The sequence below is a fragment of the Brachypodium distachyon genome, chromosome 2 (assembly GCF_000005505.3).
Source record: "Brachypodium distachyon strain Bd21 chromosome 2, Brachypodium_distachyon_v3.0, whole genome shotgun sequence".
NCBI classification, from domain to species: domain Eukaryota; kingdom Viridiplantae; phylum Streptophyta; class Magnoliopsida; order Poales; family Poaceae; genus Brachypodium; species Brachypodium distachyon.
In genome coordinates this window covers 51,096,085-51,164,682 of record NC_016132.3, presented here as the reverse complement: position 1 = coordinate 51,164,682, position 68,598 = coordinate 51,096,085, and the positions used below count along the sequence as shown (strand labels likewise).

Genomic DNA, 68,598 nt, shown 5'->3' with positions numbered 1-68,598 from the left:
AGCGCTTAATATAACGATCAGAGATGCATGTACATTTGAATTGCTATAACAATGCAGAGTAGGTTTAACAACCGACCATTGGGTTGATACCGTTTTCCCTTGAAAACTGGTAAAAAGGGCATGTTTTCATAAAACATGCCAATTTGGGACTATTTTGCTTGGAAAAATGACAGGACCACCCTAGTTAGCTAGCGCATAATTTCTCTGTTCTCAATTAGGATGTTTCCTCATGTCTCTCAATCCAGGCTATGGGGTTCTAGGCTGAAGATTCAACTCCGTGCTAATAGGAATAGGGTGTGCATGATTTCATAGTGATGAGTGTATGTGCTTTTCATTCGAAATGCCGAAACCGTTTTCATGAAAAAATGTAAACAACATTTTTTTTACACTTCTTGAGTTGCAATAATCAATGGAAAAGAGTTGAGGATATACTTGCGAATTGTGGAGGGCAACGACGAAGGATCATGGAGAAGAGACCCACAAACATAAGCACACCACTCTAGGCGCGTAACCTGATGCGTGCGCGAGCTAGGGTGGGGGCGGCGATGGCTTGTGGAGAAGAGTCCGCACGGGTTCCGCCCCCTGTTTTGTGCATAACCCGAGGCGCGTGCGATGGTGGGGTTGTGACGCGTTCCGCCTTCTGCTTTGTGCGCGTAACCCGAGGCGCGTGCCAGGTGGGGCGGCGCGTCCGCTCGAGTTCCACCCCTTGTTTTCTCTACGTAACTCGAGGCGCGCGCGAGGGTGGGGCGGTGACACGTTCCCGCTCTGTTTTTTTGCACGTAACCCGTGGCGCGTGCCAGGGTGGAGCGGCGATGCGTCCGCACGGGTTCCGTCCCTTGTTTTCTCTCTGCCTAAACCAAGGCGCATGCGAGGGTGGGGGCCCGACACGTTCCGCCCACTGTTTTTTGCACATAACCCGTGGCACATGTCCTAGGCTGGAGGGGCGACACGTTCCGCCGACCGTTTTCTGCGGGTAACCCGTGGCGCGTGCCAGGCTGGAGCGGTGACGCGTTCCGCCCACCGTTTTCTGCGCGTAACCCCTGGCGCGTGCCAGGCTGGAGCGGTGACGCGTTCCGCCCACCGTTTTCTGCGCGTAACCCCTGGCGCGTGCCAGGCTGGAGCGGCAAAGCGTTCCGCCCACCCTTTTCTGCGCGAACCCGTGGCGCGTGCCAGGCTGGAGCGGTGACGCGTTCCGCCCACCGTTTTCTGCGCGTAACCCCTGGCGCGTGCCAGGCTGGAACGGCAAAGCGTTCCGCCCATCATTTTCTGCGCGAACCCGTGGCGCGTGCCATGCTGGAGCGGGGACGCGTCCACACCTGTTCCACACTTTGTTTTCTGCGTGTAACCCGAGGCACGTGCTAGCGTGAAGCGACGGTCTTCGGCACGTATCCAAAGGTGCGCGGAGGGTGGAGATAGATGGAGCGGGTTTAGCCATCCCCTTTCCTTGCACGAAAGCACTCGCCGTCCTCCCATATGCCCATAGGTTATAAAAGCCCAGCACCAGTACCAGCACAACACAAAAGCTCCATCTCCTATCCTCTCTAGCATCCTCCCCCTCTTCCCCTCCAAAGCCCCCCGCAGCCGTAGCAATCGAGAGGGCCGGAGTCAGAGCAGACTTTCCAGAGCCGTGTTTGTGGATCGTGTCTTGGGGGATTTGGAGGTGGCCCCCAAATCGCTTCTTGCAGGAAGGACTAGGAGTCTCCTCTCCGTAGCTCCTGCATCTGCTTGTTGATTTTAGCCTCGAATCATATAGCCCCCCTCTGGGAAAAAGGAGCCGCCTTTGCATTTATTCTTCTCTCGCCCCTTTTGAGATCGCCGTCGTCAAGATTTGGTGGGAACCCAGTTCGCCGTTGTTCCTTGTGGAAAGCCGCCGCTTTGGTTCATGTTCCTCCACAGTTTTCCACCTCTATATATCTCCATCTCTCGTTCACCAACTTGCCTAACTTCCTTTTACTTTGGCCCACCGGTTTAGCCTTCCGTTATCTCCGTATTTAATCGTTGTCTCGTAGTTTCTTGATTTGACGCAGGCCAGATCGCTTTCTGGCCCTTCGTCTTCCTGGAGGTAGTTCTTGTTGCTGTTGTTGGTCGGAGACATGGCTGCAGCGAATGGAGGCCGTGCGGCGCTGTTCAGCGAGGAGGAGCTTCGGGGGGTGAGTGGGGTGCGCATGGGCGAGAACTTCGTGGAGGTGACGTGCGGATGCACTAGCCGCCGCTTTGGCGACGCTGGCGGTCGCCTCCGCATTTACGCCTCCGGGGAACTCGAGATTAGTTGCGACTGCACGCCCGGCTGCCATGAAGGTTCGTGCCCCCACTCCCACAACCATACACCCACGTCGTTTTCTTTGCTAGTCTCTATTGTTCTTGATTTTATGTTGTTTGGTCTTTTGGTTATGGTGTGTTACTCACATAAGTTGATCTGCATGCAATGCCGGTTAAATGGTTAATACATACGCCTCACCGCTTCTTGTGCCTGTCGTTGCCTGCCTTCTAGTACTACTTGGTACCGTGCTGCAGCCCATGCATAGTTGCTTTGGCTCATATTATCAATCTCTACCAAGTTTGGGTCGCTATCATTAATTTGTTCGGTTAATGTGAACTTTCATGTTGATGTCTCTGCACAGCCTGCCTCTAGTACATGTACATGGAAGCATTTCTTCCGTGGTACTACCGAACACACGTAGTATGTGTCGTACCCTCTCTGCATGCTGGTGATGATCGAATTGCCTCTCTATTCACTTCCACTCCTCACCATTCAGACAATACATAGTCACTGTCTATGTTTATTTTGAGGTCTTTCTTATGCATGTATCAACAGTAGTTAGAATGGGCGCTGGTTACGCCATTGTTTTGGCTTGGAGTTGCATATGGTTTTGTTCTATTTCTATTAGTGGAACTGACACATGCCTTGGTTCTAACATCGGATGCCGGTGTTTACAAACGTGGGGGTGAGAACCTTACTTATGTCTCTGTTCTATGTTGGTGCCTGATCGTTATAAATTTTATTTCTGACAGATCTTGACGATATCTACCTTTTGATTCCATATGCAATGTCTATTTCAGTTTATCCGTACGGACCATAGTAGACTATGGTTGTGCTATTACTTAGGGTTTTACTATACTCTACACTAGATCATCTTGTGTTGCCTGTATATTCATGAGTTCAGCCTGCATACGGAGTTTTTTTTTGTCTTGCACTCAAAATGTTCCTACAATAATTCAACGTGTTAAACAATCATTTGTCATGCTTTCATCAAAGAAGAGTTCTTATTTGATCTAACTTGCTGGTTCTTAATATTTTTATGGCAGAACTGTGTTAAATAGCAAGGGAAGAAAAAAGGTAGCATCACTTACGACCTGCTATATGCTGATGATTTACAAATGTACATTCCAATTTTCAAGGATTCATTTATAAATCTACATAAAAGTGTGAGTAACAAATGTGAAAGGCTCTGCATGCAGAATATGCAGTTCCTTGTGGAAATAAAAAGACGGCCTTCAGTAAGATGTGTATTGATCTTGTAGAAACAACGGGGTGCTCTTTGCTAAAAACAGCACCCATCCAATTAGGTAGTGTTAGGCTTTACCTTTGCTGCAGTGACATCACAAACGATGATAAGTACAAAAGTTCATGTTTTTTAGAGACCTTTTTATAGAGCATTTCATTACTGACTTGTTTTTACTGTTTGTTCTATTCCACAACCTCCCTTCTGGCGAAACTGTTGCACAGCTTAACTTGTTATTCTAATTCTAATTAATATTAGGCACTACTTTGTTAACATATTACTCTTGTGTCTGCTGCAATTTTTCTTGTCAGAATATCACTTACATGATACCCTACTTCTGATAACATAATTAGTTAGGTTGATTGTCATTTAAGTCTTATAACTTTTTAAAGTATACAAATTGAAATTTCAGAAAAGTTGACTCCTTTGGCATTTGAGAGGCACTCTGCAAGGGAGACTGCAGGAAAGTGGAGGAACACCGTGTGGGTCATGGTTGAAGGAGAAAAGGTTCCGCTCAGAAAGACAGCTCTGCTCAAGTACTATGACCTGTCGCACAAATCTGCCAAAGGAAGTCGTAATGGACGTCAGTTCCACCGTGATGAGTTTATCCGCTGTACAAGATGTGGCAAGCAGAGGAGATTTCGTCTCCGATCCAAAGAAGAGTGTCGTATTTACCATGACTGTGTTGCAAAACATAACTGGACATGTGCAGATTTGACAACTAATAGGTATGTGTTGCAACTACTTATGTTAATTAATAGTCTAGTTCGTGAAAAATCCCTAGTAGAATATCAGTATGGCATATCCACGAAGTACTGATATTCTACCGGGGAATTTTCATTTGTTTGACATTGCAACATCATTTCATTGTTTCTGTGCTGATATGCAGTAGTGTTAAAAGTCATTTTTCTTTTGTTTGATATTCTAATGTGGATATGACATACTGTTAAAATGTACTGATATTCACTCGAAGTGTTAAAGTCACTTTTTCTTTTGTTTGATATTCTAATGTGGATATGACATATTGCTAAAATGTACGGATATTCACTGGAAGTGTTAAAGCCATTTTTTCTTTCGTTTGATATTCTAATGTGGATATGCCATATTGTTAAAATGAACTGATATTCGCTGGATAACGACGGCTACAACTTGTACGTCAACTTCATTGTTTCTATGTTCTTTGCATATATTGTACCATTGTACTGTGTAGATTACCAACTAATATTTTCTGATTGGGGTTATCCAGTCATTCTTATAGCTGCTAGTTTTGTGTTATACATTTATTTTTGATAGAGCAACTGATATGTATCAATAAATATTAGTGGCACTGTGGTACCGCTGGCAATGTGAAAAACACGAGTGCTGAATAGTCAACATAAATCCAAATATCCAATACTTTTAGAGTTGAAACTGGCTGGCATGTACATGCTTTGGGAGTAGGTTTTTGCTTTGGTTTCTACCATCTTGATTTTACTTGTACTGTTTTTTTCTCAGTTAATTGTATTCCAATCTTCGGGTTTCTACCTTGAGTGGTTGGTTGTTTATCTGGTTACAATTCGCAGTGTTATAGTGTCAGCTAACCTTGTGTCCGCTCATTTTGCTTCCAGGATCACCTGTGATGACGACGAGGAGCGAGCGACCCGCATGGAGCTGAAGGGCTGCTCTCGCAACGCATCCTGCAATGGTTGCGTGAAGTGTGTCTGCTTCGGATGCGAGATCTGCCGCTTCACCGACTGCGGATGCCAGACCTGCCTCGACTTCTACCGCAACTTGCAGTAGGATGATGTGGGCGAACCATTCGTTCCATTCATCCGATGTCACCTGCCAACCTCATTCGTTCAATTCATCTGATATCACCAGCCAACCATTCATTCCATTCAACAGAGCAATCCTAATGGGGAGGCTCTTGGTTACCCAGCTTATTCGGCATCACCTAGGGCATGTTATTATGAAACATTGTTCTTTTGGTCCATGACTGCTGGCTTCCATTTCCATAAAACTGCATGGGGAGCCGTTTTAGCTACATAGTATAATCTGCCAACCGTTACATTGGAATGCAGTCTTACAATGTCGGAGCTAATTACCTGTGGTTTTCGTTCAGCATTAATCTGTTCTTTTTGGTGCTCTTGCTGAGACGCATGGATTGCATGCATACCTGCTTTCTGGCATGGGATAGGAGTCGAGCAGCCGCGGCCCGCGGCGCTGGCGTCAAGCACAGTGCCTGAGAATCTGCAGTTGCCGAGCCCCTCGTGTTGTGCCCGTGCTGGCGCCCCGCCGCGAGCAGCAAACACAGTGCGCTGCGCCTGCCCGTGCGCCTCATGGGTGATTTGAGAGACGACAAGCCGCCTGCCTGGTAGTACTACAGGAGCAGTGGCGTGACACTTTGATACGCGGCCTGCTGTGATGCCAGTTGGTGTGGACTGTGGAGGTTTGCCCGTTTTCGAGGAGCAGTGGGGACTACGCGGTGGTGAAATCGTGAAAGGGCTGGAACCAACTTGACAGGGGCACGCACGCACGGTGGATCCAGCGAAGAGATTCGCGTACCAGGTAAGGCGACGAAACTGACGGAGATAGAGGGCCAGTCTAGTGCATGCTGCCTGGCTTAGCTATGCCCCTACGCAGCGCGAGCTGAGGCTGACACGCTTTGCAGCCGAGACCGAGAAAAGGCTCGCCTCCTCTACGCCTGGAATAAAAGGCTATTTTTAGTTGTTGTTTTTTGACTTCGTCTCTTTACTGAGGTACTAGCCACTAGGAACATTTCCCGTTGCACTCTCCCATTACCGCATTCGCAAATGTAGCAATGTACTGCTCCAAATTACCATGTCATCATGTGATGCATGCACACAGCACTTGCACGCATGGATCAATGGATCATCGCATGCCGACGGACGAATAATCAACATGCACAATCTCCCTGGAATGTAGATCGATCTGAGACATCTGGCTGGCCAGGTGTAAGCGAGCATTTCACGGCGGCAGGAGATGCATGGCAATAGCTGTGGTGTTGCATGGCGTTAATTGGTCGCTTCTTTTGCCGCGACGGAGAGGAATCGCCAGTTCGTCAAACCGTCTACCAGGTTACCAGTACAGCATCAGAGCATCTTGAGTGTAACTAACGAGACAACAAAACAAGCCAGCAACTCAGGCCACGCATCCGTAACAAGTGTGATTTAAACGATTTTATTTTTTCAATAATATAATGATGTGTGCATCGATGGATGCAGAGACCAAAGGCGTGTCCTCCTTGAAAAAAAGGGCTAGACATGTAGTTTACTTTGCCACTAATTATTATATAGGTAAATTGTGGCTGCCAGGAAAAAAAGTTTTACGTGGAACGAACCAAAAACAACCTTATTTCATTTAATTATTGTCTCGTTGGGATTGCATTGTAGTTTCACAAAAGAAATTTTTTCTTTACGAATTTAATCGAATTTTGTTAAAAAATAATCAGGGTTTCATACATTTTTTTCGAGGAGGGCTTTCATACAAATTCATTGAGGTTTCACTTTGCATGAAACGGAAGTGAAAGTTAAGTAAGAAAATTTAAATATGAAGCTATTGTGAAATAAGGGCAAAATTCTAAGAAAATATATTAGATCACCAGCAGTTGTATTAATCTCTTTGGCTTACTTTCAGATAAGTTTATACAGGGGTGACTCTGATCAAGAAGGCCCCGTTGCATTGAAAAAAAATTCAGCTATGAACTGAGTTTAGCTCAGGTGATCTGGTTCCTTGTGGTGGAACCAGCCCATCCAGGTTCAAGTTCTAAACTTGACATGGGTGTCACATTTTCATTTTCCTGAATTATTTCAGGATTTAACCGGCGCTATTTTTTCAGTGGTAGGTGACGTACTCGTCAATAGCGAGACGTCGGCGATGACTTCGTCAATCTCTTAAGAACTGCCGGCTCAGTTTTTCGAATGTGCTCATAGGGGTGAGTATATGCGCGCGTTGCGATCTTCTGCGTATGTACTGTGTTAAAAAAAATCAGCTAGTATATTCTTTTTTTTTCTCCACACGGAAACTGTGCAGTCTGGAGGATGAAAGGTTACTAGGGCCCCGCAGATATCTCCTTTGGACCAGGGCCAACCTTTGGACTGCTTCGTCCAATCTCTCCCGTTCGTTCTCGCACCTTTTGCCTGCGCGCCACCTCAGCTATTCCGCGAGCACAGCAACCGCCATCTCTCCTCTGCTAATAAATCTTTGCTCGCTCCCTTCACTCGGCTTCCGTTTTCCGAAAGAAAAAACTTAAGAATCAGAGAGTAAAGAGAGACTGCTCAGCCTTGTTCATTCAGAGAGACGTATAGATCGACCGGATAGAATAATCGTGGGGAGAAGAAAAGGGATCATCATATAATGGCGACCATGAAGCTGGGTTCCAAGCCGGAGATCTTCGTCCTTGAAGGCCTCACATGGTTATCTCCGTTCCTCGTTTCCTTTTCTGGAATGTTTACATTTGAATCTTTCTGAAAGATCTGTCGATTCCATTTATTTCCCTTGTCATTCGTTGAACATGTCCACTTTCTGAAGAAATTCTCACACGTCATAATCACGCCGACATCTGTATACCTGTTGGCTCTACTATGTTCAAAATCATGATCGAGCACTCGTGCATATTGCATAACCTCTGTTCGTAAAATACGTGAGATCCTAGAAATCACAATCATACTTCTTTAGCTTTATTTTGAAATGTGCAAAAATATACTGTATTAAGATTCGTCATTTGCAAAAAAATACATTTTTTATGCCTTTTCATATATAATACGGAGTAATTAAATCTATAACTTTCTGAATGGTAAAAGTTGCGTCTTAGAGACTGTCGTGATGACTAAAATGACATGTATTTATGATCAGATAGATTATTTCATCAGATGTTTACATGCTTGTCTTTTTGTAACTTTTCCCCAGGAGATGCATGACGGAGCTCGAGAGTGATGTTGTGGTCGAAGTGGGAGAGGTTTCCTTCTACCTCCACAAGGTTAGCCGCTGTATCTTGGCGCTAATGTTACTGCATCCGTGCATCGATCGTTCCTTGCTGGCCGGGTAGTACTAACTTGTTGGGAGCATATGCACGCAGTTCCCTCTGCTGAGCCGGAGCGGCGTGCTGCAGCGGCTGATCAGCGAGTATCATCCCCTGTCGGACGGCGCCGGGGTCGCCGGAATGTGCACCCTGCAGCTGGACGACATCCCGGGCGGCGCCAAGGCGTTCGAGCTGGCCGCCCGGTTCTGCTACGACGTGAAGATCGAGCTGAGCGCGCAGAACGTGGTGTGCCTCCGGTGCGCCGCCGAGTACCTGGGCATGACGGAGGACTACGCGGAGGGGAACCTGATCGCGCAGGCCGAATCCTTCCTGTCCCGCGACGTGCTCGCCAGCTGGAAGGACGCCATCAGGGCGCTCGAGACCTGCGAGGGCGCCGTGCTCCCGGCCGCCGAGGACCTCCGCATCGCGTCCCGCTGCATCACGGCGCTCGCCACCAAGGCCTGCGCCACCGACGCCAGCGCCGCATCGGCTTCCGCCTGCGCCTGGGCGCCCAAGAAGAGCGCCAGCCTCGACTGCGGCAGGGTCGACCCCGCGCTCTGGAACGGCATCGGCTCCGGAGACCACACGCCGCGCGCAGCCTCGGCGGGGAACTCCGTGGACTGGTGGTACGAGGACGTCTCGTTCCTCAGCCTGCCCATGTTCAAGCGGCTCATCCAGGCCATGGAGGCCAAGAGCATGCGGCCCGAGAGCATCGCCGGCGCCATCATGTTCTACGCGAGCCGGTTCCTCCCGGGCCTCAGGCCCAACACCAGCAGCGGCTTCAGCAACGCCGCCGCCGCCGCCGAAGAATGCATCAGCATCACCACCCCGCGCGCTGCCGGCGCCAACGGCTTGTCCGAGGGCGAGCAGAGGCAGTTCCTGGAGGAGATCGTGGCGCTGCTGCCGGCCAGAAAGGGCGTGGCGTCCACCAGGTTCCTGCTGGGCTTGCTCCGCACGGCGATGCTCCTCCACGCGTCCCCGCTGTGCCGGGAGAACCTGGAACGGCGGATCGGCGCGCAGCTGGAGGACGCCAGCCTCGACGACCTGCTGGTGCCCAACCTCGGGTACACCGTGGACACGCTGTACGACATCGACTGCGTGCAGAGGATCCTGGACTACTTCATGTCGTCCACGGACGGGGTCGGGACCGGGTACACGACGCCGGCGCTGGCGGAGGAAGGCAGCCTGCTTGGGGTGCCCCAGGCCTGCACGCCGTCCACGCAGTCGCCCATCGCCATGGTGGCCAAGCTCATGGACGGGTACCTCGCGGAGGTGGCGCCGGACACCAACCTCAAGCTGCCCAAGTTCCAGGCGCTCGCCGCCGTGGTGCCCGACTATGCGCGGACTGTGGACGACGGCATCTACCGCGCCATGGACATATACCTCAAGGTGACATTTCATTGTGTTTGCAGTACTCCATTCGATCGATTGCGCGCAGGTAGATGACTGTGTATTTTTGGGATTGCAGTCGCACGCGTGGCTGTCGGAGTCGGAGCGGGAGCAGCTGTGCAGGCTGATGAACTGCCAGAAGCTGTCGCTGGAGGCGTGCACGCACGCGGCGCAGAACGAGAGGCTGCCGCTGCGGGTGGTGGTGCAGGTGCTCTTCTTCGAGCAGCTCCGCCTCCGCACGTCCATCGCCGGCTGGTTCTTCGTGGCAGACAACGACGGCGGCGCCGGCGCGCACCCGCAACACCCGGGCAACAATGCCGTCGCCATCGTCCCCAAGGGTGGCAGTGTTGCTGAAAGCGGCCAGGCCGATCCCGTTGCGTCCGAGGGGAAGGGGAGCGAGGCCATGAGCGACGTCAAGGCACGGGTGTCGGAGCTGGAGAAGGAGTGCATGATCATGAGGCAGGAGATCCGCCGGCTCGGGAAGCCCAGGAGGTCGTGGAACATCCTCACCAGGAAGTGCGGTTTCGGGGCAAAGGTGCAGCAAACGCACCCTGCCATGAGAGGCAAATAAGCCTGCCGCGAGCCAAAGAATGAAATCTCAGCTTACTCGGGAGTTAGATTTTTTTTCCTTCCTAATTCAAGCTTTTGGTTACAATGGACTAGGTAGTGTGATGCAATAAGGTTCTTCAGCTTTGCATGGGGATAATAAACTAGTATTTGCACCGTCCTGCATGCAGCAATCTCACATACATTAACCATAGTGGTATTGCACAAAAATAAACAATCAAGCTCGTCAGAAAGTGATCTTGGAAGTTGCTAAAAATACATATCAGGTAGGCCGGTGTATTCCCAAAAGATTAAGCTACCTATAAGCACATCTGGACCTAGGTAAGAAATGAAGCAGGGAACACCGTCGAGATATCCATCCATAAAAGACTGGTATATATTACATTAAGGCAAGAATATCTTAGCTATAATTTTTCTCAGCGATGCACAGATATGTGTAGGGATGTACAAGACGCCATGACGGATTGGCAAATCCTATTCTCTTCCATTCAACCAGGACGCTCCATCAAAAGGCTGATCTCATAGCACCGCGCGCTGCTTCTTGTCTCATCTGTGAAGCCTTGCCACTCCCACGGAAGTACATGTATACTTGCTGCATTTCAAGCGACCAGTCAAGAATGAGAATCTATCTCGAGGAAGGAAACAGATGAACAGCAAAAGGTTGAGGCATAAACGCACCTGGATTACAACAATGCTGAGTAGTGATTCGAGGCAGAACAGCCCAAATCCTACAAAGTAAAATATCTGCAAACAGTGTGCAGACAATGCAAATAACAAGTCAACAACACAAGAAATGAAGAAAGCTGATTAATGAAGTTGCTTCACCAACCTCAAGCTGCCCAAGTTCCAGGCGCTCGAGTATTTTGGGATGATACAAGAAAAGCAAAACCTAAAGAATTCTTGGTTCCTAATAACCGAAACTGCGATCCTTTTAAAAATGCAAATATCAGGTTCTGCCTTATATAAGGACACTGATATCTCAACACTTGGGTATTTTGGGATGATATAAGGAGAACCATGTCAGATTTACTTGAATTAGACCAACCATAAGTTGAGGAGTGAAAACTTACCCCAACAATGACATTGCTGCTTATGACATCAATTGCCGGCAAAAATCCACTGTAGCACCAGAAAAAAATAGAATAGACAATTTAGAAAGTTACATAATTTGAATAAGTTGTAGATGGAAAAAGAGATTTGAATAGAGAAAGGGCAGCCTGAAAGACAGCAAGTCCTAAGTGTTTTTAACATAAGCAGTTTAGAGCAGCAATAGAATTGGTGCAGGTACGCTACCCTAAAAAATAGCTTCACCAACTGATAGTTCTGGAAAAATGTAACAAACCAGTCCAGCACGGCCAAGGCTTCACTAGTTGTACCTTTTAGCAGTAAATGTACAAGTATATGCCAAGACAGGCAAGACTAATGAAGGGTAACAACACTCAAACTTCGCTTATAATATACCCAGTGTACCCAACTTGCTGCTTAGCAACAAATTATTACCAGAATTAAGCATGGCACAAACAGAAGTAATTTAAATGGTAGGTATATATGCAACACTTACGCAAATGATTTTCCTTTGAAGGGAAATGGGGGAGACACAGCTGACCAGATGCAGAATATTATATGGATCTGGAAGGGGAAAGATCATTAGCAATAAATGGAATATTAGCAAGAAGTCCACTTTACAAGAAGTGAATGGAATACATGCAGCACTAATGTGAGAAGCCTTTAATTTTAAAGAGTAATATTATATGGCAAGGACATTACCGAGTACAACAGAAAAAACCATCCAAACTTCAAAGCGCTTTCAGTCCTATAACATGCATCTCAGTGGCATAAGGTGCAAAACGTAAGAAGACACAACTTCATAAATCAAAAGCAGAAGCATATGCACAACCTCATCGCATTATAAAGCGGCCGGTACCATAACACATAGGCCCCAGGGACACCAGAGATGAAGTAGATAATGGCTAGCAACCAGACCATAACACCTATTGATGGGAACCAAAGGATTTGTTTCAAGTGTTAGAGCAGATAGCAACTGATGCACAAGCTGTAGACAGTAAAGTACTACTCGGCCATACCTGCCCCTTTAATCCATGCTGCTGCAGTTGCAATGACGTTCCAAAAGAGACACACTGTCAAACCTGAATGGCATCAAAGTTTGCACAAATTAGCACCTAGGTGGAGCAATCTGTGCCGATGCATGATAATCACTACATCTCATCTCCCAATTTAGTAGCATCTGCTTGTGATGCTTGGAAGTTCAAGCCCAACCCTAAAGAACAGTACACACTGAACGTTTGCGCTTTAGTTATGCAGCTTGAATTACTAAGAACTGTTTTTGGCAACAAAGCATGGGTTGCAAATTTCTTAGAAACTCTTCCATGGAATTTCAAATTTGACACCATACAAGTTTGTTGAAATCAAAATCGTTTCAAAATACGCTTCAGTCTATGCCACATTTTATATGACATTGACAAATTCACACCCTGGGAGATAATGTGTGAAACTGTGAATCACTTGATTTAGTGTTAGTTCATTATCACGGCAGCATGTGAACATGAGATCTTTAGTCAGAATTCTGTTTGAAATGTTTGAACAAAAATATCTGCAAACGATGGTTTATACAGGTACTTTACTCCTCGCATTGGGTTTTTGTCCAGCAAGAGGGAAGGAAGGATGTAAACAAGAACCAATACTTACCCAGCAATGAACAAAATGCAAGGTACTGCATCCTTTGTAGATGGATCGGTATCTCATTTGAAATGTCATGATGAATGATGGGCATAAATGGCGGCCAGTTTTTCTTTTCAATGACAATACCAGCTGCCAAATGAAAAGGAAGATAGTATGACATCAAAAGGCAGAGAAAACAAAAAAATTGGAGTGTCTTAACAGCAAGGGCTAGTACCATATTAGCTAAATAGCCTTTGTCTACATTATTCAAGCTCTAAATTGAAATTTACTACTCCCTCCAACCAGAATTACTTGTCAAAATATTACATGTATATAGACGCTTTTTACACATAGATACATCCGTATTTGGGCAAATTTGAGACAAGTAATACCAATCGGAGGGAGTAGAAGAAATTTCCTGATAAATTTCCACATTAACCACTTGAGACCAACATTGTGTCGGACTCTTACCCATCATTGCTAGAAATATACAAAAGTACAAACTACTCAGTTACAGGAAGAATTATACCTCTGGCTGCAGCTTCTTCCCTTCTTTTCAATTCCTGCATTAAGGATAAATATAAAAATCATTAAAGAAGAAATATGAGCCAATGCTTGTGAGTACATCTGGGCTACTTCAATCATGTGAAAACATTGCCAGAGCAAGATTTTACTGATTGAGTAAATAACTCTGCTAACTCCTGATTCGGCATATTGTAAAATTGTGTTGAGAGTTCTCTCAACCGAATTTAATGATGATGAGATGGCTAGATAAAATCTTTTGATAACAATAGCCAGTTTCTATGAGCACCATCATCCTTCAGCTCATAATCCTATATGTATCGTCATAGAGATCCCATGATTGCTCATCAATTCGAACTAAACATCCACTTTAGATGATCTAGTCAACGGTTAGAGTGGTGAGGACTACTTGGTATCTGATCTATCCATGGAGCTGGCCAGTTTCCATACAGCATCATGGTTAGTTGGTTACTACTTCAACAACTTTGGACAAGTAACGGACATAGATTTTTATTTTTATTTTTGAATATGTGCAGCTATATCTAAGCACAATGATTTGATAACATCTGTGAGCTCCACAAGATATCATCCAGAAGAACTTAAGTTTTTACTTCAGCAGAGGGGAAATTGACCACGGAATGCATAAGAACCAACTTTTGAATCCATAAAGAAATTATTTTAATCATGTGATGTTGAACAAAGAAATAACTCAAATGACATATGACATATAAGATAAGATGTGTGTGTAAAGCTCAGATTCCAAGTTTCAAGCAAAAGCCACATACTCTTTCCCTTTTGTTAAGATCAGCCTCCTTCGACTGCAGTTCTTTCTCCTTTTGCTTTAGGTCCTAACATTTACATATAACATATGCACCACATAAGCAATCAACATCACACAATGAAGTAACTGACATCAATTTCGGCATCAATAGTACCTAACAAAGAGTAGCATGACCATCACTAAAAAAAAAAAAGTATGACCATCACTACTGTCAATGGCACTCTGCAAAGGCCTTTCAATTCATGGAAAAGAAAGCATATGACTGCAGTCACAGACTTAATAAGAAGGAAAGTTCTGCAGTGAAATAGCTTAGTTACAATATGATTTTCTTGAGTAGAGAAATCTTGGTAAGCATAAGAGTCCCAGAATACTAACAAGTTCAAAGGAAACTCAGGTACCTTAGTTGAATCTAGAGGTATGTCCACTGTAGCACCACGATCATTATAGAAGCCAGCAGGTTCATGAGGAAGAGGAGGCATCCGGGAATTAGAAGCAGGAGGTACACTTCCCCCCTGTAGAACATGATATATTTGGAAAATCAACCAAACAATAGTTGAAGAAAAATATATATCTCCACGGTGGTTGGCACGGAGATGCAAACTGCCAGTACAGAATATGTAACTTTTCTTAAACAAGGCATCCAGCAGCAGACCTGCATACTCGCCAAACTGTGACTACCAATGATCACACTCAATAATTTTACCTTTTTACTAAGAAAATGTTCAGTATACTTCAGTTATCAACGATCTTCACCGAAAGGTTTCGATATCCCATTTTCTTGTATGTTGCAAATGAACTCCAAGAGCAAATCGCCTATTTCACTTTCACGAGTTTTACACATAAACTGCATAGTTCAAACTAAACCGTAGTTCCAAAGTTATCCCAATCAAAGAGACAATTTCCAGTCTAAGCATAATTTCTCCCTCGAAAAACCCGTAACAGAAACTGGAGAAACCAACACTTGCCATGCCAACCAACACCAATACGCAGATGATATACGCATCTATCCATCGAATCCCCCTCGCTGCAGATCCTAAACTACTAGCCCTAGCACCAGAAACTCGGCCAGATCCATTCAAGCATCCAACAGGGCAGGGAGCAAACGAGGGGTCACAGCCAGAAACCCATCACCACCTAACCCCGAGGGCGATCCAAACCAATTCGACGTCTACGCTATCCAGGGCGCAACTTATAGAAGACTATACGAACCGCGGCGCGGCAAGGTGCGGCGCAGGGTACTGCCGCTGCGAGGTGCGAGCCAGCTACTACAACTATAACTAGCAACTCACCGCGAAGGGGTTGACGTCGTCCTCCTCAAAGGGGTTGCGGTCGTATCTTCCCGCCATGGCCTCCTTCCTACTGCTGTACTCCTCCTCCAGACGAAGCGACGGCTGTGGCTGTGGCGGGTTCTCCGGCGAGGGAAGAGGGGGAGAAGTCCAACGCGGCGGTGGAGAGGCGACCAACTGCTTTTGGACTTCCGTTTATTTAGTCGGTATTTTTTACGTGACGCGGTGGGTTTGGAATGTGGATTTGTTGAAGCGGTTTTGTACTTCAGCCCTCATCGAGTCATCGTCCGCCTCCTGCTGTGCAAATCTGACTGCCGTGAGTTTGCGCGTACTTGTTCCGTGGCCGACAGATGGGGCCTGGCAGGCGGCCGAATAGCCCGGCAACGCGAACCAGGACTCGAAAGTACGAGTACAAGGAATGGAAGTTCTCACATGGAATACAGATTTGTCATGACATTGCATTCAAGAACTCAACAGAGCATTAGATAGGGCTAAACATTGGGGGAAATGGAATACATATTGCGTGGAGTACTCCGAATTTGCTATCAAGAAAGAACAGGAATATGTTTCAATAGAAGTAAGAAATAAATGAACGACAAATAAAACTACCAGCCAGCTGCCGACAGACTGCACTGAATTGTTTTCTTAGCACCTAAGGATGACTCCAGACCTCGAAAGTTTTCAGATGTGCAGTTCTAACAAGCAAGCTGGTGATTACGTCAAATACTATTTAGTCAAACATCCCTACCGTAGCTGTTTGTTTTCAAGATTTCGACCAGACGGCCAATGGTAGATTGAACAAAGGCCACAGAATGTGAAGACAAAATCAAACTAACTAGCAGAACTTTCTTTCATTCCATTTCCACTCCCTTGTTCGGGGCTGTCCATGCAGTAAAATCAGGTTAATTACAGACTGATGCACAGCCAAGCTCACATGTACAACAGGGAACAGTTGCCAGGTCCAACCCGAGCCAAAACACAATTACAGAAGATTACAACTGTATGGCGATTTTTCGGGAGGCCAAAAAGAATGGTATCTACTCTGACAGTATCACTCTGTCGTAACAAATGGGGAAAATTGGCGAATGAACTTCCAGCTGATTTTAGAACACCACCAGGTCTTGCAGAGACATGTTTAGTTCTTCAGCAAGTTGTGCCGATTGACCACCCCGCCTGTGCGAAAGGAAAAGGAGAAATTACGGAAGTCAGATAGGCTTCTTGCTCATAGTAGCGGAATGTCAGCGGTACACAAAGCAGTACAAGAACATGCATGATAACAACTGGCAGCATCCGATGAAGGGGAGTGAAAAAATTACATAATCAACGGGTGTAGAGCTTGCAGAATCTTTTGCAAATGGTTAAAACACCGGGTGCAACGCTGCAACCTGTATTAAATCAGAGAGGTTGGTCAATGCCTTGTTTTTCATTAACAGAACTAGTTCACAGCTAGGCTAATTTAGGACAGTCTAACTGGAAGGAAGGTTAATGAGCATACCTCTGTTCAGCCTGGATATCTACTCTAACAGTTGAACTAGCTGACAATGTTGAACGGATAACTGGTCCAAAAACCTTAATAAGATCCAATAATAGTTCTAAAGAAACGATAGCATGCCTGCAAATTTGAGGCAAAGTAATCATAAGGCATAATAGTTACTGTTAAACTAATCATCGTTCTATTCTAGGATGTCAATAAATGCATGATTCAGTCATGAAAACATTGAAGATATCAAGCAGGAAATCAAACTCCCATTTCACATGGAGATCTCCACGCTTGTCACATGGAGCATCTGGAAGACCCGTAAGGAGTTCATATTCAATGGAATTCGGCCCTCACTCTACAGATGTAAAAGGCTTTTCAAGGACAAACTGAATCTGGTCTTCCATAGAGCAAAAAGAAAAAAAATACCAGGGTTTCAAAACCTGGATAGATAGCTTTAGATGATTTCTTCTTTTTTCTATTCATTTTGTACATATTTTACTATTTAATAAAATGGCAATAGGTCTGATGACCTAAAGCTTTCCGTAAAAAAAAGAAGGATGATTCAGTCATTCACATATTGCAGGATATAATATGGATCTGAAAAACATTCCATGATGTTCTGTACCAATAGTAGAGAGTTGTAAGAAGGCACACGAGTACATCGGCATCCTCTTGGGCTTGCATGGGTAGATGTGCATGTGAGTTGTATAATTAAAACAGGAGGACAAGAAGCCAGCACGTGCGTCCACATAGGCTAAATTATCTACACCATTAGATCATGCTGGATTCTAATTATAACAGGAAAGATTGCATGTAATAACACGCTACATAGATAGGACGTGGCATAGGTTCCCAACCAAATTAGTTTGTCACGTATGCATCCGGACATTGATTGCCGCTTGGTACAGAGTATCAATTCAGCAATTCTAATACGAACAAAACTCTAAAAAAAGTGCTATTAAGGAGTTTCCGGTTGAGCTATTAAGGAGTTCCCGGATTGAACAACTAGGGTTGCATGATTTTCATCGAGGCAGCCAGGTATGCACGTACGTTATTGTTTTCGTGTGTGTTCTTGAGTTATATTCACTAACCTTTCATATCTTTCCTAGCATGCATGGCTCAGCTTTCCAATACTAATTTTTATTTTGTTGTTTTATCGGCGTATAGTTCATTTGCTAAAGGAAGAGAGAGATATTGGGGAGAATAGATTAGGAACTGGAGGACAAGAAGCCACGACGTTCGTTCACATATGTAAAAATATATCCACCATCAATATAAATTTTAACGGTTAATATTTAAAAGATTAGGAATTATACGTGATCTAATACGCCATGTACGTATACTGCCTGCGGACCGATAAGGAAAGAGGAAACAAGCTGTATACCCATAAACAAAGATTCGATGGCCAGCGGCGATGTCTTCCTTTTCCTTGGCCGGCCACTAATCGGACAGCAAACTTTTTTTAGTAGATAGTAGTGTTTTTCGAGTGACTTGAGGAGTTACTCAAGCGGCCCTGCATTATTATGGTTGGGCCTGCACAACCTTTTTAGACATTGGAGACAGAGGAACCTTCGGATCTAATACGGTCATCCGAGTACGCATGTAAATACAACTTTATTGTGCTCTACAATAGCACATCATTCGGTAATAAATCATACTCCCTCCGTTCCAAAATGTAGGGCATATCACTTTTGTTGACTGTCAAAATTTCTAAAGTTTGACCAAGCTAATAGCAAAAAATATCAATATATATAGTGTAAAACCAAGATACTATGAAAATATATTTCACAATAGATCTAATGATCTTCATTTGGCTCCGTAGGTTGATGTTTTTTGAGAATAAGATCGGTAAACTTTAGAAAGTTTGACACTCAGCAAAAGTTAAATGCCCTACATTTTGGAACCGATGGAGTACTAATTTACACCCTCTGGTTATCCCCTGGCCAGTGCATAAACAAGATTGGTCAGAACCAACCATGTATTTGTTTCTCATGAGTACTAGGATGAGCAGTAATTAGTGTAGGCAGCATCGGTGCAAATCAAGAACATCAATCGATCACAATAGCCTGTATAGAAGGTAAATACTATGGCCCATGAGCCCTTACACGTACCAAGAGATAATACAGATTAACTTTGAAACAAACACTTAAAAATAAAATGTGTTTATGCTATGAAATTTAAATATACCGCAAAACAAAAATCCAATGGAACACAATTATCTGAGAGCGATATTAATGGGAAGAAATGAATATATTTTCTACAAAACATAATGATTTTACAATGTCAAGTTGTAATTTTCTAAATTTCAATACAAATATGTAGCAACACAAAAGGTGGTCAAAATAAAATCTAGCCGTCCAGTGTGCGCCGAACCGCTAGTTTACTATACAATTACCACACAGCCCAACAAGAGCCAGCACGCAATGAAATTTTATATGCAATATATTACCTTTCAGTCCTGCTGTTCAGTAACCCTGCAAGAACAGGCAGAAAGCCTGAGAAAATATCTAGGTTGAAAAGACCAAGCTTCCCTTTGAGAGTACTAACAACATCAGCTTGAACCTGTACAAACTCGACCATTAGTAACCAAAAGAAGAATGTGAAGACATCAAGAACAACCATCATACATCTCAGGGAAAAACTTACAGCGATATCTGGTAACTTTGCCACTGCAGTGATTGCTCCTTTGATACCATTTTGGTTGAACACATGCCGCATCATCTGAAGACATCAGCATAAGAGTATTATTTGTCCATTACAAATATATTTTTTGGTGATTGGTCAACATTACTCCCTCCGATCCATAATAAGTGTCTCAGATTTTGTACTAACTTAGTACAAAGTTGTACTAACTCTAAGACACTTATTATGGATTGGAGGGAGTACTTTACAAGAACATATTTAATTCCATACACAGCCGTACAAGCGAAAGATAGCAGACTAAATGTCATTGTTTATAAAAAATATGAAAATAAATAAATGTTTTTATGTTAAGATCTCTAATTGCAGCTGTGTGCATCAACCGATGCAAAAGGATTCGCTCCTTTTCAGAATTCTTTTACTAGGTGTACTGAAGAGCATACAGAAAGTTTAACCAAATTCCAACATCTCCAGTACATGGCATCCTCCAATGGCACAAATTCCCCTAAAGCGCAATTTCTGAGTAGCGCGTAACTTGCACTGATATCTGAGCCATATTTCATATATTCATAGGTTCCTAGGAATGCCAAACGAGTCATTTATCTAGTCCCAAGGGACTTAAGCCAAAGTTCTTAGAAGAAAATCGAAAGAGTTGTGCATATGTAGTAAACTGCAAAATAATGTGAGCTACCCACATGTTAGACGCACAAGTAAACTAGAAGATTCACAAGATCATCCGTCTGATGTAAGTTTTATGAGCTAGTAATAAGAAACAAAGGTCTGCAAGCAAAGAACAGAAGGATCACCTCTAGCTTTGTCAACCGAGATTTTACAACATTTATGAATTCTTCATGGTTCCGCACCAGATCAATCGGAGTCATCACTTCTTCCACTGTTGACAAGTCCTTTTCATATCCCTGAATTGGTCCTGCCTGTCCATTAAAATCACCACAACAAAATAAATCGAACAGCTAAAAGAAATGCCGCAAACACTAGAGGGTATTAAACAACAAAGGTGAAGAAATAGTATGGTCGTATTTGTTTAGCTTGTATTCTCTACATAGTTTCTAACAATACTATGGCTGCAGTCTCCCAATATCATACTGACATACTGCAAGACCAGAAAATATTAAATCGTTGATTGCCCCCATGCTGCCATGCATCTTTTATCTGGTTTCTGAACATGAAGTGGGGACTTGGGATTTAAATTTTTACATAGTTATGACATGTAAAACTAAAGTATCCATGAAATTATTCATTGAGAACTAAATAAGATCCAGGATAGCTACAGAATGGTTTAATCAATATAGAAGTTAGAAAAGTGAATACATTGTCCAAATGCAGATTCTTAGGATTAAATAAAATGACTAGGTAAGGAGTTCTTTAACATTGAACTTCTATTAATACGCTACTAACGAATCGTATAAATCATGTTGAAGTTAATTGTAGCAAAAAAACACTGGCACATACCAAACTGGTGGGAGGGCTGTCAGCTCTTGCTATGTGGTCACTGCAAGAGCCAGTTGGTGATGAACAGTCAATGCTAGAACTCTCTCTCTTTTCAAACCTCTCAACAAGAGACTTAGTTTTCCCTAGTGGCACGGCTACTGCAAAAGGAGTTAATAGTATCATTATAGATAAACTCAAGTTTCAGGGTGGATGCAAGACTGACCTTGATAACATCAGTTAATATACACACGCACCTCCTCTAACATATTTGACCCTGGATGGTTCTGTCGTTGAGCATGGTGGTTCAAATGCTGCTGTGAAAAGCGTTGTAATGTTAAATCACAAAATAAGAAAAATTGCAGGCAATGCTTAAGAACTAAGAAAAAAAGAGCTATACACTTGTCATCATTTGACTGCACCGGATGCTCCAATGACACTACTCTGTCCATGTTTTCTGCTATTTGTGTAATATCTCCTTTATCTGTACCATCCGATCCTTCTTTCTTGCCATATTGACTTAGTCCAAAGGAGAACTTTAAGCCAGAGAAACCCTCCGAGCAAACATCAGGCTCAGTGAGCACGGATCTTACTGAGCTGACACTATCACCAGCACCACCACTAGGAAAAGGTTTTCTTAAGTGAACAGGAGTGTGAAAATCATCTATGACTGTGGCTCTACCTGCAATTCCTCTATTAACATTGCCTGCTGTTTTGTCCTCTAAAATGTCTCTGGATACGACAACAGGCACAGAAACAGCCTGCGGGGTAGTGTATATATCTTTCACAGTTACCGACTCTGTGGGGTGAAATCTTTTAGTGGTTGAAGAAGTATTAGATATCCCTGTACGAGATAACAATGGCATGTCCCTCTGTCTGAAATTGCGTTCTGCAGATTTTTTATTGGTGGATGGACTATCCAGCTTCACATGCCGCAATGGAGTAGATGGTTTGACAAATGAATCAGGTCTTCGAGGAATGGTGCTACTCTTATCTTTCTTTATTTTCTCCGTACTTGCAGGAATTAAATGTGAGCCGCGAACTCCGCTTTCAGCTGCTATCATAGAAGGAGGGAGAGATTATTAGTATTCACTATAGAGTACTTATGTGAAGTAAGACATTTCAATGCATAATTAAAATATATGAATGGTTTAAAGCCATACCAATTCCAGACTCCTGGACTTTGTACGAGTTTTTTGGATGTGGCGTTGCTACAGTTCGAATGGACTTCACAGTGGTATCATTCGATTTCACAGGATTATCATCCATTGAGACAAGCTCAGCAAAAAAATTTGCTTTCGGCAAAACACCAAGAGCATAGGGTCCAATGAGCTGGGTCAAAAGAACAAAGTTAGGACATACACGAAAATACATATTGCACACAAAGAGTGACACTTACTGATATATCAGCAACCCAAACACCAACACGGTGTTCATGGTATGAGCATCCCAAGAGTTTTCCTTCATAAATACTAAGGTCCGCTAAATTGCTCCACCCCATGTCAACAGCATCATGGCATCTTATCGGTTCCCAAGAGAATACCTAAAAATGCCGGTATAGTCAGCAAGCGCCAAGCAACCAATATCGCAATATCAATAGAACGTGTGAAAATCAGACCTACCTTTAAGCTTTCATCTAGCCCGCAGAAAAGGGTCTTTCCATCTGGGTGAAAAACTGTAGAACGTACACCAGTACTCTGCAAATGAAGGTGAGCGTAAAGTAAATGATATTAGAACAGGGAAGATACGTGTGCCCATCAACTAACACTGTTCTTAATACAGGAACAAAAACAAATGCAAAACAGAGTGACTTCAAAATAGATATAAGAGCATCCACTGAAAATAACTCAAAGAATCAATCATAAGAAAATGTGAAAAGGGGTGGCATCAAATCGAATTAAATTTCTTCTCCTTAAACTTGTTTTCAAAGAAGTTTTTGGTGCTATTTGAGAAGAAATTGATGTGAAGGAAAACTGTGGGTGAGCATGTATACTTGGTTACCATGCATATTGCATACAAAGTAATTGAGGAGCCATGGTTTATGATTTATTAACTGACGGAGCTAGATTTGTGCAAGAATTAACCCAGTATAAGAAAAGCACTTGCAAATACCTCGGGTCCAGCGGAACCTATCAATTCAAAGGTTTCAAGATCCCAGAACTTCACAGTTCGATCTGCCGAGCCTGGAAAATAACAGTAAACTGCGTGAGAATGTTCCTCAGCTTCGTAAAACTTCACTTGCTATAGCTAAGTCCATCAAGAGTACATATTTTTCTTACCAAAAATGATGTTTCTAACTATTACACAATTGAAATGGGATTTCTTGGATAGAAAAATTTGCTCTTAGCCACACAAAACGATCGATAAACGATTTGGTTTAATGGCTTCTTAAAATTAGAATTCTGAATGGTTTGTGTTATCCAAAAAAAAAGACGATATTTTCAAAAATCTCAACTCTTCAAAGGAAAAGTCGGAACCTGTTGCAAGCAAAAATTCTTGAGGATGGAAATCAATGCACCGGATTTCTCCACTGTGGAACTTGAAATCATGCAGAAGCTTTCCAGCTGTCAGATCCCACACCTTCACAATGTTATCTTCTCCACCGGTGACAATCCATCGCCCATCAGGTGTAAATCTGATCGTTTTAATTGCTCCGCTGTGGCCCTTATATGTATGAAGGCATCCTTTCTTCTTTATATCCCAGATCTTGAGATCTGTATCTGATGAACCAGATGCAAAAAATTCGCCAAATGGATGGAATTCAACAGCAGTGCAACTTGATCTATGCCCAGTGAGAGAGCGCACAACTGCATTTCAATTGAAAACAATAATCAGATATCTAGGTTCACCAAAGCATCTTCCCCCTTTTCGATAAAAAGATTCCCCGAAGCATAGTTTTCAGGATTAATAACAGGTTCCTAACAAAAAGCATGGTAGTTAGGAAACACCCCTTGCGCCCAAAAAATAAAAACTTATGCCTTCAGCTGAATTGACAATGTTAGGTCCATTAAGCTATTCATCCAAAATACTAGTGCATACATGTTTCAAATATTCACAGAAGACCTTTTGACAAAGAATTTGAAGGTGCCTGCATCTATATTACTAGGGCCACTCAGAAATATAATGTGACCCACTCTGACAGCATGTTTCCATTTGTATCAGATATAGAATTTCTGTCATGAACACACAAACATATCGTAGAATATAATGCCATTTTCTTTTCTTTTTCTAGATTAATATATAATGCCATTTTCTATAACTGTTTAACAATGAATAAATAAATAAGAGTGGAAAAGGTAAGTCATCCGATATAACCCGCTTCTTGGGGCCTTATATAAGCACCTTTAGCTTCTTCCAAGTCCCAGAGCTTGATGGAGCCGTTTGATGAGCCAGCAAGCACAAGCACCTCTGCTGTATCAAACTCCACAGCCTCGACCGAGCTTGTGTGGCCCGACAAGCTCTGTGCAAAAAATAGACGCCCATTGGAAAACACAACGTGAGTGAAATTCTAAAGTAGCAAAAGAGAACTATAGTATCATGTCACAATCCCATAGGGCACAAACCAGGAGGGGTGTCTGCTTGCCGATGGCCCACAGGTTGACCTTGCGATCATTGCCACCAGTGATGAACACACGGCTCGTCTTCTTACCGATGGCCAAGGACCTCACATCAGCATCGTGCGCCACAAACTCCTCTAATTTGGTATTCCAAGTTAAGGAGAAGTCAAGCTTGAGCATGCAAAATTGCAGACATGCTAGCAGTTTCCAAATTTTGATTGGCTGTCAATTAAACTTTGTGCAGATGGGTTAAATTACCAAAAAAAGAGAACTGTTTTTTCGCCTGAACAGTTTTTCTCCTTTTTGAGAGGAAGTATTTAGTTATAGTTGCTTCGAAGGTAAAGTACATTTGAATAATCTGGCATTGCTAACCTAGATTGAGGCAAAAGGGGAAAGTTGCAAACCCTCAAGTTTTAGCTTAGTTACTTCAAGAAATGGATGCCCTCGTTCGCGTAGATCCTCGAGAAAGAGAGAAACTGCTAAATCCTTTTCCACAGAACCTACCTCCATCGCTTAAAAAACTAACCGCAAACAGACATTTGGAGGAATAATACTCTCCCACTGCCTGCGCAAATGCCTACGCCCTACCCCGATTAGATTACTTCAAGAAACACTTGCTTCTTTCCCCCGTGAGCTGAATCGGATCAAGAACAGGGGTAATCCAAAAAAACAACTGGAAGCATAAGCAAAGAAAAAGGATACGGAACTTGTAGCCGCGCTTCTCAGGGTCCATCCCTGCTCCGTCTCTCCCCGACTCCGCGCCAGTGGCTCCAGGGCGCTCGGGAGCGTCGTGCAGCGTCGACGAAGACTGGGGGGCGGGATTTGGATGATGGGATCCGAGTTGTCTGTGGAGCAGAAGGGCGAGACGGGCAGCCGCTTCGCCTTTCTTTCCTGCAGCAGTGAAAACGAGGGGTGTGGAGCGGCGTGGGTGGGTGGGGAGTGGAGATTTTGTCGTCTTTTCTCTCTCTCCTTCGCTTTTGGTCTCGTTTTTGTACCGGGCGCAATAAAGGAAAGGAGGTTCTCTTCTCGCGTTCGTTTGGGGTTTGGGTTTGGGAAGAAAAGAGAAAGGGCCCAAAGTTCATACGAGCAATGCTTGAAAATCCCCTCCTGGACAACTTTGGTCTGGAAAAGGATAATCTACTGGAGCTTTTGTGTTAACGCGTCGATGATTCGGCGAGAATGGTATCGTACGACGGTCTCCCGGAGAGAAAGTATTGATATGAGAAAAGAAATGCTTACACTCCTTGCAAAGGATTATTGTACATCCTCTTATATCTTTGGCCTCGGCGAACTATGCATTGGACCTATTTGTTTAGATTTCAGAAATGTGCATCTCCCCTAGGTTTCCAGGAGTGCTCAAGGCCTTGAGGAAGGCCAAAAGGTGAGGATTGACAATAAGGAAGAGACAGATGAGGTCGCGATGGATCATCAACACCGCCTGTATGTGGTAGAAGTGGGGTCGTTGACGATGGAAGAGCCGAAGAGGTGTACGTAATGTCTTATGCAAACCAAAAGGAGTGATGCGACCGAGGTGGAAGAAAAGGGCGGGAACGCTCCGTGCTAAAAAGATGCCGCACCCACATGGTCGTAACGGCTGTCCATATATACAGCTCTAGTGAGTAGCAAATGGTCAACGGTAACAAAAACACGAATATTTTGGAACATTAATGCTTCGATGTTCGCCGCTCTGTGGGTTTATGGTTAATATAGTGAGGTCACGATTAAATAGTGGCCAAAATGGTGGACGGCAAAATAAATGGTGGGTTCGGGCCGGTCGTTGGCCCGGGCTGCCCATGCCCAGATACACTGTGATGAGGGAAGTACGGTGGCTGTATGTAATTACATATGGCTGTATGTAATTACATCCAGCATTTTTAGGAAGTAAAATATCTCTACTTTTAAAGGACAGGTCACTCACAACTAAACATATTCATTTGTGGCAACAAGACAACCCAGCACATCGATTAACCGAAGAGGAAACGTCAATACAGTTGGCACGAGCGTCTCCATCCTCATATAGTCACCATTAAAATCGCGCTACTAGAGGATCGGCATGAGCTGTGGGTCCATGACAACGCAAAGCGCACAACAGTGCAACACCGTATGATTCTGCCTAGAGGCTACAAGCCGTCCTCCAGGACAAGCAAAATGCTGAGGCAATGTTTTCGGCTCGTTTTGTAGCCAAAGCTGTCTGGTGAGCGGTCACTCTGGAAGTCGGGAGCAGGAGCCCAGCGACAAAACAGAGCGGCCGCACTGGCCACGAACAACGCACCGGCGCCGCGCTAGCTGCGGCAGACGCGAGCAAAGCAAAATCCCGCGGCGCTCCGTACAGACATGTGCGAGCCGCTTCAACGTGGCCGGTCGCTCCGAACTACGTGGGGTGCCTCACACGAGCACATGGCCGTTGCTTGTGTCTCGATCGTGTGCGCCCGTGCGCGTGTGGTGCAGCCGGGAAGATGGGCGGCGCGAGGGGTGATAGCACGTGGCGATGCCGATGCTTTTGCCGGGCCGACGAATGAGTCACACCGATTCCGAAGAAGGGTCAATGATTTGTTCTTGATTGGAGCTAACAACTTCGATCTCAGAAGTCTCCTGGCTTGATTAGGGGGGCTGTCATCTTGCCAGGACAGGTACCAAGCCGTTTCGCGAGATTTGGATGCTGCTGCTGCCATGCTGGATTATACTAGTACAGTATGTGCCAAAAAAAACAAGCATGTGTAGTGGGCAGGCTCATGACAACCAAGAGGATGCGTCAAAATCGGGGGAAACATATTTCTGAAGGAAGTTTACTGTCTTCTCATGCACGTGAATTGATGGTCAAGATTTCTGCGCCACCGACCAAAACATATGTGAACTACGGTACAATACACGACACAGAGAAACAAGTGGGATGTCCTTCAGTAATACGAACATTGTATTATTTTACATGATCTTTTTTAGGTCAACAATTTTTCGGTAATTTTTTACCCAACAAAAAAAAGACAAGCGAGACCATCTACTAATACGAAGACTGTTTTTATACAGCGAGCGTCCATTTCTAGGTCTAATAATGAAAAAAGCAAGTTTTGATAGCTTAATAGTTATTTGCTACTCCCTCCGTTTCATAATTCTTGTCGAAATATTGCATGTATCTAGACACTTACCGAGGGAGTACTTTTAAGGCGACTGAAAAATAACCGACCCTAACAACCATTCGATCTAATCACTGAGATTTGTGCAATATTCATATAAATATAAAATGATGAGAAAATCTTAATTGGATGGCTATGATCGTCGACTGAGAAATAGACACTCCTATATCTTTACCACGAAAATTGAGCAGTCGCGTATTAAAAATGCCATGCCACTTTAGTTTAAAATTGCAAAAAATTGAATTTGCACACAGAAAAAAAAACTCATGAAACAAATGGACAAAGATGCTTTCATGGCCCAAAGGCTGCGGCCTGCATGTGAATGTTCATGGACCGGACAAGGCTAGCCAACGTTGGCGTTGTTAACCGCCGACACGACTCCATTTTCGGGACCGGGCCGAACTGATTGTGGTCAAGCCAGCAGCAGACTGCAGACCCATCTAAAAAAAACTGCAGAGCTGCACCCGCCTGTTGGTTAAGCTCATCCAATGACCCTCCCCGCTGCAGACCTTCACGCGCGACGCCGCAGTTTCGTGGTTGCCGCACGCGATCTGAAGTCTGAGCCAACAGCGAGAGACTTGCCGACGTGCCGGGGCCAGAGAGCCGCCTGGAAATTGAAAGAGCACGCGAGGCAAGCCAAGCGTATGACCTTTTATCTAAAACAGACGTCTGGAACATCTCGGAGAGATGATGTATAATAGGACACTGAAAATTTAGGCTAGGCACCACATTTACAGTTTTTCGTGTCCTAAAATAGAGAAGCCATTTCAGATGATGTAAACTAGATCACTGGCAAAAATCAAGATGATGTAAAATAGTTTAAATAGGGCACCACATATGGCAAAATTTCACAATGACACACGGGGTCCACGGGGTCCGCCAGTCAGAGATACATATCTTCTTTTTCTTTCTCTTCTTCCTCTGTCTTCTTCCTCACCAAATCCCACGGGCGCAGAAGGGGGAGGCAAGCTCGGGCGGCAGAAGGGAGACAGGCACGGGCGCGTTCGGGGAGGCGGGCACGGGCGCGTCGGCGCAGGCGAGCGTGGGCGCGGGAGGTCGTCGCCGTCCGACGAATCGGTGGAGGTGTGGGGGACGGGCGCAAGCGTGTTGGTGGATGGGCGGAGTGGAGGGGCCGCGCGGCGGGGCTGCAGAAGTAGCTCGGCGCATTGGCCATTGGGGAGGCGGCGAGGAGGGGCAGGGCGGCATGGAGGGGCGGAGCGGCGCCCTCGTCGGGTCGCCGGCGGTGGTCGGGGAGGAGAAAGGAACGCGGCGGCCGGGAGGAAGGAGGCGGGGAGGAATTTTCAGGCAATTGGCCTTGGCGCGCGAGGAGGGAAAAGGGAAGGAAGGGATTGGGCTGCCCTACGGTGCCCTATATTTACATCACTTGGGATGGTTTTCTGGGACATGTCCTAAGATTATTGGACACATGATATGTTTACGTCGTCCGACAATTTTTGCTTTTCGTGACTAAAAAACGGTTTTTTGACACAATCCCTATTTTACATATGTCTTGGAGATGCTCTTGCTGCCGACAGGTTTACTACTGCAGGTAGCACGCGATTTGCAGTTTTCCGTTCGAGATCATATGAAGAATTGAAGACAGACCACGTGCTGCAGTGCTACTACAGTAAACACCGGTACCGTATGATCCACATTGCTCTACTTCCAGTGAATGAGCGGTGGTTATCTTGATGCAACTGTTTGCAGTACACTGCAGAACCGCACATGAACCTCAGCGTTTACAGGCCGTTCTGGCGTTCGCTATTTTTGGTACACAGCAGACAGCACAGGAGTAGTACTGTAGTACTGTACTGGAGTAGTTTGCTTGGGAAGCTTCGCTACATGGCTTCTCGTTCTCGACGCATGGTTTAGCTACTGTCAAACAATAATGTGTTTTCGCTGCTGTCAAAACGATAAGTTGGCGCGAACTGAGTGAGCCTAGGTGGTTGGTTCCTCGTGGAATCAGTTCACCCCATTCAGATTCAAGTCCCTGACACGTGTGTTCATATTTATTTATTTCAGGTTGTAATCGGCGTTGTGTTTTCAGTGGAAGTAACGTACACGTCAACTACGAGACGCCAGTGGTGATTTCGTCAATTTCAAGATGATCGGCCGATGGTTCAGTCTCTCAGAGATGCTCATAAGAGTAGCATGTGCATCCGTGCGTTCTTAGGTGTGAGTGCATGTGCATGTGTGCTTGCGTCTGTACTGTACTGTGTTTTAAAAAAAACCGATAGGTTGGCAGCTCACACGACGAACGATCATGTGTTTTAGCTACTGTCAAACAAGCCGCTGCGTAAGCGTTGCATGCATACAGGTGCTTTAGCCGCTACTGTCAAACAAGCCGCTGCGTAAGCGTTCCATGCATACAGCTGCGCAGTCCCGGGCCTCCGTTCTCACTGCAGGTACGCACGGCGCTGCATGATTTGCAGTCCGGGCTTCCGTTCTCACCGTACGCTCCGTAAACGCTCCGCGGTTCGCTCTGCTGATCTGCCCCCCTGTTGCTGATCTGCAACAGGAGGAAAAGAGGTTCAGGTGCGTTGCGTGTTGTGTCCATCTGGGGTCTGCAGGCTGCAGCCGAGCACCGATCGAGGGAGCCGGGAGGTCCCCACTCCCGCCGCCGTCTCCGCCTCTCCGGGCCCCCCGGTACGCGCGCGCCGCCTAGGGACTCCACCCAGTGAGGCCAGCTCCGTCCGTGGCCTTGCTCGTGCGCAGTGGTACTACCGTCGTGGAGTGCGGGAAGAGCCTGCCGAGGTGCATCGGCACTTCGGCACCGCAACTGCGACACGTACGCATGTGACCCCCACTTGGGCGCAGGGACAGCGCCGCAGAGGCATAGATAGGGAGACGGAGCAGCATCCTAGGAATAGAGGGGCTGTACGGTCACGTCGTCCTGCATTTTTCACATCAACGGCACAAGCCTCCAGAGCCTGATCGACTGGTCAGCCCCAAAGCTAGAGACCATAGATAGATCCTACTCGTAGAAAGCGAAGGGGAAAGGAGGAACACGTCATGCGACTAGAAAGCAAAGGAGAGGAGGCGTCAACACATGGTGCGACACTGCGACGGTACGAATCTATTCACTATCGAGTCGTCCTGGTTTTTGACATGTCTTGGTGGACTGCGGGTGTATCCGTACGAAATGAAAGATGCTATTGCGGGCCTTGCTTCGCATTCTCTACGGTGCCCGTGATGCAAAAGAAAGAACTGTTCGGACATCACAAGGTGCTACACAAGTCGTTGGCACAAAACTTTTTACACAATGCTTGTCCATGGACTCGAAAGTTTTAATTAAGTGCACCCCCATAAACATGTGAGCAGCCCATGAGGCCTGACGTAGGGTTGGTCTGGCAAAATACGTTACGAGATTTTTCATCAGCTTGGTGCCTGTTTTGCGTTTCAACTTATTGCAACTTTTGTCTGCGAATGAATGTACATTTGCCTTTGTTGTAAGTCAAAGTTTCTAAATTTTGATCAAATTTATAAAAAAAACGCAACATATGTTATCTATTTAATCTTGTTGCTAGTTCACTTTCTTTTATGAACTTCAAGCCGTGTCACGTCCAGAATGTGATCTGGTTAGTTGTAAGCGCGGCCATGTTGTTAGGCTCGACGCAGAATAAGTCTTTAAGACTCTTGCATGTAGGCCTAACTTGTGCTAGTCCATGAGGGGCATCTTTTCTGTTGCAATTCTGTTTGTACAGCTCTGCTCGATCCTGATCTGTGGGATGGCACGGACGTTGTGGGATCAAGTGGAGCGCTAGAATACCGGCACGTACGCTGCGACGACGTGGTCCGAGGAATAAAAGGAAGGGAGAAAAGACGCACTCATTACGCGTCGCAAAATACCTGTGTGTATGGTCTTTGTCTTTCTCTCTGAACTTCATCTTTGACGGTAGGAGGTTCTGACGGAGAACAGCAGGTTCGTCCCCAAATCCACCTCGTGCAGAGTTCAGATCGCGTTGTGTTTCTTGGCCTGATTTCTAACAACATATATATGATATCAAAGCGTATATTGAAACATGAAAATACGTTTGAAGACGGATCTAATGATACTAATTTGATGTCATAAATGCCGCTACACTTTTTCTTAGAAAGTTGGTCAAATTTTAATTTTTTTTACTTAGGACAAATGCAAATATACGCTTATTTGCGGACGGAGGGAGTAAGTACTCTCTTGCCTCCTATCGGCCAACTTAGAAACAATCTATTTGTAGTAGTCGTATAATGAGATGTTGTTTAATGACAAGGAGAATTTTACATATAAATTAACATACAATCTATTGGAGATGCCCTTAGATAAACAATGAAATCAGAAAATGACTGTCATTAAAGTCTTGGGCTTCTGCCATTCATGTCAAAACAGGTTCTGACCATCACGATGACTTTTAAAATAACGCATACATAATGTGTATTTCACTAAAAAAAATGTAATTGGGCAATGCGGAAAGAATGAGAAGTCAACAAAATCATTATGCCGATTATTTAGGGTGTCAATGAAAAGGCTTTTCATGGTTTTTATATTACTTGTTTTTGATGTGTTTAGTAACCTAGACATTTTAAGTAGGCGATATATCTGGTGAAAACCACCTCTACGATGCAAACGATGAAAACTCCACCGAAAAAAGTTCAAAAGATTCTTGAAAAAATTACATATGTTAGAATAGTGATATTTTATATATGTGTAAAATTTCAAGTCCAAACTCAATGGTGTTTGGTAGTAGCGGAAAAAAAAACAAATTATGCATGAATAGTGATCTTTCAGTATTTGACACTATTCATTGTAAATTTTTTCTTTTTAATTCCTTCCAAATGATTTTGAATTTGAACTTGAAATTTTGCAGGTTTTTAGAACGTCACACTCCCAACATATGGTAATTTTTTAGATTTTTTTAAAAAACTTTTAAACTTGGTTTTTATGAAGTTTGCACGATTTGCACCGATGAGGGTTTTCACCGGATACGCGGCCGAACATCCAACTAATCTAAATGCTATTTATATTTCGCTTTCCATGAAGGTTTTAATTTTTTTTCAACATTTTCTTCTTATCTATGCCTCTTCACATTCAAAGATCTGATCTTTCCACAATAGACGCCATACACCAAACATGTCACGGACACACCAGCAAAACCACTCACCAAGTATAAAACTGTCGGTGAAATGTGTGATTTTAGAGCCATTATTATGTGATTTCAGAGTTTTGATAGAGGAAATGAGCGATTTCAGAGTTTTTTTAGAGGAAAGGTGTGATTTCAAAGTTAAAACTAGAAAATCGTATAACCACCCATTATTCAAGTACATTAGAAAACTGCTAGCGTAATCAAAACCAGTTTTTAGAGCTCAGTGACAAAAATGGACAACTTTAAAAACCGCTGGCGCATGATTTCACTGTTAAAGGTCCAGAAGATCACATATACGGAGTACTCCTACCGCACATGACGAGTTAAAGATGAGTGTACTTTACTCTAAAAAACCCAGCCCACAGCATCAAGTCATCATACAATAGCTTGCCACTTCCGGCTTCACCTACTTGGCAGACCCCCTCGCCCTTCCCGTGCCCGTCGCCTTCTCGGCTCCTCCGCTCCTCCCCAAATCGAGCGTCCCGTAGTGCGTATTGAGCCCTCCCGACCCAACTACCGATCACGACCGCCGGAGACACCCGCCTTGTGGGCCGGCAGGAGCTGGAGACATGGGCTGCTGCTTCAGCAAGAAGCGCCCAGACGGCTCCGCTGTCTTCCCTCCTCGCTGCAAGCCGGAGGACCGCGACCCGCCGCCCCCGCCGTCGCCGGAGGAGGAGAAGGTCAAGGAGGTGCTCTCGGAGACACCGAACACAAAGGTAACCGTCGAGCCTAATAAGCCTGCCGCCATTGTCGTGGCTGTGGAGGAGCAACGAGTGTTGAAGGTCGTGAAGGCCAGTGCCGATGCCACCACCACCGCGAGCGATCTGGGGAGCTGCATGTCGCTGGCAACCGACGAGAGGTCCGAGGCGGCGTCCGAGTCGTCGGTCGCGACGAGCTCGGTGGCGGGGCCGGAGCGGTCGCCGCGGAAGCCGGCGACCAGAAAGCGGCCGGTCTCCGGCGAGCTGGGGGTTGGCCGCCGGGACCGCGCCGCCGCCGCCGCCTACGGTGTCCGGTCCCGCAGCTGCCGGGCCTCGCCCTCCCCTCCTCCGCGCCGGGAGCCACGAGATCGCTCCGTGCGGAGGTCGCCGTCACCGGCGGCGAAGCGGCCGCCACAGGAGCAGAACGGGGCCGCGGGGCCCGCCCCGTTCCTGCAGCGGAAGCCGCCGGTGCCTAGTAGGTCGTGCAGCCGCGCCTCGCCGCGGCGGGCGCGGGAGGCTCCTCCCCCGCCGCCTCAGCCGGGAGAGGAACGCGAGGACGGCGCTATGGACGCGAATGCCAGTCATGGCGATGGCCAAGGCGAGGGCGACGGCGACGGAAAAGAATCGTTGGCGAACCCGCTGGTGTCCATGGAATGCTTCATCTTTCTCTAGAAGTCTCTAATTGTGCTTGTTCTGATCTGCTGTCCGGCTATTTTCCTTTGGTCGTCTAGACTAATCCTGCTTAGGTTCTGTGTGCTAATTAAGTTGGGCGCAGTAAAAAGGTTAGAAGGTTTGCGGTGGTGTCACGGCGCCGGCGCCGTCTTCCGATGAAATGCGGGTTGCTTTTGGCTTTTGCGTAAGGTGGGGGCGTACGTCTAGGTGGAATTGGACAGAGCTGGAATGTATTTTGCAGAGCTGTTTCTCATAACAGTTTAACTAAATCCTCAATCCTTCTGATCTCGTTTTGGTATCAAATGTTCGGCATTCATGATTCCATCTTTCACTTGCCGGAACCTTTCATTCAATCTCAAAAGCATTTCAAAGAAAAATCACATGTATCAATGACCCACTCTATTTGTACGTGGGCACGTGGCTATTCAAGTTCTGAACCAATGTGCTTGTGTGTATGCCACCGCCTGACGAACTTTGTTGTATAAATAAGTGGGTCAGTCTTCAGAGCTGTTCAGACAGACATCGGATGCTTTCCATCTCGCATCACCTCACCTCGCCGCTCTGCTGCTAACCACGCCACGCCACGCCATCCCACTTTCGGTGTCATCGAACATTGTATCAGGAACATCCACGCAGCTTTCTGATCTAATCAGAAGGATCAGATCTGCAAAGAACTCATCAATCTAAGCAAACAACCAACAGATCTGCAAAGACCACCCGCCTTCATCCGCTGTGTCGCATCCGAGGGGAATGACGATGCGCCCGGTGTTAAAAAATTGGCCGGCGCTACTTGTCTCTTCGCGAGGTGTCATGAGTGGCACGAGGAAGGCGCCGGCGCGCGCGCGCGCTCCCGCGTGAGAGATCACGGATTCACGGGATCGCGCCTTGTTTTCTTCCGCTGCAATGCTGCACCGTCCGGCTTTCCTTTGGCTTGCAAGTAAAGAAGATCAGAAGAGGCGAATTGACGTGTCGGCGCAGGCTGCTCGCTGCCGCCTGCTGACCCACCTCTCGTCTCCCTAATCCGATCGGTTTTACCTGCTCTGCTTAGCGTTGCAGTTTGTCTCTATTGCACAGCCTTTACTGTGGAGTGAGTACTGTTACTGTTAAGTGCTTAAGGCCGCTAGCGACGAATGCGTTTAAGCTCGTCGGACTGTTGGTTCGCATCTCAACGTCACGATCCAGTGCTTTTGTTGATTGAAGGCAGAGAGGACCACGAGAATTTCTCCTGCAAAGCAGATCGTCATATTTTTTTGGACGGCAAGCCAATGCAACGGCGGGCAGATATGTGGCACCTTTCTTTGCTGCCAGCGATCAGAAAAATGGATCATCACGCTAAGCAGGATGGGTCGTGATCATTTGCTGAGGACTGTTCCCAGGGCCAGCGGCGCCATGTTAGGCCTTTTGACGGTTCATAAAGATGAGGTGGCCATATATGCACCCGTGCATAACATTGTGGAGGGGGAGCAAACAAAATAAAACTATCGGCACCGGTCCTTATACATGAACCGGTGCAAAGTATCAAGGGCATGCAAATGTGTCAAGTCAGGAGAGGGATAGGTGCTAGGTCAGGAAGAATAGAACTTATTTTCCTTTTGTTTAGTGTACAGTGGGCCTAACTTTTGCAGAATGGACCGATGCGTAACATTGCAGCCTAAATGCTGAGTCGAATCAAACTTTTTTGGGGTTTCTATGAACCGGTGTAACATTGGAGAAGTTATTAGGCATCTCCAATGGTGTCTGATACTAAAAATTTTCTCTCCCGTTTTGAATATGTTTTCTTTTTTTATTAATTTTTTTTTCTTGATGGGGCTACATGTCATCTTCTTATTTTTCTTGATATACGTGTAGTACCTACTACTTCTTTAAGTAACCACTAAGATGTGATATTCATCTCTTCTTCACATTGACCATTTATTTCTTGGTACCCGTGTAGTACACCTTGGCATCTTCAACAACAAGCGGTTACTAATTTCTATTTTATGATTTCTCTCTCTTCTTTCTTTTTTTTATTCACTTCTCTTTCCTAATTATGGACCCACATGTCATCCTTCTTTTGTTCTTGGTTCCCGCGTAGAATCATTTACTTCTGCAAATAACATGTACTATTCTTTTCTATCTATCTCTCCGACACATAGTACTAGTACCTGTTGTTAGATTATTTGTATCAAGAGGATTAACATTCTAGTCACTGGTAAGCATTAGAGTGCTAACAGTAAAGAGATTAAGGGAGATTTAACCGTACGTCCAGTGGACGAGGAGGCCATCGTCGTAGCTGTTGCAGCAGGTCGGAGGTAGCAGCGTCCTTCTGGCCGGTACCGGCACTGGCCGAATGCCGGAGTCGTCGTCGTCGTCGGTAGCGACCTTCCCGTACGCTTCAGCGCTCCCCTAGATCGGTAGGGTCTTTAGAGGTGTGTCGGAGCTGGCAAGTTCTCACGTGAACGTAGTCACATGAGACAGCAGGGGCTCTCTATTTATATAGCGCTGCGTGACGGGGGGCCGAAACCATTAGTTGGTAAGTGCCCCCGATCAGGGCGTGATTAGTGGAATTATCCATTAACGTTGGCTAATGGATTAATTCCTAAAACACAGTCCTTTGATTAAGGACGTGGATTAGTTTCCCCAAAACACATCCCTTTTAATTAGGACGTGATTTCAGGCATTTGTTTCTTGTTAAAAAGATCACCAACATTCTCCCTTTTGATCGTTAGTTTTAACACATCTGTTCTTTTCCGCAGGAATAATATACCAAAGTAAGGTGTTACAGTGACCGATGAAATGTCTCTGAAACTCAATACCTATAGTATATCAGCCTGTTTTTCAAAAGATAACATTTTTCTTATTGGGAGTGGTTCCTTTTAGCGGTTCCCAAAATTCCAGGATCATTAGGCTTCCAGTAGTCCCATGCCGGCAACCTCACGAAAATACTGGGTGGTAAGCTTTTAGTTAGCGGATCCGCAAGCATATGTGTCGTACTTATATGCTTGACGTTAATAGTTTGATCCTGGATTCTATCTTTCACAACATGATACTTGATGTCAATGTGCTTGGCAGCGGCACTTGACTTGTTGTTACTTGTATAGAAAACTGCTGGTTCATTATCGTAGTATAATACCAGTGGTTTAAAAATGCTGTCAACCACTTTAAGTCCGGGAATAAAAAAATTTAGCCATACGGCCTGCCCAGTGGCCTCATAACATGCCACAAATTCTGCTTGCATCGTTTATGAAGCAGTCAACGTTTGTTTGGAGCTTTTCCACGATATGGCTCGCCCGGTGAGTGTGAATATATAACCTGACATGGATTTCTTACTATCCACACACCCGGCAAAATCGGCGTCTGAATAACCGATAACTTTCAGGTTATCAGACTTCCAATATGTTAGCATGTAATCTTTAGTACCTTGCATATAACGCAAGACTTTCTTTGCGGCCTTCCAGTGGTCTGGTCCTGGATTTGATTGGTATCTGCCAAGCATCCCGGTTATAAATGATAAGTCAGGGCGTGTACATACTTGTGCATACATGATGCTTCCGACAACTGAAGCATAAGGAACCGACTTCATCCGACCAATTTCAATTTGGTTCCTCAGACATTGAAATGTCCCAAACTTATTGCCCTTGACTATAGGAGCAGGTGAGGGAGAGCACTTATGCATATTGTATATCTTCAGTGCCCTCTCAAAGTACGCTTTCTGTGATAGTCCTAATGTGCCTTCAGACCTATCTCGATGAATCTCAATGCCAAGGACATATCAGGCTTCACCAAGATCTTTCATATTAAAATTAGATGACAAAAAATTCTTGGTCTCATGTAGCATATCCTTATCGCTACATGCCAACAATATGTCATCCACATACAGGACTAAAATTGTGAAACGACTGCGTTTGAATTTTACGTATATGCAGTTGTCCACAACATTTTCCGTCAAACCAAAGTTTCTAAAAATCTTATCAAACTTGAGGTACCATTGTGTTGAAGCTTGCTTCAAGCCATAGATGGATTTCTTTAGACGGCACGCTAAATGTTCCTTACCTTCCATCACAAAACCTTCCGGTTGAGTCATGTAAACATTTTCATTTAAGTCGCCAAAGTTCGTCCTCCTTCCCTCCCTTCTCTCCCTCGATTCGTGTTTTTGGCCGATGGGGAGGCGGGCGTCGCCAGCCGAGGATGGGTCGGGGACGGGTCCCGGCGGTGGCGGGCGAGATGGGGAGGCCGGCAGGGGTGCTGGGTGGGATGGGGAGGCAGGCGGCGGTGCTGGGCGATCCGGGAATATAGCCGTTTGAAAATATAGCTGTTGAGAATATAGCCGTTTGATAAGTAAATTATAATATTATAGTTTATGTACTTAAATGAATATAAAAATAAAACTATTGGATTTAAATTATAATCGTTTCAAATGTATAATTTCAAGTCAAATAGTTTGAAATATAGATTTCAAGTCAAATTGAAGCATATGAATAAAATATGGATGAATGAATTATAGGGGGTGAAATTTAGGTAGTCTGATGGGGAGATGACAAATTTGGAGAGGGAATCTATACTAAGGAGTCCCCATATGAAGATTTAGGGGCTCACATTTAGGTGGTCTGCTGGTGATGCTCAGGGAGCCCCTACTTCACCCCCTATCCTCAAATATAGGTATTCTAGCCAAAAAAACCCGCATCCAGCAGCCTCCCTATCTTCCTCCCGATATTGAGGGCGCCCCCAAATCGCCCTCCCGACGACCCAAACTGAGATGCCGGCTAGGGGCTCCCGGAAGCAAGGATCTCAACGGCTAGCTCCGATTCGTGCCAAGGTTCGTCCTCCTTCCCTCCCTTCTCTCCCTCCATTCACGTTTTTCGCGGATGGGGAGGCGGGCGTCGCCGGCCGAGGATGGGTCGGGGACGGGTCGCGGCGGTGCCGGGCGAGATGGCGAGGTTGGCGACGGTGCTGGGCGGGATGGGGAGGCGCTGCTGGGCGAGATGGGGAGGCCGGCGGCGGTGATGGCCGGGATTGGGGACATGGGGAGGCGGCGGTGCTGGGCGAGATGGGGAGGCCGGAGGCGCTGCAGGGCGAGATGGGGAGGCCGGCGGCGGTGCTGGGCGGGTCGGGGGCGCGCGGGCAGAACGAAGAGCCAGAGAGGAGGGGAGGTGAGGTCGGGGGCGCTGGAAGAACAGAGAAGAGAGAAGAGAAAGAAGACAGAAGAGAGAAGAGGTTAATTTGGTAGATGCAAATTGGTAGATCAATTTAGTAGTTCTTTCATGAGATTAGATCATACAATTGTGACAAAATTGCTTATAGTTTCTTTCATGGTAATAGTGCATACACTTGATGGATGATCACAGTTCTCCTATGGGTTTGTACACAAATATGTTGAGTGAAGGATACAACGAAGAAGCTTGGGGCCAAAATTTGAGTAGGCCTATGGGTTTGTACACAGCAGATCATACACCAATGCATTGTAACATCCTAAATTTTCAAACTCTTTCATATGTATTGCACTCATGAGCATCATGCCACAATTTGCATTTTTGAATTCAAATTTGAATTCCAAAAGGCTTTGAAAAGGGTTTATTTCAATCTAAAACCCTAGCATTTCACCCATTTGAGTTTTGACTTTAAAACCAATAGGATTTATCTACAAAAGGGTTTATTGCATAAATAAGCTACCCCATAATTTTTGGATAATTATTTGGAGTTGAAAAACTATTTTATTTAAATAGTTATAAAGCCTTAAAGGCATTATAGGGCAAATGTATTTTTATATATTTTATTTGGAAGGGAAATTAGTCCCAAAAGTTGAATCATATTATAATATGCTTTTACAAATTTTCTGGAATTTATTTGGATCAATTTGGAGTCCAAAATCAAAAGTTTCAAAGGAAAAACAGAAAAAGAAAAAGGAAAAGGAAAAAAGGAAAAAAAAGGGGAGAAACGAACCGGCTTGGCCGTTTTGGGCCGAACCGGCCCGCTTACCTCGCCCGCGCCGAGTCAGCCCACCAGGCCGCAGCCCCGCGCCACTCCCGCTGCCGTGAGACGCTGATAGGCGGGGCTCGCCTGTCAGGTCCGTCTTCCCCGAACGGAAACCCCGCGTGTCACGCTGCCGCCGCGTCCGCGCCGCCATCCCCGGCCAAATCCTCGCCGCGCCGTCTCCCCCGTGCTCCCCGTAACCTTCCAAGCTCGTTCTTATAAGCCGCATCCTCCCTCTACTTTTCCCCCCTCTTTCCTCTCCCGATTATGCCGCCAGGCCGCCGCTATTTCTCGCCGGAGACCGCCCCTGCTGCCGCCGCGTTTTCCTTCGCTGTCGGCGAACCGAAGCGTGAGCTCCGCCTCTTCTTGGTGTTTCCTCTTCCCCTCCGCGTTGCCGTTCTTTTGACGCGATCCGTTATTCTATTGATGCACCGTAGTGCCAGGATGTCAGCCGCCCAAGCTCGCCGGAGTCCGGACCGTGGCGCCGAAGGCCATCATCGTACTAGGCGTCATCTCTGACCCCGGCTCGCCACGCCGAGCGCGTCACCGTCTCCGCCACGACGCGCCGCCCCAGCCCCCCTCCTCCCCGACGACCGGAGACCACCGGAGCGACGCCCGCCGCCCCGGCCGCACCGTGCCGCCGCAAGAGCTCCCTCGCCGGAACCCTAGGGTCCCCGGAGGTGAGCCTGACCCCCTAGTGGCCGTTGGATCTCGGCCAACGGCCGAGAGTAGATCGTTTTATAATTTTAAGTGAACCGGTACCGACCAATCAGAGCATGACACGTGGCACTATAATAGAAAAAGAAAATATAATTTTTAACCCCGGTTTAAATTAAATGGCAGTTTTGCAGAAAAGCCCCTAGAACTTCAAATGCTTATAACTTTTAAACCTTTTGGCCAAATTTGACAAATTTTACCTTTCTGGAAAGTTCTTGACCTGTAGAATCTTTTGGCACGGTTTAAATTTAAATTTGAATAACTTAACCACATTCATATTACAGAATAGGGTTTAATGACAGATAATTCATAACTAATTATTTAGAAATCCTTTTTAATTGAAACCAGTGCCCAAAAATTTGTTTCTTTACCCTCTGTCCATTGGGACAGAGAAATAAAATATTTGAATTGAATTAATTGGCTGATGCCAATAAAACCTTAAATTTGGAGTTTCAATCCCTTGTTTTGCTTTTGTTTTTAACCGAGTGCACTAATTTTAATTGCTAATACTTTGGACCAGATTTATGATCTGATTGATCACCCAAATAAAATAAACCAAATCATGTCACATGCTTGCATCGCATCATGGCATATTTACCTTGTATTGGATTGTGTGTTTATATGAGTGTATGTTTCCTTCGTTTAGATTATCCGAAGAGCAACGTGTGTGTTGTGAAGAGTGTATATCAAACTACTGTGACAAAGGCAAGTTCACTTTGATCATTCGCCTATTATTTTACTATGCACTAAGCGTTTTTATTAGTTGCATGGATAGGACTTTTATTGTATTTTTGCTAGTTATGAATTCCTAGTAGTGTAGATTTCCCCTGCCGTTTCATTTCCACCAATTGCCATCGCAAGTAGTTGACATGCTATGCTATGTTATTATACGTGGGAGGGAATCTCAACTACCATGAATCAGATGATGTGGAGCATTTTAGAAACTTGGCAAAACAACCCCAACGAATCATCCTGGGTGGAGCATTGAGATGTTATGCGACGTCAGGTCCATTTCTATGGGTCCCTCTGAGTCGAGTCTCCGTGGATTCGGAGACGGATCGTCCATGGACGTCTATTCCGTGGATTCGGGGAGCGCTTGCGTCGCAAATGTGGAATGCCACCTGGGGATTCAGAGACTGCACTAGTTTCCTGTTTAGTAGCTTCCAGTACAACCACATGCTAATATGGGCTCTGGCTGGATGGAGTAAGACATATGATCCTGGATCCGAGGGATTGTGCAGATGTAGCCGTGTAGGTGGGAACGTAGGTCCCTCAGGTGGTATGGGTGATTATGGTCTGAAAATTCCTGTAATCGATGCCGTTACTACTCTACCCTGAGGACAAAAAGGGATTAACACGTCGATTTCTTGTGGGGAATGTGTACAACCTGTCGAGAGTGTCAAACTAAGTACTTAGCCGTGTCCCCGGTTACGGACAATTATGAGCAACTAGATTTGAGGGCTGTAAGGAAGGTCTCACTCATTCCAATTTCTTAAATAAAATGAATGGTTTCAACAGGGTAGGAGCAATTGATGTATCTACTCAATGTGCTCTAGGATAATAGGAGCATGGGTGTTTCTATCCCGTGTACAATAGTGATAAAACTATTTGTTGAAAATGATAGGATGAAACATTGATACTTTTATGCAAATAGCCAAAACCCCTACCTTGCCAAATAATGCATATACTTGATAGGATCTGTTATAACCCTTTGGTGAACTTGCCAAAACATTCAATGTATTGACCCCCTACTGGCTGCAACGTTTAAATGTTGCAGGTGAACCAGGTGAAGAGTGAGGTACGAATTGCTAGGGTTGTGAGTTTACATTCCAAGATGTTTCGGCTGTGGAGTTGTTATGGGACTTCTGTATCTTCTGCCTTCCGCTGCAAGATTTTATTCTCTCTTGAGCTAACCCATGAGGTTATGCAATATGTAAGGTACTATTTAATTCTGGGTCAATACGATGTAATATACTTTTGACCTTTGTATCTTGATATTACATCTTGAAACTGTGTGTGCTAGCGAGTCGATCCAGGGACTAGCACAGTAAGCACAGAGATCGAACCCTGTACGGGGGCAGTCGCTTCATGCATGCTGAAGTTTCTACTCCTCCAGTGAAAGCAAATAACAAGAGGAAAGGAAATTTCACTGATAGAGAAGATGAAGTTTTGGTGGCTGCATGGTTGCATGCTTGTATGGATCCAATAGTAGGTACTGAGCAAAAGAATGCCACTTATTGGAATAGGATTCATGAGGAGTATGAATCCCACAAGCCAGAAGGAAGTGATCGCAATGTCAATTCCTTATCGCATCGTTGGTCTACTGTGAAAGAACAAGTGGGCAGGTTTTGTGGATGTTACGAGCAAATTATGCATAGGCGCGAAAGCGGGAAGACAGAGCAAGACAATAAGGTAGTTCACCTAGTTGTTTATTTTCATTGTATATTCATATGTTAGGTGCAAATATAATAAGACATGTTCACTTGTGCAGATTGTTGATGCTCTCAAATTGTTCAAGTCACAAGATAAGACTAATAAAGGGTTGTGCTAATGCATTGTTGGAACATGTTGCGTTTCGAACAAAAGTGGTTAGCCCAAGTTGATAGGTCATCTCAAAGTAATAAAAAGCAGAAGTCAAGCTCCAATGCAAGTCCAAGTATGTCTACTCAAGAAGCCAACGCGATCCATCTTAATGACTTTGAAGCTAGATCTCCGGTCAAAGCGGATCACATGAAGAGACGTATTGGGAAGAAGGCGAAGAAAGAACGGCAACATCGAGGGAAAAATGTTACCTCTTTAGAAGATAGTAATGTTGTGATGGCTTTGGATGTTGTGTTCTCAAAGAGGACAGAGATGGAGATGGCAAGAGAAACGGCAAGACAAGAAAGAGAGATGGCAAGAGAAACGGCAAGACAAGCAAGAGAGGATGCAAGAGAGGCATCAAAGGAAAAGTGTTATGTTGGAGCACTTGCAATCGAGCAAAGGAAGTATGAATTTGAGGAAAGCAAGATGGAAATGGAGATCATAAACAAGATCTTAGTTCATTGGATGATGACCAAAAAGAATACTACAAGATGCTGCGGCGTGATATCATTGACCGACGATCTAAAAGATCAATTTGAGTATGTTGTTGTATTAACTATTTGAGTATGGACTATGTTGTTGTATTAAATATTTGAGTATGGACTATGTTGTTGTATTAACTATTTGAGTATGGCATAATTCGTTAAAGTAGTTGCATACAATACCATACATAATATATATTACACCCCTCCATGATGTAAAAATAGTACATGCTAAATAGATCAAGTCGGCAGGGTAACCTTCTTCGGGATAAAACGTTTCCGACTTAGATCATAACTCTAACTACATACGACATTGCACACTACATTGCCCCATAAATTTGCCATAGGTGCTCAACCAGGTCATCCTTTAGTTGAGAGTGGACTTGTGCGTTTCGGATGTCAAGATGATTTTGAATGAAGTTTGAGAATTTAGCCGTCTGTGCATGAGAGGGAATAACCTTTTCTCCCATGTTGTCGTAATTGTAGTCTTGTGGACCTTCATCTCGCTCATCTTCAACTATCATGTTATGCATGATGACACAAGCTGTGATGATATCATGGAGTACTTCTTGATCCCACAGTCTTGTTGGTCCACGAACAATTGCAAAACGATCTTGAAGCACTCCAAATGCTCGTTCCACATCCTTCCTATGTGTTTTTTGACATTTTGCAAAATATTTATTCTTCTGCCCTAGTGGAGAGGGTGTTGCCCACTGCGGGTATATGTCATCGGCAAGGTAGTACCCCATTGTATAATTGTTACCATTTACTGTAAAATTAATTTCTGGAGCTTGCCCTTCTGCTAGCCTTGCGAAGATCGGGGAACGGTGAAGAACATTGATGTCATTAAGAGAGCCAGGTAAACCAAAGAAGGCATGCCAAATCCAAAGATCTTGTGAAGCAACAGCTTCTAGAATGTTTGAGGGCTCATGCACATGGCCAGTATACATACATTGCCATGATGAAGGGCAATTTTTCCACCCCCAATGCATGCAGTCGATGCTCCCTAGCATTCCAGGGAACCCTCTGCTCTCTCCAATTGCAAGCAATCTAGCGGTATCGGCTTCATTTGGAGATCTAAAATACCCATCTCCGAAAACTTCAACAATAGCTCTAACAAATGCTTTCATACTTTTCAAAGCAGTACTTCCTCCAATCCGAATGTACTCATCTGTAGCATCCGCTGCTACACCATAAGTCAACATTCGGATCACTGCGGTAGCCTTTTGAAGAGATGATAACCCAAGTTTTCCAACAACATTTCTTATCTGCACAAAATAGCTATCGTGTTCCCGCACAGCTTTCACTATGCGAAAAAACAACGGCCGAGACATTCGAAACCTATGAAAACAAAGGTAAATAGTTGAACACTAGAGGAACAATATAAATGCAAGTAAAAACCATATGTACGCATTGCTTACCTTCGGCGAAAATACGAGGGGCCATAGACAGGATGCTGCGCGAAATAGTCTTCGAATAATCTAGCATGCCCACCTACCGTATCACGGTTAATTACCTGACGACCCGGCACTGAACCGCAACGGCGTCGAGCATTGAACCGCGTGTTCACGTCGAGAACTATTGCCACCGTAGCAACCATTAGTTCACGGCCGTCGTCTTCATGCTCCTCCTCCTCCGACGACGACGACCACCACGACGACGACGACGAACTCACGTATTTCCAAAGTAAGCTACGACTCATTTTTGTGAGAGGAGGCTGAGAGATGTGGTGGAGAGTGAATGGACAATGGCTTTAGAGCTCCACATATATGTAGACCAAGAAATATATCCGTTGGATATATAACCGTTGAGAATATAGCCGTTTGAAAATATAGCCGTCGGAAATATAGCCGTTGAGAATATAGCCGTTGTAGCCATTTGATAATTAAATTATAATATTATAGTTTATGTACTTAAATGACTATAAAAAAAACTATTCGATTTAAATTATAAGCGTTTCAAATATATAATTTCAAGCCAAGTAGTTTGAAATATAGATTTTTTTTACAAAAACGGTTGAAGCATATGAATAAAATATGGATGAATGAATTATAGGGGTTGAGATTTAGGTAGTCTGATGGGCAGATAACAAATTTGGAGAGGGAATCTATACTAGGGAGTCCCCATAACAAGATTTAAGGGCTCACAATTAGGTAGTCTCTGGTGATGCTCTTATACGAGACCCAGAAATTGTGATACCAAAGTACGAAACCAATATGCCGTGGTTTTTCTCTCAGAAGAAACGCAGCCTTGTTCATCTTGGCCATCCAGTGCGGTAGAAATCATAATTCGGGAAGCCTTAGACTTGGGCTGTATTTGCGGCCCTTCAATTGCAGTGGAGTGGGCTTTTAGAGCAAGTCTAGCGAATTGAACTTGATTTTCAGTTTTGGGCCGAAAAATGGGCCAAACCAGATGCTGCCGTTTACCGAACACCTAATTCGGGTCACCGGATAGCTTCGCTTCTGCGCAGTATATGTAGGGTTCGGAGGGGGCTTTTCAGTTAGCTATCCAAACTCCCCTCTGAAAGATCGGTATGGCGACTAGAGGGGGGGGGGTGAATAGGAGACTAACAAATTTTAGTTTTTCTTTTTCTTTTCTTGAAAGATATAAACACTTAATCTGAGGGTTTTCTAGATACACTAAAGTGAATTCAACCCTAGAATGAAATGCAATAGCCGAAGCAACAATGTATATAGCAAGAATGTAAAGGGGAAATGATACCACACGTGGAGACGAAGATTTCACAGGAGTTCCACCTATTGGGATCGGTGTACGTCTCCGTTTCAAGGAGTGCTCTACCACAAAGGTAGAGACGCCACGAAGGCTCACTCTATTCTTCAACTCACCACACCACAAAGGTGGGTTGAGCTCTCACAACACCACAAAGGCGAGGTGACTTCCACTAATGGCTTCCTTGAGGGCGAATGCCGAATCCTTACAAACTTGACTGGGGCAAACTCCACAATTCAATAGAAGGCTCCCAACCCAAGCCTCAAGCTCCTCATACACCAAGGGAGAGCTTGTGGTGACCGCTTCCGTCTAGGGTTCCCAACAACCCAAGAGAAACGAAATCCATAAAGAAAACAAGGGGAATTAACTTTTTGACTTGGTGAAACCCTAGAGCAAGATCTTCTCCTCCAATCCTCAAAGAATCAAGAGGTGAGAGTGGCTAGGGAGGGAGATCTTGGAGATTTGAGCTTTTTGTGTTCTTGGGTGAGAGAGGCTGTTCTTGGCTGTTGAAACGGTCAGCTAGCTCATTGGGGACGAAGGGGTATATATATGGGGTTCCTAAAATCGAGTCGTTATGCACTGCGTAGAGACAGGCCGGAACTTCTGGTCAAACGGAAGTTCAGCATATTACCGAAAGTTCCGCATTTTCCGCTGATCCTAACAGAGAGCGACCGGAGGTTGGAGCAGAAGTTCCGGCCGGAACTTCCTCCACCTGGACTGCAGGCAGAACAAAAAATGCTGAGTTTAGTTCTTCTCTCTCACTTTTTGGGGTAGGCTTTTTAGTGGGTGCAAATTGTGTAGTTGTGTACGTGAAATTGATTCACCCATTACCTTCCCTTGTGGATTCCCTCTTTATCGTACGGATGTCCTACGACTCAAATCAAAACGAAAAATCCGCTAACACCGCTACGCTTCATAGCATCTTGAGGGTCCACATCAACGTCTTGTGCCAATTTCTTTACGAAATCTAAAATACTTGACACACGATTAGATACACAACATGTTGTCATCACCACCAAAACCACTTAGGAGAGAAATGCCCTTTCACCCTCCGCCGCAATACACCGCCCCCCCTCTGTCGCCGGCGCCGCCAGCACCTCCATTTCCGCCGCCGCCAACACCCCCCTCTTAGGCAAAATGCGGCCCCCGATCTCCTTCGTCGCTCGCCGTGTGCGTCTGGCCGTCGGTCCCTATGGCCGCGGCAACCCTAGCGACGGCTAGGACACCATCGTCGAGGAAGAAGCCCGGCGCCGCCAGTCTGCAGCCGGCCATTGGGAGGGGGGGGGGGGGTGGAGCCCGCATTTGCGTGAGGTGGGCCGGTCGCAGCGCCCACCGGGGAGGGGATTGGGACCGCCGCATCAGCTTTACCGCCACCAGGGAGAGGAGCTCGAGCGTTGTCGACTCCTCGCCGGCGAGTGACTGGCTCCGGTTGGGTTCGCCCTCCTCTTCTTCCTCCTTCGATTCGTCGGTGGAGATAGTCGGGGAGGCGCCGGCTGTTGCGGTTGGGGAGGCAGATGCGGAGGGTGAGGAGGATGCGGCAGAGGCGGATGAAGCTTCGGAGGCGGGGTTCAACCCTGAGGACATCACGCACATGAAGGAGGCATCGAAGCACTCCATCGTCGAAAACGATGCATGCCGCCTCGCCACAGAGGAGAGGATGCTCACGGCGGCCTACGACCTCTCCAACGCGGCTCCCGCGCCTCAGGTGACGGCAGCTCGCCCAGTCATCGTCCTTGCGGACGATGAGTAAGTAAGCATTCCGACGAGTGGACCTGAAGCCGGCGTGGCCGGCGAGGAGCAATTTTCTTTTTGTGTGTTTGCTCCTCTAATTTGGCTAACTTTTGATAAATGTTGAACTAGTAGATGTAGTAGAATTTAAGTATGTGGACGAATGACGAATTCCGATGATTTGCGATGTGAAATCATGAAGAACTAGCCCCGTATTTATATGATTTGCGCGTGAAGTTTCAAATTTCTATGTTGTTCGGTTTTCGTATTTGATATCAGTTCCGCCAAAAGTCCAACGGTACCGAATCATTTGATCCAAACTCGGTTATGTAAAATCGCTCCGGTTCGGTAACGGTTAGAGTTGCTCTTAGGTCACCACGCTGAAATACAGCCGGGCCCTCAATGTGGCCCCTAGACTCATACAATTTACACACAAAAATCACGAATTCTTCGGGAATCGCCACGGTAAGCCGTAAGCATTCATCTCTCTCTCTCTCAGAAAAAAGGGTAAGCCGTAAGCATGTCCTTTGTTTTGTTTGCACTAGACTGACGATATTTCCAGCAAAACTGACACGATCTCACGATTCCCCGGGCAACATTTAACTAGCCGGCGCCCGGCGGTTGCCGGCAGCGAGACAAGTGCAGCATAGAGAAAGAAAACAAAGATGATGACTGGCATCTGCGAATCGAGGTCTAGGTCTGAAGAGGCCACTTCCAATGCATCATCTCTTGCCTCACAATAAATGCTAAAAACTTGCCTCACAATAAATGCTAAAAGATAATATCTCCAATGCATTGTTTCTTAAAGTGTTGTCGGTTGTTTCTTGTGGGATTGCAATTAATTATATTTGAGATTAATACTTGCACCTCAACATTGTGGCCTATTTGTGACATGAAACCAGTACATGAACTTAAATCTGAAGACGCTCATAAAAATAGTGGTAATAAGTTATCATAAAAATATACCAAAATATATTTTGGAGTACAAATCTGTAAACTGAAATTATAAACTGAACCGAAATTATGAATTGAACGCAAAACTGAATTCCCTTTTGAGTTGAGTTTGGGCAATGCAGAAATTGTCATGCTACTTGAACTGACGAAACAAGCTACCTTGTGACTGCTGAACCTGCTCCAAAACCACACCACGCTCGACCTCAACTCACCCAAAAATTCAGTACTACAAGTACTAGCCACCAAACAAAATTAACAATTTGCTGCGCACATCTTCTAGCAACAATCGATTTCAGAGAACCAACCGACAGATTGCATTCTTTTGTTATTAGCTGCTTCTTCTAGAACACACAAGCAATGCCAAAACGGAATATATTTTCCATGATTCCCCCCTGATTAGAGCTGCATGCCTGCATTTTCTTGACCACACAAACATGGTGATTAACACATAAATCATGGGATTGTGCTAGCGCTGAGGATTGTACTACCCTTGTTGGCGGAGGAGCGACTGGGATCAGCCAAACCAAACGGTACTGCCCTGGAGCCTTCTTCTCCCTACTGCTTTCCATTGAAATTTGGCCGGGGTGGAGTTGTTGGCCGCGGCTGAGATGGCTAGGGGACCGGCGTTGATGGACCGGGGACGTCAACGGAACTGCAGATTGGAAGGCTGCAGTACGGAGATGCGCCGCGCCGCCGACGGAGATGGAAAGGGCGTGGTGCGGCCAGGAGGGCGAGACGAGCTGTTGCTGGTTGCATTGGGGGAGAAACAGAGCAAAAAGAAAAATTGCCGCGCCGGCCGCACGGGATCGATTTGAATTAATGTGTGCGTTGGGGCATGGGACAAGGACCGTCTTCAACACAAGAACCGGCTTCTACGTTTTTCGCATTAACCACGGTGTCACGTCGGGTTTTCTCCTAGGGTGCCGAGCTAGCGTGGGAGAGGCCTGACTCTACACTGAGCGTGTTGAAGTCTGGAAGATGCTTTGCTTTGCTTGCAGCCGTGGAGAAAGAAAACGCTCGTGATTTTACTCGGCGTTAATGTGTTGCCGTGTCGGTGCGTGCCTGCTGTTGACGCGGCTCTGTGACTTTGTCCATCGAATGAAGCCTCGATGCCGCGAACTGTCTGGGAATTTGGGCAGCAGTTTCGGCCGCTTGCGCGCTTCTCCGCTGCCGGCGATGATATTGCCAGTTCTTTACAGCGCCAGTGAACCCCCAAACAAGCATTTGTGTCTTTGTCAGCGTAGTCATGGGTCGTCCCTCTTCCAGAGGAAATGGACTAGAGGGGGAAAATGGTACAAACCGACGCATTATCTGTTGCTTTCTCAGGTTTCAGATAAACAAAAAAAGCACCATATACACACGCCAATGTCGCGTCCTGGTTGCGGGCTCTCCAAGAAAGAAAACCGGAAGTGAAATGTAAACACGCCAATGTGGCAGAGCTGCCGTGTTCTCTGCATTTCCATCTTGAATGAACATCAGACAGTACGATAGGACAATGCGGTAACGAGTTACCACAGAAGTACCGGCGTACGGCAATTTGGCAGTGTGAAGAGCAAAGTACCGTGAACATGGCATGCCTTGTCTTTGGACTTTGCTTGAGCGGGGACTTGGCTCCGATGATATCCCGTGGTACTCTACCAACCTGCAGCGACGTAGAATCGGAGAGCAATTAAACCCAACAACTTCCGCCGAATCCGCAACCCCTTCTAACTGCTCCCCTAGTTAGAATCGGTAGCGTCAGACCACAGCATTGCGCTCCCCGCCTGTGATGGAATAGGAAACCACTAGTTTCGCTTAATTGTTTCGACTTCATATGTGGTCCAACACTCCTAGTCTCCAACACAGATTAGCTTGACATCACAGGTCCCCAAGAATGCAATTCATTATAACAAAAAAAATAGGTCTTTATTCTGACACGAAGATAATCTCATGGGATAACAATTTGTCCTTTTATTTTCTAAACATATTGTAATTTGTATGAGCAATTTTCAGGGAGAATACTGTAATGGATAAGGATAACGGTTGTCGTTTCATTGATCGAGAACATAGAGTTCATTAGGAATAATGTCCCGCACAAGATACTAGGATCCATTACACTACATGACGCCAGACACATGCTCATTTGATCTACAGCCTATAGGCTGCCCTGTTACATTGTCTACTCACATGATAAACAAAATCAAACTTAAAATCTAGCTCCTTGGTAGAGTCATGTCGTTAGAAGAACAATTGAGTTTCGAATGGCCCACTACACTGCATGTCATGCAAACCATGTCCTCGTTAAATTATGCATGTTTTTTTTTCTCTCAAGAAATGCATGTATTCATTCGCATTTTCCTACTGCATATTTTCTCTTAACATGCAAGCATGCCACTCCAACGGGCCCGCCACATTGTCATGCAAACTTTGCCACCTCATCAAGTCATGCATGTATTTACCAACAAATTTGCATTAATCTATCAATTCAAAACATGCCGCCTCATGAATTCAATCATGTCTTTTTTTTGGGATTTTTTTCTCTTTTTATACATCCTTCTGTCACATTTTTGTAAAAATGTAAAACAAGAAGACCTTTTCTTTTTCCAATTAGTTTTAAATAATTTTAAATTTTTATCTATGCATTTGTATTAACACGATTCTGCGGCAACTTGGGGGCATCATCTGGTTTTACTAAAAATGCATCCCACCTGATGTGGTACAAGAGCATTCAAAAGGTTAGATGGAGTGGACGCTCAAAATTATTTTTTGCCGTGGGACGAAACTCATTGTGCAACACCAATTTGAACACACTGGTCAAACATATACTCCCTCCGTTGCATACTAAAAGTGATTCAAATTTTTCCAAATATGAATGTAGCCATACCTAAAAAACGTCTAAATTCATGTAATATTTCGACACTTAATTTGGGACGGAGGGAGTACTACATTGGCTATTGGCTATGCAACACATGATCCATCCAAAGAGAAAATCTTGTACAAATCACAACGGTACAAGGATAAAATCTTGTACAAGCTGTAAAAGAGGGATTTCAAAATTCATCCACAGAGAAAATAACTCCAAGATTGTAATCCTCTCGATCGTCGTTGCATAGAAAGAGTTTTCTGCAGGAGTACCGCTGTTTTCCATTTCCCAAGGAGGCAAGGAGGCAACAATCGCAGCGCAACCCCAATGCCATCGTTTCTTCGGAGGGAGAAAGAAATCCACGGGCTCCCGGGGCTCTTCTGCAAAAAGCCGTGCCATCTGCACGGGGTCCGCCGATCCACGGCTCTCGTGCTCTCCGCCCCCGGAATCCCAAACCCGAGCCGGTCACCACCTCCCCCGAGTCCAGGACTCCACGACTGGCCAACCAACCAACCGTCCCGCGACCCCGCCGCGTGGTGCACATGCCACGAAATTACTGACCCCGAGCCGGGCCCCACAAACCCGATTCCGGTTTCTATTCGGCATTCCCAAACCCCCTCTACGCCGACCCTTTCTTTCGCTTTTAAAATCCCCAACCCGGAACAAAAAATTTCCCCTTGCCTTCTTTCTCCTCCGCTCTTCGACGCGGATGGCATCTTCTTAGCCCGCCGCACCGCAGCCGCCCGACCCCCCAGCGATTAAAAACGAGAGGGCTTTCTTTTTTCCTGCCCGGCGGAGAAAAAGCAGAGGCTTCCGCGGCGAATTGCATGATCGAATCGCGCGTCGGCGGATGATGGCGGAGGAACCGGCGATGGATTTCGACGGCGGCTTCGGCCCCGAGGACAACCTGTCCATGCCCCTCGGCGACTTCATGGCCTTCCTCGAGAGCGACCCCGCGCCGGCCGAGGAAGGGGAGGACCAGGAGCCCGAGGTGCGTGACTTTTCCCGCTCGGTCTTGCCCTAATTTCAGCCCTCTGTCGGTATGCTTTGCGCAAGTAGGATCCAATTCGGTAGGCAGGGTTGCTCGGGGTGGGGGTTACGTGTGGGCTAGGGTTTTGGATTACATCGGGAGCGGACATGTTTGAGCTTTTGGCATATCCCCCCGTCGTATCTGCAATTCACGATGTTTTGGGGTCTCAGATGCTGTGCCTTTCTGAGTCAGATGTCTTCGAACCACGCGATCAAGCATAGACAAGCAGACTTTTCATTTTTGCCAGCAGTTTTGTTGTTTTTTTGGGTACAAAGTGGATGACACATGCTTGTTGATGCTAAAAGTTCAGTTCGAGTGTGAGATGCAATTAAGTTATAACATCACATATATGTGTTTGTTAAATATTGTTGCCAAATGATAGCCATTTTTGGAAATTTAACCCATACACTCAAAACAATCTCGTGTGCTATAATGATCCTATATGCTGCCACTGTCAGTGGAGATGGTTGGCTTGAGGAGGCTCCGGCAGCATTGGGTCCAATGATAGAGTGTAGAATCACTGGCCTGGCCTGTGTTGGTACTGTGTCCTCCACAGCTGACGGCAGTGGCTGGTGAGGGATCAGGTTCTAGGAAGCTAATGGTATTAGCGGCAGCTGAGTTGATGGGTTGTGGTGAGGCGAAAACTTGGATAGTAGCATAATGTTTATGATGAGAATTCTGATCTCTTTCTGAATTGGGTTCCAACTACTTAATCGTTCATGTACATTTAGACATGGTGCAAGTATTCTCACTCGACCACTAGTTGATAATGGTTCCTAGCAGGGTTTGCCAGCTCTCCAAAGTATATTCATAAAGGTCAAATGGGATGACCGATACAATGTTCAATCCTATGCATTTCCTTTTGCCTCATGATATTTGTCAAACCCAACATGAGTATGTGTCATCCTTGCTTGGATTGCTCCACCACACTTTCTTGATCACGTGACTCAGAATCCCCATTTGTTGTTAACTCTTTCACCAGAACTGGCACAACAATGCATTTTCGGGTCTGACCGCTTAACAGGCATAGAGACTTCCCTCCTGTTGCTCGAAGGGGCCAAGCTAATCTTGTTTGACTATGCCCCACAACATGCTCTGTACATGGTAGACTCAAGAGCCATGCCCACTTGCGGAACAATGAAGAAAACATCATTCTTGCAGTGTCAACTTCTCTAACATGTCTTCGTATTATTGGTTTGTACCTTTATCTATGACATGTGAAACATGGTAATCAGCCAATACATATGTTAGTCTGCACATATCTGTTCTCACATGTTCTATCGATCAAGGACCAGTTTAGAATTATCACGACAAGACAAACAAAGAGTTCTACAAACAAGTAATGTGCCACCTAAGACAAACAAAGAGTTCTACAAACAAGTAAGGGGCCACCTAAGGAAAAATAATCATATCCATGATTGCCTTTAGGGTATATTTCTGACATGCAAGTGCATGATGTTTGGTTCAAAATTGGACACTAAGCTGTTGCATCCTAGGGTTTCTGATTCATCCACAGTATTGCAATATCTTTTTTGCTTGATAATTGGATCATGTGGCCGAGACCAGAACAGAAAGATCAAGTACTTACGGATCCGTGTCTCCCTTTGATCGGAACATGTTCATTGTATACATGGTTTATGGTTGGCAAAATTGTGCATCTATATTCAGGGCAAGCTATCTCAGGCCTTCTTTCTGGGAATGTGTTCATAGCTGCCCAAGTTTTGTTCAGTTCAGTAACTGGTTTTTGTGCATAGGATGTTACTGTTACTCATGGGATAATCTTATGGAGGTTGATATTATTTTGCTTTTCCTTTGTCTTTTGTCTCATATTCCCTGATTAAAATGTGCATCGTTGTTATTCAATACAGGCCAATGAAGGTTGCTTTGAGGTGCAAGGGGATGCTACAGGTTCAGAAATTGGATTTGAAGGCCATGGTGGTATGCTGAGCTGCTCATTTATAGTATGTTATTACAAGACTCTTAGCTTTTCTTGTCATAATCTTTTATCAAGCTATCTCTTTATGAATGAGTAGATATTTTCAACGATGAGGGGCTATGGTCAAACTACTCGCAAGTAATCCCTCCGCAGTGCCAAATGGAAGCAATGATGGAACAAGGAGAAGGAACTTCTGATAATTCCGAGGCTATGCCTTATGGTTTGCTTTGCAATGGTGAGAAACATAAAAATGACTTCAAAGTGGACTCAATCTTTTCTCCATCTCTATGATGTACTATTTATTTGACCGTTTTCTTTTTGCAGATTTATCTGCAAACTGCAGGAACAACAATCATGACAGTCAACATGTACCAAGAGGTGCATTAGACCATATAGATGCTGTTGAAGAAGCAAACATGATTCCACACGAAGTTCTTTCGAAAGGCTTATATCTTGGAGAGCAAATGCACTTTGACCAAACACAGGTCAAATTAGAGGATCAGTACTTTGACCAAGCACAGGTCAAAGTAGAGAACCATCTAGAGGGCATGGGGCCACAAATGAGTACATGTATGTCAATTTCTCTTTGGCAATATATAGATTGCATCATCTGAGCATAAAGAAACCATTATTCATTTGATATCTACTGCAGATTCATCATGTAATCAGTTCCAAGAACAATCTGGTTTGAGTGAAGTTAAAAGCGAGGGTACTGGTCCAATATTTGACAATACTGGTCTGGAGGGGAATCATTTCACACCAACGACCATGTTCTCTCTTGGCCATAATGCAGGTATACCTGAGATTTCTTACACTGAGAACATTGGTGATGCGACTGGAAGCATGAAAAATGGCAACAGCAGTTGTCTAACTGTACAGGGGGAACAATCACTGCATGATTTCCCACAAAACAATCAGTCCTACGAGATGGAACAATCTGCTGTCTATCTGCAGGGTGGGTATATGGAATGTCCTAAACCAGAGTATGGTTCTCTTGATATGGCTGCTGAAATATCACTGCATGATTTCCCACAAAACAATCAGACCTATGAGATGGAACAATTCCCGCAGAACATATGTGAAAGCAGTTCGATGCAGACGAGCTCTCCGGATCCATGTTGTGATGATACATCTTTATCAGATAATCTCTACATGGATGTGTCTGATGTGTCTTCACCAGAGTCGTTATCCTGCGAAAAGAACCAATCTGAGTATATTGGTTTGAAGAGTGAGTCTAGCACCGACTCTTCTCCAGTACCCTCAAGCAGAAATTCTACCACAGAGGATGCTGATAAATACTTAGGACGCACACCAAAACAGTTTCTGAACTTGCCTATCAGCCACCAGCACCCATATAAGAACATGACAGGTCAAATGCCTCCATCTTTTCATGAACACTATGATATTCATGGAATCGGCAACTCGTTTATTCAGGGGAATTCGTCAAGAAATTGCTTGGGTATAAATGGCAATCGTGATTTGGATTTATGTAATCGTGGCAGCAATCCTGCTACTGGTCATCAATTGCCACTCCAGGGAAAACTGAATCATAACTTTCAACAAACATTTTCTGCAAATCCTATCCTTCCTCGGTTTGGGGGGTACAAGCCACATGATGAAAGAGTGACTCTACGACTGGCATTACAGGTCATATATCCCTCTCTTCTGTTGCATCCTTTTCAAAATTACTAACTTTGTCTTACGTGCTTCCACAAATCATTAAATCATTCTCTGAATCGTGATTGATGTAAATGGCTACTCAAAATCCCCAACACAGTTTTCCGTATGCAACACTTGGCACAATGAAATGCAAGATTTAATTGTGCTGAGTATCAACATTTAGATATTAGCAGATAATGTGTTGTCACAGCTACTTGCCTGTTCAAGTTGGGTAGTTACTTATTTTCATGGAGTTCTATATGCTGATTAGGTGGTTCTTGAGCTGCCTACGCCATCTTTGTACTGGTCATTGCTGGTGATTATGTATCCAAATTTCTAAAAGCATACTCTAGAGAGCATTTGCTTAGACTTCATTGACATAAAAACTACTCCCTCCGTTCCTAAAGTCTTGTTGTGGTTTAGTTCACTTTATATTTATGTGACGACAAGAATTTAGGAACGGAGGTAGCAAGTAATGGAGCATTGGATTTATGTGATGGCTGGGAGAAAGTAGCATCACTTTAAATTTCTTTTTCTTCTTCTTCTGGTATCTAGTTATCTCTGTTTGCCTCTTCAGCATGCATAACATACTTGATGTTTGCCAGGATATTTCTCAGCCGAAGTCTGAGGCTAATCCACCTGATGGGGTTTTAGCAGTTCCTTTATTGAGGCATCAGGTACACCTCGCAGTTAATGTTCCACAATTCCCTGAAAATAGTGTTATCTGCTTGTAAGTAATTGGTGCTATTATTATTTTGGGCAGAAAATTGCTTTGTCGTGGATGGTGCAAAAGGAGAAAAGTGGGTCACACTGCTCCGGTGGAATTCTTGCAGATGATCAGGTATACTAGACTTACTAGTTAATTTCTCCTCTTTTGTTCACAAAGTGGGCAATTGTCTCATAGAGGTCATTCAATGTTTTTCAGGGCCTGGGTAAGACTGTATCAACTATATCTCTGATATTGGCAGAAAGACCACCAGTACGGGGATCATCTGGCATTAAGCAAGAGCCATGCGAAGCTGTTACTCTTGACGATGATGATGACGACCCTGATGAACTTTGTTTAAAAAAGAGGACACATGCATGTAGCTCTGAAGTAACGAGCACTACAGTTAAGACAGAAAATCATATTGTAGGCATTAAGACAAGGCCAAATGCTGGGACTCTGGTCGTTTGCCCAACAAGTGTTCTACGGCAGTGGGCGGAAGAACTGAGGAGCAAAGTTACCAGTAAAGCTAATCTGTCCTTCCTAATATACCATGGTAGCAACCGTACGAAGGATCCTAATGAGCTTACTAAATATGATGTTGTGCTAACTACATATTCAATAGTAAGCATGGAGGTACCAAAACAGTCGAGTCCTGATAGTGATGATGAAGATAAGCCAGACAGGTATGGTGCCCCTGTTTCAGGCAGCAAAAAGAGGAAGGCTTCCTCTTCTAAGAAAAACAAAAAGGCTAGCACAAAAGAGAAGATCAGCTTGCCGGAGAGACCTCTTGCAAAAGTTGCATGGTTCAGGGTTATTCTTGATGAAGCACAAAGTATTAAAAATTACCGAACTCAGGTTGCTAGGGCATGCTGGGGTTTGCGAGCCAAAAGAAGGTGGTGTTTATCAGGGACACCAATACAGAATGCTGTTGATGATCTCTATAGCTATTTCAGATTTCTCAGATATGAACCATATTGTCAATACAAGCAATTTTGTACCATGATAAAAATGCCAATCAGCAGAAATCCAATTAATGGTTACAAGAAGCTGCAAGTTGTTTTAAAGACAGTAATGCTACGTCGGACTAAAGGTCAGTGAACATTTGAGGTTTCCATCTGTCAGCCTGTACATATTTCATATATAAGAAAAGTCATATATCGTTGTCTCCCAGCAAATAAGATGTCATATTGATTGTACTTCAATCGCATTTGACATCTTAGTTGCAGACAACTATTGCTTAGAATTTGTGGAAATAATTGTTGTACTCCCTCCGACCGGTATTACTTGTCTCAAATTTGCTCAAATACGGATGTATCTATGTGTAAAAAGCGTCTAGATACATGTAATATTCCGACAAGTAATTCCGGCTGGAGGGAGTATCAAATATAGTTCAAAATCAATGATAGGTTAAGCTAAAGATAACATGTTGAAGAGTTTGAATGCCCAGTCTCTTCAGAGCAGTGATGTAAATATTTTGGTGGATCCTATAAAAGGGAATGCCATCAAATTGTCATTTAGCATAATAAGCATAACTAGTACTCCCTCCGTTCCTAAATAATTGTCGCTATTTTAGTACAAACTTGCACTAAAACAGTGACAAGTATTTAGAAACGGAGGGAGTATGATCCAAATCTTCTTTTGGCTATTGCATAACTACCTGATTTGGTGGGACTGCCATCAAATCCTGATCCCAATTGATCAATCTAGATCTCGGTTTGAGATTGCTGCAGCTTGGAGCTCAAGTCGCCAATCTCCTAACAACCAGAAAAGAAAAAGAAATAGCTGATATCAAATAGGTTATTTTGTGGCCACAAACTGGTACAGCAGCTCAAGCTGCGAACTATGCTAGGTAGGGGGGCTGTGAGGGAGAAGAGAATTGGGCCACTGCTACTTCTGGTGTTCTGAAATGGGTCTTCTAGGCCTTACACAAGGAATGGGCGACTAGTTCGCTAAAAGAAAAATGGTGACTAGTCAAATACCCAACCACTTCTGAAATATTCGTCACTGTGTGATGTTATTGGTACCTCCGGGCTTTTAATTTGATCGGTGTTGTTATGATCTGGCACCCTGGAATTCATTGGCAATTTTCTCTGCAGCAACGTAGTTTATTTGTGGTTATCTTTTCTCCACCCTGTTGCACTTCACTTCCCCTGTCGTTACACTTTGTAGCTGGTGTTGGAAGCTGGAATGTTCTTTATGTTATGCTATTGCATCTCATAGTTATGACCTACTGTATTGTAGCGACAATGCTGGATGGAAAACCAATCATTTCGCTACCTCCGAAGACAATTTCTCTCAAGACTGTGAACTTCACTGGTGAGGAGCGTGCATTTTATAACGCTCTAGAAGCTGAATCACGAGAACAGTTCAAGGTACTGTGTTGAATAATCATCTTCTTCCTGATACACTACTATTAATACTTTGATCGTTGGATTTTTGCTATTTATTCACAAGATATAGGCATATTGTACTTCATGGATAGAACATCTCATTCAGGAGTATCTATTTGACTAGAGGTTGGGCTTATACTGGCCAGCCACCCTGGTTATAACTTAATATTAGTGAGATAAACAATATTAGTGAGATAACATTTATGATATGCAAACATGTTAGACCAATCATTTCTTTCACAAGTTCATATTGGTGCTTGTTTGTAATTTCATTCATAAGCTTCAAGGAGGCTATATATATTTTCCGATGCTCACTGGCCTCAGCAAACAATCTATCTGCAGGTCTATGCAGCTGCTGGTACTGTTAAGCAAAACTACGTGAACATCCTGCTGATGCTTTTACGGCTCAGGCAGGCATGCGACCACCCTTACCTAGTTAAAGGCCATGAGTCTAGCTGGGCGTCTTCATTGGAGATAGCGAAGAAACTTCCGATGGAAAGGCAACAAGAATTGCTGGTTTGTTTGCAAACTTGTTCTGCAATTTGCGCTCTCTGCAATGTAAGTGATTTTTCCTCTTTTCTACTTGCATCTGGATTTGTAACTTTGCCAAACCTTAGGCAAACAAGTTAGCAAGGTTTTTGGTTGCAACCTCAATTGTGGCGTGCCACACTTCCTTAGCCCCTGACCCCACATGTCAGACTCACTTTCTAGCCAACTTTTGCAGCATTTCAATTTCCATTCAGTGATTAATGAGTCGCCCGAAATTGTGGCACGGTGTGGAGGGAAACCAAACATGCGCTTACTCTTCGTATCTGCATCATGTTTTTTGATTCTGATATTATGCTATCATGCTCCGGAGTGTGATCTGTCATGGTTTATTTGAATAATTTTGGCTAGTAATGCTACATACTTGATGGAGTTTTTGAGTTTCTTACGGGCAATTGAACAGACTGCTCTTTGGTATCATGAGCATATAGAATTACAGCAATCTAGCTATCACATACTCAAAACGCAGCAACAAGAATTGTTAGTGCGTTGATGGGGTATTACTCACGAGCTTTGCTTTCCCTGACATGTGGAAGGGGCATAACAAAAGTAGCGCAATTTCTGAAAATTGTGTCAGCGTAGACCTGAGCACTAAGGTTGCATACATACCTGTCACTACTTACATTTTTTGCTCGTTGGCTTGGACAAAGCTATGATTTTTCTTTTCTAGAAAGGAAACAAAACTTGGTTTCCCAGTTTTCTCGACCCCAGTTTGGTGCATGCCTGCTATTCTGCCTCAGTTCACTTCTAATTCTTGACAACTTAAATTGCACAGGATGCACCAGAAGATGCTGTCGTTACTATATGCGGTCATGTTTTTTGCAACCAATGCATATTGGAGCAACTTACTGGTGACGACAGCATGTGTCCAGTCTCTAATTGCAGAGTGCGACTAAATTCAACTTCATTATTCTCCCGAGGCACCCTTGAATCCTCCCTGTGCAGAATTCCCTGTGAATTCCAGTCTAATGATTCCAGTACAGACATGGTACATACTGAAAATCAACCTGGGACTGATTCATCTTATGCATCTTCAAAAGTGAGAGCTGCCCTGGATATTATTCTCTCGTTACCTAAAGTAGATTCCTCCCAAATTAAAGAAAGCAAAAAATCAATCGGGCTTACCTCTGGAAATATCAATGGAAGTTCAGAACATGCTGACACCAAGACCACAGAGAAGGCCATTGTTTTCTCTCAGTGGACCAGAATGCTGGATTTGCTAGAGGTTCATTTGAAAGCTTCTCATGTGACGTACCGGAGGCTTGATGGAACAATGTCTGTTGCTGCTCGGGAAAGAGCTGTCAATGACTTCAAGACAGTTCCAGAGGTTTGTATTCTATGATATTTTGTATGTGCAACTTTCTAGAGCCAATCTCTTTTCTGATTTTGGCTGTCAGCAGGTTTCTGTTATGATAATGTCCCTCAAAGCAGCGAGTCTTGGTCTGAATATGGTTGCTGCATGCCACGTGCTTATGCTTGATCTTTGGTGGAATCCTACCACAGAGGACCAAGCTGTTGATAGAGCACACCGTATTGGCCAAACACGACCTGTCACGGTATCGAGGCTAACTGTACAAGATACTGTTGAAGATCGTATTCTGGCGCTCCAGGTAAATTTTTTACTTCGTATATAAAGATCTGAGTTGGTGGTTGTCTGTTCACTCTACCAAGACTGCTCACTACTCTCTGTAGACTGCTAGCGAATCATAGTAATTGCCACCCATTCTATGTGGTATACATTTCATGATCTGTGTGTTATAGTTGGTTTGACGTGTAATATGAGATGGATGTTGTTTAGCACAAAATTAGGACACATTTAAACAGCCAATACAATCCATATTTCTAACTCCGTAGCAACACATGTGTTTAACTAGTTTAACTTGAATTTGTAGTCCTCATCAGAGTCAACACAGTTGCTATACTTCTGTCGTCTTTGCTAGGATATCATTACCAGATCGTGAATCGTCGACTTAGATGCGCCGGTTTCTCTCAAAGACTATCTTCTCAATCAGGCCAGAGTTAAAACCTGTATGAACCAGCTGTTTTTGTAAGAAACTGGCAACAATGATTGGTCAATTGATGAATGATTGTCGCTTTGAACAGTTGAATTGGTGGCTTCACTGGTTTGATTGCTGGCCAGGTTTTTACAAGTACGTGGAGGATGCTGGTCTGGTCCAGCCACTCTTTGAGCAGTTAAAGAACCACCAAAAGAGTTGTTGAAAAGTACCGCTCATAACAGTGATGAAATCCTTTTTGTAGCTTGAACGCTCAGTTTGCACTCGCTGAACTGTTCTGTGCTGGACTTATTTTATAATCTGTGGCAGCCAATTAGTCATGAAAGCAGGAAAAAGTTATTAGCCAGACAATAAAGTAGGCAAAAGCTGGTTGGAAAAGCTGGATGATCATAGTTCACCATAATACCTAACAAAACCTTAAGGCAATGCTTTGACTGTTGCATTTTTAGTTGGAGGGCTGGTATTTAGTTCAACTTTGGGAAAGTTCAAAAATACTAGCCCTTCCACAAAAAATACGACATTCCAAGCAGGGCCTTAGTATTATCATTTTACTAGTGTACCAACTATATTACAGCTAGGCTACCCCTGCAAAACGGTGCTAATCTAACCATAATTTCAGTTCCTTCCCTTAGATGTTATAGTTATATCAAATATCATTCCAACCCTTCTTGGAGATGTTGTAGTTATCCTCAATATAGAGTAGCATATGCTTTTGTCTTTTGTTATAATAAATTTTTAAATGTACTGTCTCATGATGCGCCTACTAAGCTGTAGATTTATCTCAGGAGAAAAAACGGGAGATGGTTGCTTCTGCATTTGGGGAAGATAAATCTGGTGGTGGTCAGACTAGGTTGACGGTGGATGACTTGAATTATTTATTCATGGTTTAACATCACCTCCTGAGATCGAACACAATTTTGCTCATGGAATGGTGTAACCAGTCAGTGATAGATAAATGTTTGTCAGGAGAGGTAACAAATAGAATTCCTCTAGAGGTTACTAGTGTCTTCCGTTTGTACAGCTGCTGGGATTTTGTAGTTGAAAGGTGGCATTGTGATTGTTAGATCCTCCAATTATTCTCGCACCGCAAGTAGGAATGGTAAATTTTCAACTGCATTAGTGTCTGTTTGACTGTCATTGAGATCAGCTATGATTGAGATAACAAAGGAAAGTGTTTTTAGCTAACTTGATATTTGTACATAGTTTTCATCAGCATTAACTTTTCTTTGGCTCGTAGAGCATCTGCGCTGTGTGGTTGTATATGGAAACCCATATTAAAGTTTGGTGCTAGTTCATGGAGATTGTGATGTTATTGAATGCTTGATTTGGAGTGGTATGAGATCTGCTGTTGTAGAAGTATCTGACCGGAGCTTGGCCGGTGTATGTGATCCTGTAATCTTTTATTTTTCATGTTCTGGCCCTTTGAGGTTACATTTCGGTTTGATAGCGTCTCATTGTGGATTGTGATATACAAATATGAAGTCTGTGACATTGAAATAGCTGGGGGATCATTGTCAACAATGCAAATATGCTGCAGTGTCTATACTGAGCAGAGGTTGCCCTTCCGATGGGAAGCTCATGTGGTCGCCGTGTTGTGAAACCTACTTCATGTGAACGGTATTTTGTGTTTACGATCGCGACCTGATATAGCACTTTGATTGTCGTCTAACCAAGCTACCCTGTCACAATATAATTACTCAAATCGCCACAAGAGTACAAAATTTCTTGTTATACTGTCATTTGAATCAGCAACGCAACAGATGTTGCTGCTATACGGATCAAACTCAACTCATATAATCAATCGCCCATATGTTCATGCTCATGGCTCCAGGAGTCCATATCTCACTGACGATCCTGTGCCAGCATTAGACCCTGCTGATACGCACTCACCAACGCCTGGATCATCTGTGCTCAACGAGCCTCCGAAAGATATCGGAACAGCCAAATCAGGCAAAGGGAAGAACGTCGGCACCGGCATCATTGGTGCCAGCACAGGCAATGGTGCCTCGAATTTCAGCACATTTAGGGCCTGCCTGATACTTGGTCTATGTGTGTAGTCAGGATGGGAACACCATAGTCCTACGACCATTAGATGTTCCATCTGCTTCTCATCGAACTCCCCCTTTAACCTCCAGTCTGCTGCTTCAAGAAGGGCTTTCTTCCCATACAGCTCCCACACCCACGGCACCAACCTTGCTTTGCTTGGTTCCTGGGCAAGCTCTGCTGGCCGTCGTCCGCAAGCAATTTCCAGTGCCACAACGCCGAAGCTGTACACATCTGACTCCTGGCTCGCCTTGCCTGTCATCACGCACTCTGGCGCCAAGTAGCCCAGTGTGCCTGCCAGGACGGTAGTGTAGGGCTGGCTGCCATGTTCGACGAGCTTGGCAAGGCCAAAGTCACCAAGCTTGGCACCGAAGGTGGCATCCAGCATCACATTGCTTGGCTTGATATCGCGGTGCACGATGCACTGCAAGCACTCCTCGTGGAGGTAGAGCATCGCCGAGGCAAGGCCTAGCGCAATTTCGTACCGCGTCGGCCAAGTGAGGAGCACGCCCTTGCCGTACAGGTGGTGGTCGACGCTGCCATTTGGCATGAGCTCATACACAAGCAAGAAGTCACCACGCTGCTCATGGCACCACCCGACGAGCCGGACTAAGTGGCGGTGGCGCAGCTGGCTGATGATGCGCACCTCAGCCGCATACTCTTTGCGCCCCTGCGTCGACCCCTTGGAAACCCTTTTGATGGCCACCTCCAAGCCAAGCTCCCTCAGGAACCCCCGGTAAACCGCACCAAAACCGCCCTGCCCGAGTTTCCTCTCCTCGGAGAAATTGTTGGTTGCTGCTGCCAATTCGGCGTACCGGAACCGTCTCGGTCCGCTGTCCATGACGAATTCATCAGGTAGCTCCTCGTACCCCATTGCATCGTCGATGTCGCCATAGAGGACGCATTCTCCGGCCTTCCTCCATTGCCTCACAAACCAAACAACCCCTGCAGCGACGAGCACGACAAGAAATCCGCACGATCCTAATATCGCCCACAGCATCACCGTCTCCTCCTTGGGGTCGACGCTGGATGTGAACTCCCAGTACAGCACCTGGTGCAGCTCGGCGGCCTCGCCCGTGGCCGCGGAGAATCCGACTGCCACGGCGTCCGGCAGGTGCTCCCTCAAATCGACGGCGTACCATAAAAGGACGTCCGTGGGGGACGCGTCGCCGTAGGAGAGCGCCACGGTGAGGTTCTTGGCGTCGCCGTCGTACGCGACGCGCGCGTGCGCCATGCGCCCGTCCTTCATGCTGGTGGGCCAGTTGGCGGTTGCGGCGGAGACGATCCCGCCGATGTCGATCCCGACGTGGTCGTCGCTGGGGTCCCACTCGTTCTTGTAGGTGTCGAACTCGACGGCGACGAGGTGGCGACCCCCACCGCCGGCGGAGGAGTTGAAGAGGCCGAGGAGGCCGCCAGCGGAGCTGCTGGGAAGGGCGGAGGGGAACGGGGAGAGGAAGAACGCGAGGCCGTCGCCGGATGCGGCGGAGGGTTCGGGGGCGGCGATGGAGAAGGAGAAGGCGGTGGCGAAGGACGCGGGGCGGCGGGAGACGGGGTCGGAGAGCGGGACGGGGCGGGAGAAGAAGGCCCGGCCGACACTGCTGGTGATGGGCCCGACGCGCTCGTCGCGGGTGAGGCGGATGAACTTGTTGAAGAAGGCGTCGCCCTGGAAGGAGATGCCCGACGGCGCCGAGTCCGCGGCGGCAGTGAAGTTATAGGTGAAGGAGAAGTGCGCGGCGGCGGGCGGAATCAGGAGGAGGAGGAGGAGAAGGAAGGGGACGGCGATGGAGATCCCCATGGAGGAATGGATTGAGTGTGCCTTGAGTTCGGCGAGACCTGGAAGAGGACATGGTAAAGTACATGGGCTGGATTTGACCCACCGATGACAAGGCTGAGCTGGACTTTATTCATTCATTTTAAAAGCGATGAGCTGGGATTGGTTGGTCACTTGGTTGTATCGTTCCCCTCAGAAAAAAAACTTGGTTTTATCGTTCTTCGCTACGTGCATACAGTAGTATTTGTCTCACTTGCGGTGTCATTACTCTTCCTATTATGTTTACTTGTCGCTGTTGATTTTAATTATTTATAATCTCGTAAACTCTGGGTTGCAATATTTTTATGTCCTCTTTGATTCGAAGGATTTTAACAGTGATCAAAATGTCATGCCAGCGAGTGTACGTGATTGTTTGCGAGCGTCTGCGTTTGTACCGTGTTCGTCAAAATTATGCCATGTTGAATATTATTCCCTCTGCTCCTGTGAATTAGACGTATAAATTTCTTTGCTAATACGGAATACTAAGGAGGAGTAAACCAATAATTAATTCCCTAGCTGGCTGTGCGTTCAGTACGCTGGTTGGCTGCATACAGCCAAAAATTACTAATTAATCCCGCCGTGTTTATGCCCATTGGTTGCATGCAGGTCCAGCAGTCAATGTCAGCCAAATGCGCCTTGTTTATAGGAATTTTAGGAGAAAATTTATGCGCCCTGATCAAAGGAACGGAGGGACTATTAAGCAAAGAAAAACACAGGAACATTACCAAGAGGTTCAAGTAGTGGTTAATTTTCTTCTGAAATCTACTCCATTGGGACTTTTCTGCGGATTAGAATCCACAAAAAATCCTGTGGCAATCCTTTCAATAAAATTGAGGCCTAGATCTAGGCTCTATCAGGAGGGCGTTATGTTTTTTGGTTTTCTGACCGATTTTCTGATATCATGATCCTGTTACATTTTTGGGCCAATTTTTGCCGATCGAAAAAGTAACGGTTTTGGATGTTTTCATGAGCTATATCTCATTGCGAATTTTAGGTTTTCCCTTGCTTTTTCGATACTGTGACCCCGGTACACGTTGTTGGACCTTTTTTGTCTAGTAGTAAAAACAACTATTCTCGTCGTTTTTCATGGTGTGTTTTTCAGGTTTTAGCCGATTTTCCAATATCGTGACCCTCGTTACCTTTTTTGGCCTGTAAAAAAAGACAATTTCTCAGCATTTTCATGGGCTATAGGCTATAGCCAATGTTTTGGGTTTTCAACAGTTTTTTCAACATCTTGACCCTTGATACGCGTTTTGGGCCGTTTTAGAAATGCTCCGGGTGTTTTTGTGGGGCTATAGCCCACTTCTTAGGTTTGGCTTGATTTCTAGATATCATGACCGTCATAACATGTTTTGAACCATTTTTTACTGATTGGAAAAAACGATTGTTCTTGATGTTTTTGTGGGCTATAAGGCAATGTTTGTTTGTTTCCGGGAAATTTCTGATATGATGCTCCCGTTACCCGTGTTAGCGCTGTTTTTGGCCGAACAAAAAATTCATCGCTCTGGGCAATTTTGTGGGCCATGTTTTTTAGGTCTTTGGCTATTTTACGATACCATGACCCTCATTATATGTTTTCAGTCTTTTTTGTCCGGTCGAAAAAAAACAACCGTCTCAGACATTTTTTATGGGCTCTATCCCAATTTGTGTTTTCAGCAACTTTTTCTGATATAGTGCCCCGATACACGTTTGGTTCCGTTTTTTGTCGGTAAAAAAGACGTTTTGGGCGTTTTGCGTGGCTATATCTCTGGGTACACGTTTGTTTTTGGCTTATTGTCAGATACAGTGACCCCGGGTGCACATGTTCAAGCCATTTTTTCCCGTCAAAAAGTCACCATTCTGGATGTTTTCCTGGTTATAGCCCAATGTTTTTCCGGTTTCAGCCGATTTCCAGTATTGTAAACCAGGTACACGTTCTCAAAATGTTTCTGCGGAAGCGAGAGCCGAGAGAGGTACAGAGTCCCGGAACACAATGAAATGCTAA

General features: G+C 45.0%; 8 protein-coding genes and 1 long non-coding RNA gene across 11 annotated transcripts; 4 read left to right on the top strand and 5 right to left on the bottom strand.

The window, feature by feature from the left end:
- Nucleotides 1–1,815: 1,815 nt before the first annotated feature.
- LOC100844767 (protein ULTRAPETALA 2) lies at nt 1,816–5,555 on the top strand. Its single transcript, XM_003567132.4, has 3 exons — nt 1,816–2,298; nt 3,916–4,231; nt 5,111–5,555. The coding sequence occupies exons 1-3, from the start codon at nt 2,094–2,096 to the stop codon at nt 5,280–5,282; spliced, it is 693 nt and encodes a 230-aa protein (XP_003567180.1). The 5' UTR covers nt 1,816–2,093; the 3' UTR covers nt 5,283–5,555.
- A 2,195-nt stretch (nt 5,556–7,750) lies between these two features.
- Nucleotides 7,751–10,756, top strand: LOC100821688 (BTB/POZ domain-containing protein At5g03250). Its single transcript, XM_003564306.4, has 4 exons — nt 7,751–7,918; nt 8,412–8,481; nt 8,581–9,912; nt 9,992–10,756. The coding sequence occupies exons 1-4, from the start codon at nt 7,860–7,862 to the stop codon at nt 10,481–10,483; spliced, it is 1,953 nt and encodes a 650-aa protein (XP_003564354.1). The 5' UTR covers nt 7,751–7,859; the 3' UTR covers nt 10,484–10,756.
- LOC100822005 (secretory carrier-associated membrane protein 2) lies at nt 10,660–15,992 on the bottom strand. The gene is made up of 12 exons (XM_003564307.4): nt 15,751–15,992; nt 14,860–14,973; nt 14,466–14,528; nt 13,688–13,721; nt 13,186–13,308; nt 12,564–12,626; nt 12,377–12,470; nt 12,247–12,292; nt 12,041–12,108; nt 11,550–11,598; nt 11,158–11,223; nt 10,660–11,071 (listed from the first exon to the last, which is right to left on the bottom strand). The coding sequence occupies exons 1-12, from the start codon at nt 15,805–15,807 to the stop codon at nt 10,985–10,987; spliced, it is 864 nt and encodes a 287-aa protein (XP_003564355.1). The 5' UTR covers nt 15,808–15,992; the 3' UTR covers nt 10,660–10,984.
- A 581-nt stretch (nt 15,993–16,573) lies between these two features.
- LOC100821384 (katanin p80 WD40 repeat-containing subunit B1 homolog) lies at nt 16,574–25,829 on the bottom strand. Of its 2 annotated transcripts, none has more exons than XM_010234131.3 (17): nt 25,573–25,829; nt 24,877–25,007; nt 24,656–24,773; nt 23,791–24,120; nt 23,426–23,496; nt 22,936–23,010; nt 22,713–22,856; nt 22,477–22,645; nt 21,714–22,370; nt 21,571–21,630; nt 21,338–21,474; nt 20,674–20,799; nt 19,874–19,948; nt 19,677–19,789; nt 17,243–17,359; nt 17,064–17,132; nt 16,574–16,920 (listed from the first exon to the last, which is right to left on the bottom strand). In XM_010234131.3, the coding sequence occupies exons 1-17, from the start codon at nt 25,601–25,603 to the stop codon at nt 16,851–16,853; spliced, it is 2,493 nt and encodes an 830-aa protein (XP_010232433.1). In that variant the 5' UTR covers nt 25,604–25,829; the 3' UTR covers nt 16,574–16,850. The 2 variants fall into 2 exon arrangements, with proteins under 2 accessions (XP_010232433.1, XP_014755115.1); XM_014899629.2 differs by having other exon boundaries at nt 21,571–21,627.
- Nucleotides 25,830–33,440: 7,611 nt separating this feature from the next.
- On the top strand, nt 33,441–34,844 carry LOC100821085 (serine/arginine repetitive matrix protein 1). The gene has a single exon (XM_003564304.4). It carries the CDS (start codon nt 33,691–33,693, stop codon nt 34,489–34,491), a length of 801 nt encoding a protein of 266 aa, XP_003564352.1. The 5' UTR covers nt 33,441–33,690; the 3' UTR covers nt 34,492–34,844.
- Nucleotides 34,845–44,542: 9,698 nt separating this feature from the next.
- Nucleotides 44,543–45,822, bottom strand: LOC106866087. The gene is made up of 3 exons (XM_024458856.1): nt 45,644–45,822; nt 45,234–45,563; nt 44,543–45,029 (listed from the first exon to the last, which is right to left on the bottom strand). Exons 1-3 carry the CDS (start codon nt 45,820–45,822, stop codon nt 44,543–44,545), a joined length of 996 nt encoding a protein of 331 aa, XP_024314624.1.
- Nucleotides 45,823–49,701: 3,879 nt separating this feature from the next.
- On the bottom strand, nt 49,702–50,567 carry LOC112270985. The gene is made up of 2 exons (XR_002963725.1): nt 50,123–50,567; nt 49,702–50,044 (listed from the first exon to the last, which is right to left on the bottom strand). It is a non-coding gene; the product is annotated as an uncharacterized LOC112270985 (long non-coding RNA).
- Nucleotides 50,568–53,139: 2,572 nt separating this feature from the next.
- LOC100844166 (helicase-like transcription factor CHR28) lies at nt 53,140–64,117 on the top strand. 2 transcript variants are annotated; one of them, XM_024458458.1, is made up of 13 exons: nt 53,140–53,467; nt 55,375–55,444; nt 55,540–55,677; nt 55,767–56,012; nt 56,095–57,089; nt 57,707–57,778; nt 57,865–57,942; nt 58,027–58,900; nt 59,980–60,182; nt 60,543–60,758; nt 61,522–62,073; nt 62,147–62,356; nt 63,547–64,117. In XM_024458458.1, exons 1-13 carry the CDS (start codon nt 53,327–53,329, stop codon nt 63,649–63,651), a joined length of 3,900 nt encoding a protein of 1,299 aa, XP_024314226.1. In that variant the 5' UTR covers nt 53,140–53,326; the 3' UTR covers nt 63,652–64,117. The 2 variants fall into 2 exon arrangements, with proteins under 2 accessions (XP_024314226.1, XP_014754585.1); XM_014899099.2 differs by having other exon boundaries at nt 53,141–53,467; nt 60,052–60,182.
- Nucleotides 64,118–64,419: 302 nt separating this feature from the next.
- Nucleotides 64,420–66,704, bottom strand: LOC100843866 (L-type lectin-domain containing receptor kinase IX.1). The gene has a single exon (XM_010234129.3). The coding sequence runs from the start codon at nt 66,597–66,599 to the stop codon at nt 64,581–64,583; it is 2,019 nt and encodes a 672-aa protein (XP_010232431.1). The 5' UTR covers nt 66,600–66,704; the 3' UTR covers nt 64,420–64,580.
- Nucleotides 66,705–68,598: the final 1,894 nt, after the last annotated feature.

Bases quoted from the DNA above. Each gene is read 5' to 3' on its own strand.
- LOC100844767 (XM_003567132.4), top strand. From the start codon at position 2,094: ATGGCTGCAGCGAATGGAGGCCGTGCGGCGCTGTTCAGCGAGGAGGAG. The intron at 2,299-3,915 runs GTTCGTGCCCCC...TTGAAATTTCAG, and splicing joins CACGCCCGGCTGCCATGAAG to AAAAGTTGACTCCTTTGGCA. The intron at 4,232-5,110 runs GTATGTGTTGCA...TTTTGCTTCCAG, and splicing joins GCAGATTTGACAACTAATAG to GATCACCTGTGATGACGACG.
- LOC100821688 (XM_003564306.4), top strand. From the start codon at position 7,860: ATGGCGACCATGAAGCTGGGTTCCAAGCCGGAGATCTTCGTCCTTGAA. The intron at 7,919-8,411 runs GTTATCTCCGTT...ACTTTTCCCCAG, and splicing joins GTCCTTGAAGGCCTCACATG to GAGATGCATGACGGAGCTCG. The intron at 9,913-9,991 runs GTGACATTTCAT...TTGGGATTGCAG, and splicing joins CCATGGACATATACCTCAAG to TCGCACGCGTGGCTGTCGGA.
- LOC100822005 (XM_003564307.4), bottom strand. From the start codon at position 15,807: ATGGCGGGAAGATACGACCGCAACCCCTTTGAGGAGGACGACGTCAAC. The intron at 14,529-14,859 runs GTACCTGAGTTT...TGTAAATGTTAG, and splicing joins TACCTCTAGATTCAACTAAG to GACCTAAAGCAAAAGGAGAA. The intron at 13,309-13,687 runs GTATAATTCTTC...TTCATTTGGCAG, and splicing joins GGAAGAAGCTGCAGCCAGAG to CTGGTATTGTCATTGAAAAG.
- LOC100821384 (XM_010234131.3), bottom strand. From the start codon at position 25,603: ATGGACCCTGAGAAGCGCGGCTACAAGTTCC. The intron at 22,646-22,712 runs GTAAGTGTCACT...CTTTTGACCCAG, and splicing joins TTTGGGTTGCTGATATATCA to CTCATTGGACCCTATGCTCT. The intron at 17,133-17,242 runs GTATGCTCATTA...GATTTAATACAG, and splicing joins GATATCCAGGCTGAACAGAG to GTTGCAGCGTTGCACCCGGT.
- LOC100821085 (XM_003564304.4), top strand. From the start codon at position 33,691: ATGGGCTGCTGCTTCAGCAAGAAGCGCCCAGACGGCTCCGCTGTCTTC.
- LOC106866087 (XM_024458856.1), bottom strand. From the start codon at position 45,822: ATGGTTGCTACGGTGGCAATAGTTCTCGACGTGAACACGCGGTTCAAT. The intron at 45,564-45,643 runs GTAAGCAATGCG...TTGTTTTCATAG, and splicing joins CCCTCGTATTTTCGCCGAAG to GTTTCGAATGTCTCGGCCGT. The intron at 45,030-45,233 runs GCTAGGGAGCAT...GATCTTCGCAAG, and splicing joins AGCAGAGGGTTCCCTGGAAT to GCTAGCAGAAGGGCAAGCTC.
- LOC100844166 (XM_024458458.1), top strand. From the start codon at position 53,327: ATGATGGCGGAGGAACCGGCGATGGATTTCGACGGCGGCTTCGGCCCC. The intron at 55,445-55,539 runs GTATGCTGAGCT...ATGAATGAGTAG, and splicing joins TGGATTTGAAGGCCATGGTG to ATATTTTCAACGATGAGGGG. The intron at 62,074-62,146 runs GTTTGTATTCTA...GGCTGTCAGCAG, and splicing joins ACTTCAAGACAGTTCCAGAG to GTTTCTGTTATGATAATGTC.
- LOC100843866 (XM_010234129.3), bottom strand. From the start codon at position 66,599: ATGGGGATCTCCATCGCCGTCCCCTTCCTTCTCCTCCTCCTCCTCCTG.